The 72,089-nt window shown below is 35.0% G+C and overlaps 3 protein-coding genes and 1 long non-coding RNA gene across 5 annotated transcripts in view; 2 read left to right on the top strand and 2 right to left on the bottom strand.

Moving 5' to 3' along the window:
* Positions 1-13,740, top strand: part of LOC127555294 (uncharacterized) — a 17,062-nt gene extending 3,322 nt beyond the window's left edge. For both annotated transcript variants that reach the window (XR_007952204.1, XR_007952203.1), the window contains one exon: positions 13,556-13,740. This is a non-coding gene — a long non-coding RNA (uncharacterized LOC127555294). The remainder of the gene's footprint in view (positions 1-13,555) is intronic.
* Positions 13,741-22,170: 8,430 nt separating this feature from the next.
* LOC127557408 (olfactory receptor 52I2-like) lies at positions 22,171-23,130 on the bottom strand. The gene has a single exon (XM_051990738.1). It carries the CDS (start codon positions 23,116-23,118, stop codon positions 22,171-22,173), a length of 948 nt encoding a protein of 315 aa, XP_051846698.1. The 5' UTR covers positions 23,119-23,130.
* A 26,696-nt stretch (positions 23,131-49,826) lies between these two features.
* On the top strand, positions 49,827-50,803 carry LOC127555284 (olfactory receptor 51G2-like). Its single transcript, XM_051987513.1, has one exon. The coding sequence runs from the start codon at positions 49,838-49,840 to the stop codon at positions 50,801-50,803; it is 966 nt and encodes a 321-aa protein (XP_051843473.1). The 5' UTR covers positions 49,827-49,837.
* Positions 50,804-59,655: 8,852 nt separating this feature from the next.
* Positions 59,656-60,717, bottom strand: LOC127557407 (olfactory receptor 52I1-like). Its single transcript, XM_051990736.1, has one exon. It carries the CDS (start codon positions 60,703-60,705, stop codon positions 59,656-59,658), a length of 1,050 nt encoding a protein of 349 aa, XP_051846696.1. The 5' UTR covers positions 60,706-60,717.
* Positions 60,718-72,089: the final 11,372 nt, after the last annotated feature.

Genomic DNA, 72,089 nt, shown 5'->3' with positions numbered 1-72,089 from the left:
TTTAACTCCTCTATCATTAGTGTTTTCACTTGTACTTATCATCAAAATTATACACTTAGTTTAAATCAAAGTCATTCAGAGAAATAATGTGGAGTATATGTGTCTAAAATGTGACTCCCCGTTCTTCCCCCCAGGCTGCATGGGGCCTACAACATTTCTTAGTACAAGTGAAAAAAGATTAAAATATCACTAAAAAATATTTGAGTACATAAATTAAAATAATAATAAAATATAGATAATTAGATATAGATTAATATAGATAGACAATTTAAAATAAAGTGATAGCGATCTTTAAATTCAGATTAGTAGCGCCCATTTCTATTTGAGGTTAACACCTCTATTATAGAAGAGCTCATTTTCTTACAAATCCATAGCCATAGTCAGAAGAATAAAAATGCCCAAGAATTCTATATGAGATATATATCCATGGGGCAACATTTGATCAGAGCCCATGTTTTGAGGGGTAGTTAACATTACCAAGGCTGAGACCTGATGGTGTTTTCTGGAAGTATTACTGACAGATTAGTCTTACTCTCTGCTTGATCTTCTTCACTGGGTACCAGGACACCTGAGTGAATGGCATAATTTTACTTTAGCTATTCTTCAACCCTCCAGCTCTCTTTCTGGCTCCCTCAAACCATTTGGCCACCTAATACAGCCTCTAGGTGGTGCAGTGGATAGGGTGCCAGATAGGAAGAGTTATTCTTCTTCTTAACTATCCTTTCTCTGTCCCACTCAGAGAGAATCAAAGGCAGGATTGATCCCAGAAATCTCCTCATTCCATGTCCAATGCTGCCCTTCTAGTGCTCCTGTTCTGTTCTGTTTTTCTTCTGTTGCCTCTCCCTTCCCCCAACACCACCTCCCAACAACTATAGAATAAAACTGAAAGCACACCCGGGGAAATAGTAACCTCAAAAATATTAACAAGAACACGAGGCAATACACAAAATCTACTCTTTGTTTACTGTGCAACAATATTGTCATGTGGTAAGGATCAGTTTATTTCTCCTTTCCCTCTGACCCACCAGCCATTATAATGAAATCAGGTTCTGAAACTTTGAGGAGCTGGGAAGTTGGGGCAGGACGGGAGAAGAAGAGGAGTTATTAGACTGTGTAGTTAGGCTTCAAATTCAGGTTTACCTTGGTTTTCATTCAAAGGCTGGTGTATAATACAGACTTGAACGAACAGATCAATATCCTAATTTCCTAGAGGGAAGAAACCACTGAGAATCTTCCAGGAGAATGGAGAGTACATTCCATTTTATCACCTGAAAGAAGAGTTCTTCCTTGTAAAAACTTAAGATATTCTGGAAACAGTCAGTTGGTTCCATATTGACTGAATGCACTAGTTTCCGTCTTTTTACAAACCCTGACAAATTACAACCTTTCCCCCCAATCTAGATATAAATACAGACACATATGTATTTATACATATACATATGTATAAGAAATCAGCATAAAGATTATTAAATGCACAGTTGTGAGGATCTTTGAGAGAGTGAATATTTATAAAGAGAATGCCAAGTGAAAGAACCTGAAGGCAACATTCACATTTAATAGGAGGCAGAAGAATAGTTATCTATTAAAGACTGAGAAACAGGAGGAAAACCAAGAGAAAAATGTTTTAGAAGAAGAAGACATATTATCTAAAAGGTAAATGTTGGTTCTATTGTTGGACAGAAGCTTCAGAAAAATCAAGTAGAATTAGGACAGAGAATAAGGTTATTATAGCAACAGTCATAGCTTCTACTCAACCCTAGCTTCATACCATCCAAAGAAGAGAGACATATACACACACACATATACATACATGCATGCCTGTATGTGTATTTTATATATGTATTTATACATATATATATATATATATAATATATACATAAATATATATTATATATATATATACACACACACACACACACACACACACACACATACATGCATGCTGTTGTGAAGGCCAATGTAGGGAAACCTGTCTAATGTTTGATGGCCCCCTAGGGAATTCTAATGGGTGTTGTGGTCATGCCCTTATCAGACAGAATTCCAGTTACTACTTTTCACTCAAAAATTCTGTCCTAAATCAGTCATAAGACCAGTCCCCAAGTCCTGGACCCTTCCCATTTCTTTTATTGGAGTTCATCAGTGATCCTTGTTGGTAGTGGAATTTCATCTCTGTGACAAGAGTTTCAGTCTATCTCAGATACTCTCCCTAAGCAAGCTCCCTCTGGTTCCTGTCCTGGCTCCCCCATTGCACCAAATTTATTCTCCTTAGGTAATGACTGTTACTGTGAAACATTTTTTGTTGTTATTATTTGTTTGTTCTCAGAGTTTTGTTCACCCTGCTCACTGATCTCCATATTAAAATTAATTATGCTTCTTTCTGTCATTGTCCATCCAGAACCACTTAAGACCGAAAAAGTTGAATATTTGAGTAATACCATTCTCAGTCACCAGAATGACTGATTCTTCTTTCCTTTCTACCATAGTTTTCTATGTAATAATATTACTCCATATTAAACACTTTCACTCAAATTATTGTTTTCATTTTAATAGTTATTTAGCACTCACCCCCTAAAATGTCATTTGAATTGTAGATATGGCAGAGTGTGAACAATAAGAGATAGGTCTTAAACCTAGCAGGGTTTTATAGGCAGACAGAATCATACATAGAATCCCAAGGTGCCCTGTTAAGCAGAATCCCATTGGTGGCTTGAGCACTTTGAATTTTCATGAGGAGTGAGTTTTGTGGAAGCCAGTGTTTTAAGCCATTTGGGTCTGTTTTATTGTTCACATGATAATGACAATAAATAAATGACAGCAACTTCTAGCTTAGACAGTCATTCACTTTACATACAAATCAGGGCCTGTAGATGCAAGATCTCCATCTGTCGCAATTGAAGACATAGTGGGTTGCAGATGACATTTACTTGACTTCCAGTAACTAACTAAACTAAAACTAAGCAAAAATTGTTATCAGTAGGATGTTGGTAGAAGTTGGGATGTTATGTTCTAGAAACTATAATTTGCCAATTGGTCACATATATAGATGCATGCAGACATATGTATATGCAACTTGTGTTTATATATGTGCATCAATATGTATATATTGCCTTAAGTGATCACACATTCCATCCACAGACATGACCTTATATTTTTGCAGTCCTATGCTTTTTCCTTATATAATCTTCATGCCCTTGAATCAGGTAGATGTATGTGGTTTCCTAGCAATGTCTTTGAACTAGAGAGTGACATAGTATAGTAGAAAGAATTATTGACTGATAGTCATAGGACCTCAATAAGGCTGCCTCATTCATTTACTTATTTTCTCTAGATTTCAGTTTTTTTAAGTGAAGGTATTAGATGAATTTCTAGATGGCCTTAAAAACATTGCTTGAATCATTGAATGATTGTTGCACCAATTAATAAGAATAATTGCAGAAGGAGAGCATCTAGGATATGAGGAGAGTTGTTGGAGACAAGAGAATGTTGAGGAGGTGCCAGCAGGTGGGGAAGGAATTGAAGAAAAGGAGAGATGGTGATCTGGGAGGATAGAGCTAATGGAGAAGGTTTCCACTGTGGTTGAGGAAAAGAGAAAAGAAAGAACCAATGGAGAAAAGCAGCAGATGAAATGAGTCACGCTTTCATCAGTTACTTTTTCTCAGTGCAAAATAGATTTCCCAGGAAGAGAATAATGAGAATACTGAAGTTAAGAGAATTCCTTGGAGACTGTGCTGAGTTAGGAGCAGGGGGCAGAAAGGTCTTTTGTTTTTGAAAATGAGGGCTGATTGTACAGCATAAGAGCAGACTGAGGGATAACATTAAAAGCAGTCACTTTTTTGTTCATGTGTTCAGTAGTGACGGACTCTTCATAAGCCCGTTTGGGATTTTCTTATCAAAGACACCGGCGTAATTCCCCATGTCCTCTTCCAGTTCATCATAAACATTAGGAACTGAGACAAGAGTCAAATGACTTGCAAAGAATCCCAGAGCTAGAGTTTAAGATCTGTTTTAAAATCCTGAAGATGAATCTTTCTGATTCCAAGGTCACTGCTTCATATGCTGGCTCACTTTTTCTAGCATAACCTATATTTGTCATTGTCTTTAACTCCCTTGAATTCTTGTCATGCTTTTCTGGACATCTTTCTTGTCAGTGTGCTTCTTAAATAAGAAAAGGATACATATGTGGTTAAGAAGAAGGGGATAGTTGTGTTTTATAGTTGTTTCTCTTTAATTTCTTTCCAATTACTGAACCCTCCTCTGAACCTGAGAAGAGCATTAATGGGAAATCAAATGATATGGCACTAGTTATCTACCTGTATATGCCTACCTCATTCCACTAAGAGGAATAAATGTGTTTCAGCAACTTGCCTGCCTTTTCAATGCTGTTTTTGATCATAATAATTTAACATTGTATGATCATTACTTTGATTCTGCCTTCTTAACTCTACATCTGTTCAGAGAAATCTTTGCACATTTCTCTAAATTCTTCATGTTCTTTTTTTTAACTTTATTCATTGTGAACTTCAATTCAAAATAAGAAAAGAAGAAAAAAGAACATTTTTAGATGCACAGAAGAACATAAAAGAGGATTCCATATGAAACAATAAATTTCCATTTCACAACAACTTATATAATAAATTTGAGGCATTGTTTTCAAAATAGCCCAGATTTTCTCTGCTTTTTACTAATTTTCTTTTGTCCCCTACTATGTATTTATTTATTCCTCTCCATCACTCTAGCTTGCTCTAGAAAAGGTTATAATCAAATATGAATATATATGTATATGTGTGTATATATATACATATATGTATCTATAAACATAGACATATATGTATACACACATATATGTAAGACCATATTATGCATATTTCTATGTGTGAGTTCTTTCTGTGGATGTGGATAGCATTTTCCTTCACAGACTCAATTCTTTCTGTGTTTTTCAAAGTCAAAAAGCTTATCATTTTTTATATCACAGGAATATTCCAACATAAATAGATCCTATCTGAGAAATTGTCTATTTAAAGGTGCTTCCCCTCCCAAATTTTCTGCTTTGCTTCTAATTTTGGCTATATTGTTTCTATTTATACAAAAACAATTTAATTTAAAATCATTGATGATTTCCATTTTATAATTCAGTATTGTTTTTGCCTTATAATTTAAGTTCTACTACTACAGAATCTGCTTTCTTCACATTTTCCCCTTTGATTGCTTTCTGTTTTTCCAAATGAATTTTGTTATTTTTTTCTAGCTCAGTAAAACACATTTTCAGTAACTTAATTTGGATAGCATTGAATAAATACATTAGGGAAAGCTATCATTTAAAAAAAAATTTCATTGACTTAATTTTCCCATGAACAATAAAATATTTACTGAATTATTTAAATCTAACTTGATTTGTATAAAATTATTCTATGTTTATGTTCATGTGGTTTTTCTCTCTTCTTAATCAACTATATGCTTAGATAATAATAATCTTGCTCCTTTGATTTCTTCAATGGTTGCAAATTAGAACTGTCCTCACTGCTCTGAAAATGAAACCAGGGTCTCTGCTTACCTACAAGACCCCATAGCCAGCTGGGTCCCTAATACTGCAGTAACCAGGCATATGCTCCCTCCTTTTCCCCTGTAACTGTAACTTTGCATCACAGTTAATGTACAGGACCACATCAGGTCAGTGCAGCATGGTATCCCTCTATTGTGGAAGTCCCTCAAATATTCTCCTACTCTGCCTTCCTGATTATCTCTCCTAATTGGATGGAAACTCCTTGAAAGCAAGGACTATTCCATTGTATCCTCAGTGTCTAACCTCTATTTCATTCATAGTAGGTACTTAATAACTATTTAATGTTTTATATCAATACATGCTGATAGGAAGAAGCTAAGCAATATTAAGATAAGTTTACAGGAAAAAGATAATTAGGAATAATTGGCCAAATAGAAACTATCTTGAGTATAAACAGAAATTAATATTAATTCCTGAACTTTTCTTCTAGTTGTGTGCTTTAATATGTACTCAGGATTGACTTCATTGTTAATCTTTCCCTCTCATTTTTGAGAAAATACATGCCAAAAAAGAAGATCAAAGTATAGGGGATGAGATGTGATTTTGGAAAAGTATATTTTCTTTCCTAATTTTTGTTTTTGTTGTTTTTATATCACCCACATTCCCCAGAATACTCTCTTCTTCCTCCTCTTCTTAGAGAGCTTATAGCAATGCTTCTTAACTTTTTCTATACATGACCTTTCACTTGAGAAATTACATGACTCTGGATATTTAGATATATTAAATAGATATGTATATCAAATATATACAAATAATAAATCATAATTTTGTGTCTACGTATTCATTTACATGACTCTATGTGAGGTCACAATTCATTTTAAGAAGCTTTTCCTTATAACACACAATTTTTTAAAAAAGGAAAAAATTGGCCAATTATCACATCAACTAAGTCTTAAATTACATGTATTGTTCCACTCATAATTCCTCTCATCTTCAAAGAAGGAGAAGATCTTGTTTTGAAAATCTTATCAAAACTTTGTTTTTGGTGCTAGGGATAAAAAGGCAAAAAAAAAAAAAACCTTTAAAGATATTATATCCTGTGGAAGATACAATCTGCATCTAAATATATAAAAATATGCATCAAATACTTTTAACAGGAAGGTAACATTAACCATTTTCATGATTAGAAAAACATTGGCTGATTGGTTGCCTCTTCATAAGACTTCTCAGTGCCTTGAAGGAAACAGGAAATTCTGAGAGACAACCAATCAGCCAATGTTTTTAATAACTGTAGAGACAAAGGCAAAAAGATGGTTCCTGCCATCAAGAAATTTACATCTGAAAAGAAGAGCAGTACACACAAAAAAAGTATGTGAAATAAACTGTGTATATGGCAGTTAAATTTTAGGAGGAAGATAGTAGCTGAAAGGGATTGCAGAATGTGGGATGTTGGTGATAGGGGAAACAGGAGGTGAGATTTGTCCAGAATCATGAAGGAATCCAAAAAGTGGAGGTAAGAAAGTAGAGAATGCCAAGAATGAGAAGAATGAGTGAAAAGGCAGTCAGAGAATAGCATCTGCAGGCTAAAAAGTACAATTAAACAAGAGAAAGGCCATCTTTGTGTGATCATAGAGTATAAGGAAGAAAGTAAAGTATCATAACACTAGAAAATTAGAAAGATGAAGAATAGAATTAAGGATTGTAAAGCAAGGGAAAAGATGGAATTATAAACAATTATGATCAAATGAAGGAATTTCAAAGGGAAGCATGGGAATGAAACCACACTTTGAAGTGAAAGATCAAGGATGTAATTATATCTCTATGTAGCTGAGAAGGTGTAGAAAAGTAGGAAATGGAAATCAAGTAAATTGAAGAGGAGGAATAACAAGGTATTTTGAGGGAATATAAAGTCCACTAATATGAGAATATTAGATGTGAATATTGAGCCTAATAATGTGATCTAAATCATTGAGGAAAGGAGGAGCTACATGGGAGTAGAAGAGGAAGGTTGTCAGAGAGTGCTGATAACTACTAGAATCTGGACTGGGTAGTAAAGTTCCATTTAATTTGCATTTTAACTGCAATTGAATGGCATTAAATAGCTTAAAATAGGGGAGGCTGCTTACTGATGCTGGGAAGTAACAGTGTTTAACTAGTATTCTTGATCTCTCTTAATGACCTGCGAAAAAGAGGGGTATAAATGAAAGTGAAATAAATGTTGGAAAGGTCACCAGTAATATATTTAAGGGAAGCAGGGCTTAGTGATAGCCAAAAGATAAAGGGATTAAGAAGGGGAAAGGTTTAAGGTGAAAGTAGGGTTTGGTAATTATTGATCATTCATTCTAGAGGTCTCAGGAGATGGGGTGTAGATCTGGAGTCAATATTTGCAGGGTAAAGTTGAAGGAATAAGCATCAGAGAGTGGGCAGTGGGAAATAAGGTTTGTACAAGGACAACTAAGAGTTCAGTACCATTGGGATGAGGAGAGTATGTTGGAATAGGAGCCTGGAAACTACTGATGAGTGAGTCCAGGAAGAGTATCAGTGACCATGTTGGAATCTATTCATCCCATGACCAGCAGCCTTATAAAGGTCTCTTGAGGGAAGTGTATAGTTAAACTGTTGAAAACTCTCCATTGAAATTCAACCTCATAATGTCTTATTATGTTCTGTAAAGTTTAGGATCCGACCTCTCAGCAAATCAAGACTCATGGGGAAGTTGACATAAGAGTGGACATGGGTAAGGCTAAGAACGTTCTCTAGAGCACTAGAGAATGTCTTGCAGTAAAGAAGGGCGAAGAGATCTGCATCTGGGGCTCATGCAAGGTTCCCCAGGAAGGCACTTGGATTAAGACAAGATAGGAAGCAATTAACCTTGATCAAAATATGAAAAATTTCTTGGGTAAAGAGCCAAAAGCAGATGTCCTGCATGCAAGGTTAATACAAGGCTCCCTGAAAAGACTTTGGGATGAAGACAAAGGTCAGATGGTGGGTGATTCATGAGAAGTCTCAGAAGTGACAAGACCCAAGGCATGAGGTCTGGATTTGGGGTAATACAGTGCTCTGTGGGCAAAAGAGAGGAGGAAGTTCATTCTTGACACAGGAAAATCAGCTTTTTAAAAGCATGGAAACCAAAAAAATTGAATGTCTTATAAAGAAAAGGGCTAATAGATAAGTCTGACAAGAATAGTTTTTAAAAGCAATCATAGAAAATTATGTTGGAAAAATAAGACAAAGTCGTATTTTGGAGAGCTGATTTTTCCAAGCCAAAGTAATTATGTTTCATATGATGAAACATATGGTAAGAGCCATTGAAAATTATTTGGTAGAGTTGTTTTAAGAAGTAAAAGATCAGAAACAGACTATTTAGGAGGCTACTGAGTGAATAATCCAAGTAAATGTTATGAATGTGTGAAATAGACGTATAGGAGTAGAGAGAAGACTGTAGGTGAAAGCTGCTGCAAAGGTAGCCTTAAGAGGGAGAATAAAGCATGAAATAAGGATCTATTTTGCTTCTATCATGGAGGATTTTCCAAGCAGAGCCCAAAAGAAAAAGGGATTTTTAAATAGGGATTACTATACACCAGATACTTCTTTTTCATATCATATTGTATTAACCAGTATCAGTCACTAGAACTAGGCAGAACCTCTTCAGTAAGATTCATAACTACTTGAAAGTGTTTGACCTACCATTCCACTTTGGAAAAATTAAGTGTATAAAAAATGGCTACCATGGAAAAATCTAAATGGTTTGAAATCTCAAGGAAGACACTGGAATGGAGATGAACAGGAAAAGCCCTTGAAGAAAGTGGCATTTTTAGCTAGTTGTGATTTAGCAGATCACAACTCATTCATGTATCTTCACTATCATTCATTTTTTCCCAACTTGAGTTCACTTATAGAGATCAACTTAATCCTTTTGGCTTTAATTATGGTCCCTTTACTACTGTCATCCTAACTTTAATAATCTGGCCTTTTTGGGGTGTTTGGTATCCATGTTGGATAATTTCTCTAAGTAGCATACATAATTATTCAATCTTCTTCACTACAGTGAATTTTTCCAATTCACTTTAGATTAATTTTAATGTGATCCAACTTTTGAGATCATCATGATCATTACCTATGCAGCAGATAAAATAAATTCTGTATGATTATGTCACTTTTCAACTCAAGAACCTTCTTTATGTTCTTGTTCACATACTTAAATTGTGCCTTTATAACTGTATCTAGTTATGAATGAGTCAGAACCAATGGACAAGATATGTGGCTCTCAGCAAATCAACTCATCTCTTTGCAATGATTCCTTATCTGTAAAATGAGCTGGAAAATGAAATGGCAAACCACATCTATATCTCTGCCAAAATTGAGAATTGATTGAAGAGAAACAAGGAACAAGTTTAATCCCTTTTCTGAGTGACAACCCTTGAAATATTGATAGCTGTCATATCCTCCAGAGTTGTCTTCTCCAAGATGAATATTGCCATTTTCTTTAGCTAATCATCATGTAGCATGGGCTCCAAGTCCTTCTCCCATGTACTTGATATTTTCTGGTCATTATTCTAATTGTCAATGTCCTAATCTTATTGTAGTACCCAGAACTCAGCACAGTAGATTAGATGTCACCTAATTAGAGTTCTGTCAGTTCACCCTGAAAATTATTTCTTCATAAAACCCAATGACAATTTAGTTGTTTAGGTGGCCATATCACACTGTACATGCATACTAAGCTTCCAGTCCCCTAAAATAGATCTTTTTCAGATAAACTATTGTTTACCAATATTCTTCAGTTCTCATATCAAATAACCAAATTATAAAATATATGTAAAGCATTTTGTAGATCTTAAATCAGTATATAGCATGCAACTATCATCATTTTTTATTTTATTTGAAAAGTCAATTATTTAACCCACTTATATTATTTTGTTTATTTACATTTATTTACATTAATTTATATTAATTTGTAATAAATATCATTTTGATATGTTAAGAACAATATTGTAACCTGGCAAGATATTTTTTGGATTTCTGATATTGTCTGCTTTTCTTATGCAAGTGTTTTATCATCTTCATGTTAAGAATTATGACACATATGTCACTGTCCAGTTTATTGACCAATTATGAAAATAGCAGAGGGTCAAATGCAACTCACTGGGATTCTCCCTTATAGTTGTGTAAGATTTTTATCTGATTCTCTTCTATGAATTCAATATTTAGGCCCCATGTATATCTTGAGAACTGATTTTATTTTTAAGAAAACCTACATCTCTTCCCAACTTCCCTATTTCTGTTGAAGATACCATCCTTCTAGTTACTCAGATTTGTAATTTCAGTGTTATCTTTGATTGCTCACTTTGTCACTCTATGTATATAATTAGTTGAAAATTTCTTCCCTCAAAAAAAAATCTCCTTTGTCTTTTTAAAATCTATATGCCTGTAATCAACATTCTAGTTCAAACCCTCAATAACTTTTTATCTTATCCTTAGAGACCTTTTTCAAAACTGACAACAATTTTTCTGAATCTAACTTTGCTACATTTGGCTCACTTTTCTTTATATTTTCTACCAAAGTTCCACGAGCATTATTTCAACACTTTGCTAAAAATCTAACTCTTAATTCACTAAAACTGACAGTAAAAGGAAATATCTAGTATAACCTGAACTTGAAGAAGTTGTGATGCTCTTTGTGATCACCACTTCCATTTTTGTATCTCCACTAGCAATTTCAGTAAGATATTATACAATATTCCTTATATTATATAAGAAGTGGATCACTCAGCCACATTGATATTTAGTCATTTGTTACACAATTCCACATTGGCTTTCCATAGAAGTCATAACAATCCTCTCAGAAAAGAATTGATGGACCTATCTCTCTCCAAAATTAAATTTTCCTATCTTTGCCATTTTTGCTGATTTGTCCCAAAAATTGTCTTATCTTTCATTTTTTTATTACTAGTTATTTATATCAGTCTTTTCTATGGTCATTAGACATTAGAAAATTTTTTGGAGCATGTTTGTTCATCTTCCTTGATTACTTATCTATTGAACAATGACTTAAATCATATAATTCTCTCAGTTTTCAGTATATATATTGGATATTTGTCCCATATCAAAGATTTGCTACCAAAAACAAAAACAAAACAAAACACTTGCCCAATATCTCCCCTTCTTATCCTATAGTTGATTCTGTTCATACGAAAACTTTTCAGTTTCATATAATGAAATGAGCTATTTTGATTTTGTTATTCCCACTATATAAGAATTCTCCCTTATAGTTGTGTAAGATTTTTATCTGATTCTCTTCTATGAATTCAATATTTAGGCCCCATGTATATCTTGAGAACTGATTTTATTTTTAAGAAAACTTATATCTCTTCCTAACTTCCCTATTTCTGTTAAAGATACCATCCTTCTAGTTACTCAGATTTGTAATTTCAGTGTTATCTTTGATTGCTCACTTTGTCACTCTATGTATATAATCAGTTGAAAATTTCTTCCCTCAAAAAAAAATCTCCTTTGTCTTTTTAAAATCTATATGCCTGTAATCAACATTCTAGTTCAAACCCTCAATAACTTTTTATCTTCACTTTTGCAGTAACCTACTAACTAATTTCCATATCTCAGGTTCATCCCCTTTCTAATCCATGGTCCAAGTGCTTACCAGTGTGACCACACAATTTCCTTATTGTGTAAACTCTATTTCCTCCCTATTATTTGCAGGAGCAAAAATAAACCCTTTTGTTTCATATTTAAAACCCTTTATAACTTATCTTCCACCTGCCTCTCCCACCTTGTTGCACTTTTATTTCTTGACTCTTTCTGTGTCTAGCCTGAGTGTTACTGTTATTCTAGTTGTTGCTCATATCTTGCAGTTATAAACGTGAATGAATTTTGTTTTGTATCATGAGAGAGACCTCCAAAATCCATGAAATCATAAATTAATTTCGAGTCTTTTGTTCTCTTTGTAATTGTTTCTTGTCATTATTTTTTCCAAAACAAAATATTTTTGTCCTCACTGTCAGTTAATCCTCCAAATAGGGAGTCATTTCTCCTTTGATTGTTCTTCTCTTTTAGATTGTCCTATTGTTGGCTCACTGATGAATGTCTTCAGGATTTCCTTCCTGTTATCTGTAGTAATAAGAAGCTGAAATCCTCATACCTGATTTTTAATTTCTTTGATGATGAAGCAATGGAGCTGTTGAAACCTTGGAAAAGCAGGATTGTACACTACAAACACTACAGTGAATCCTCCAAGAAGAATAGCACTAATATACATACTGGTTTTAAAGATGAAAGGGTCCATGTTCTATAGTAGGTGGTTAATCAATGTTTGTTTCTTTCCTTCCTTGTTTCTCACCTGTCACCTAGTTACTTTCTTTTGAACATTCTTCTCTTAATGTCTTTCCTAAAATGAGTGCTACTTTTTGATCTCCCAGCAGAATATAATGATCCAATACTGACTTGACTATAGCAGAATGTAGGACTAACCCATCACTTCTTTTGTATTTTGTGTATTTCTTAATGAAGCCTGAGTTCACATTAACTGTTTTGTTTGATCTGTTACATTTTTGATTCACTATGATTTGCAAACCCAGATATTTTTCATATAAACTATCGTATATCCATGTTTCCCCTTTCTCATACTGGTACACTTAGATTTTTTTAACCCAGACGTGGAATAGACCATTGGTTTATTCTCTAACTGTGAAGAGAGATTCTGCCCATCTTGTCCAGAATCTGTCCTTGATGAATCCATACAGATATGGTCTGTCATTCAGGCAGCCCTGAAGGGTCCTTTTAGAAGGACAAATATTAAACCTATTTCAGATACAAAAGATGCACTATTTTAAACCATTCTACAGTAGCTTCTGCACACATATACACACACACATACATACACACACATAGAGTCACACACAGTCACAAACAGCAAAATAGGGGAGAAAGAATGGGAGGCATATGTGACTAAATGAAAGTACTAGACAAAGAACATAGACATCAGGGTTGTAAAAAAACTCATCTAAAGACTAAACAAAACTTTTTTTTGTATTGTTACAGCTTCAAAGAAAATAAGTTCAGTAAAATATCAAAAAGAACATTGACCAACCTAAAATCAACAAAAACTTTGCTGACCATTATAAAAGATGAAGATGTTACAGAAGCTTTCCACCTCTAGACTGATGAAGACATAGAATAGCCCTGGTTTTGCCACTTGCTAGATAACTTCGAAGAAGTCACTTTTGCTTTGTGAGTATCATTTTTTACCCATAATATAAGATTATTGAGCTAGGTGATCTGTAAGGAAGTCCCATTGTTCATGCCATGGGCTTCCTAGAATTAGAAATCTCCTTCTTTGCAGAACTCTCTCTGCTGCCATTAAAATCTATAAAGTCTCTTCCGCCTTTCCCATGAAGAAACAAACAGGACCACTCTTGCCAATGAAGACTGAAAGAAAAGCACCCCTCAAAGTCACAGATTATTTGAGATTATTTGCCTTCACTGCAGAGTTCTCTAGAGCACCATGCCAAAGAGTCTTTTTACCTCTACCATGAGCTATATAACACTGTGATGAATAGATAACTCTATTATCCTTTGGACAAAACTTCTCCTCTTCCATAATCTTTGTGATTCAGATTCTTTCTGCTGAGTTAGAAAACCACTTTCTGGGTAGACTTCATTCTCATTCATTCCCAACCTGGCCTTGCCCCCACTCAGTTTCTATCTACTTCTGTCGTCCACATCATACATCACCCTCTGGAATCTCTTGTTAACAAATTTATTTTTGTTTTAGATTATCTTCATTTCATATTCTCCATTTTGTGGCACTCACAGAAACTTAGATTTCTCCCCAAAGACAGACTTTCCAGTGCTGGATGATTCTTCTTTCAAACCCTGTAACACCCAGAGATGCCACTTTTCAGACCCTTGTTCTCTTTTTTGAGGTTCACCTCAGAGTAGAAGAAGAGGGTACTGATAACAACTAATTCATCTGAATTATTATTTTCTGGTAATCTAACCTCTAAATTATTCTCCTTCCATTCTCCCAGAGTTCAGGACCCAACTCACAGATTTTTCCGTTACATCCCCTTAGATGCAGTAATAGTGAGGAACTGAGATATATTAATCTGGCTCCTCAGTAAATTGTCTGCCAATGAGTATTCCCTTGCTTTTCATGGTAAAAAGCCAAATGATGTGTTGTCAGTATATTCAAAAAGAAGACCTATCTTAGAGACTTAGGGGAGTTTTTCCATTACACCAGATTCCCTCTCAGAATTCTTTTTTTCTTTTTTAATAAAGCTTTTTTATTTTCAAAACATAAGCCTAGATACTTTTCAACATTCACACTTGCAAAACCTTGTTTCATAATTTTTTCTTCTTCCTTTTTCCCCACTCCCTCCCATAAATGGCAAGTAATTAAATATATGTTAAACATGTGCAATTCTTCTATACATAATTCTACAATTATCTTGCTGCACAAGAAAAATCAGATCAAGAAGGAAAAAAATGAGAAAGAAAATTAAATGCAAGCAAACAACAACAACAAATGTGGAAATACTATGTTGGGATCCATACTCAGTCCCCACAGTCCTTACTCTAGGTGCAGATTGCTCTCTTCATAGGATCATTGATAATGGCCTGAATCACCTTGCTGTTGGAAAGAGCCACACTCATCAGAATTAATCATCATATAATCTTGCTGTCACTGTGTACAAAGTTCTCTTGGTTCTATTCATTTCACTTAGCATGAATTCATGTAAGTCTCTCCAGGCCTCTCTGAAATTATCCTGCTGATACTTTCTTATAAAACAATAATATTCCATTCATTCGAATACCAAAACTTATTCAGCCATTCTCTAACAAATGAGTGATGATCCATTCGATTTCCAGTTCCTTGCCAGTACAAAAAGGGTTACTACAAACATTTTTTCATATGTGGGTCTTTTTTACTTTTTTCTGCTCTCTTTAGGATATAAGCCCAATAGAGACACTATTGGATAAAAAATAACTCTTTGGGCATAGTTCCAAATTGCTCTCCAGAATAGTTGAATCAGTTTACAATTCCACCAACGAATTAGAGCATTTTTTCATATGACTAGAAATGGTTGTCATTTCTTTGTCTGAAAATTGGAACAATACTTTTGAGTTAAAGAACAAGGATGTAATAATATCTCTCTGTAGCTGAGATGTAACAAAGAGGTAGTAAGTGGAAATTGAGTAGACTGAAAAAAAGGAATAGTAGGATATTTGAAGGGATATCAGGATTTCTGTTGAAGTCTACTAATATGAGGATATTAGGTGTGATGGGTAGTGAGATTAAAACTGTGATCTAAATCATTGAGGAAAGGAGGAGCTACGATGAGAGTAGAAGAAGGTGCTGATAACAACTACTAGAATTTGGACTGGATAGTAAATTTGCATTTAATTTGCAGTGTAACTGTAATTGAATTGCATTGAATAATTTCTTCCTTAAAGTAGAAGAGGTTATTTACTGATGCTGGGGAATAAGAGGGTTTAATCAGGAGTATTCTGGATCCCCTTTCATGACATATGAATTGGAGGAGAATAAATGAAAGTGAAACAATATTGGAAATGGTTACCAGTAATGTATTTAAGGGAAGCAGAGCTTAGTGAGGGCCAAAAGATAAAGATATTAATAAAGGAAAAGGTTTAATTATTGATAATTCATTTTAGAGAGCTCAGTAGATGGGATGAAGATCTGGAGTCAACTTCGCAGGGTAAAGTTGAAGGGATAGGCATAAGAGAGTGGGCATTAGGGGATAGGATTTGTACAAGGACAACTGGGGATTTAGTACCACTGGGATAAGGAGAGTCTGTAAACCACTGAGAAATGAATCCAGGCAGAGAATCAATGACTATGCTGAGGTCTATTCACTCCATGAGCAGCAGCCTTATAAAGGTCTCTTAAGAGAAGCATGTGGTTAAACTGCTGAAAACTCACCCTTAAGGTTCAGGATTATGATGTCTTATGATGTTCTCCTCAGCAAATCAGGACTTATGCGGGAATTGACATAAGAGTTGGGACATGGTAAGGCTAAGAATGTTCTCTAGAGTACTATCGAAGGTTCTGAAGAAGGGCAAAGAAATCTGGATTTGGGGTTCATACAAGGTTCTCCCAGAATGCACTTGGATTAAGACAAGACAGGAAATCATTATCTTAGATTGAGATATGAAAAATTTCTTAGGCAAAGCCAAAAGCAGGTCTTCAGTTGCAGGGTTAATGCAAGACTGCTTGAAAAGATCTTGGGATGGAGACAAAGGCCAGAAGGTGGGAGAGTTAGTGTGAAATCCCAGAAGTAATAAGACCCAGGGCAAAAGGTCTGAATTTGGGGTAACACAGTGCTCCCTGGGCCGAAGAGAGGAGGAAGTTCATTTCTGATGTGAGCAGATCAGTTTTTTAAAAGCATGGAAGCAAAAAAATTGAATGTCTTGAAAAGAAAAAAAGATTAGTAGGTAAGTTTGACAAGAATAGTTTTTAAAAGTAAGCCTAGAGAATTATGCTGGAAAGATAAGGCAAAGCCAAAGTTTGGAAAGCTGATTTTTCCAGGTCAAAGAGTCACTTGACTTTACAAATGATTATATACAAATATATATACTATACACTATGACATATATATACTATATACAAATGATTATACACAAATATATATATGCATTTAAAATAAAAAGCTTAATTTTTTTTTAAAGTAAAAGATCAGAGAGAGAGAGACTGATTAGGAGGTTATTGGATGAATAATCAAAGTAAATGTTATGAATGCCTGAAATAAGAGTTATATGAGTAGAGAGGTGAAAGCTGCTGAAGAGGGAGAATGAAGCATGAAAAAGGGATCTATATGTTTGTCAGATGTGTTTCCTTCTATTATGAAAGATTTTCAAAGCAGAGCCCAAAATAAAAAGTGATTTCCAATAGAAACTATTATCCACCAAATACTTCTTTTTCATATGATATTGTCATTACCATTATCAATCACTGAAGTGTACAGAATCTCCTCAGTAAGATCTATAACTCATCAAGTGTTTGACTTACCATTCCACTTTGGTAAAAAATCAAGTGTATAAAAAATGACTATCATGGGAACATCTGAATAGTTTGAAATCTCAAGGAAGACCTAGTAGGAATGGAGATAAACAGGGAAAGCTCTTTTTTAAAGTGGTATTTTGGCTGGTTGTGATTTAGCAAATCACAGCCCATTCATGTGTCTCCACTAATATTCATTTCTTCCCAAAATGATTTCACCTATAAAGATATAATTAATCCTTTTGACTTCAATTATGGTCCTTATACTATCATCCTAATTTTAAAATCATCTGGCTTTCTTCTGTGAGACTCTGGTATCCATTTTGAACAATTCCTCCAAATAGATCACATAGTTATTCAACCTTTTTATCTGCAATGAATTTTTCCAATTCACTTTAGATAAATTTTGATGTGATCCAACTTTAGAAGTCATCGTGATCATCACCCACTCAGCAAGTAAAATAAATTCTGTATGATTATATCACTTTTGATCTCAAGAACCTTCATTGGCTCCCTATCCACCCTATAAATTGGGCCTCATTATGACTGAGACAGAATCAAGGTACAATCTGTGTGGCTCTCAGAAAGTCTGCTCACCTGTTTGTCATGGTTCCTCATTTCTAAAATGAGCTGGAGAAGGAAATGGCAAATCACAGCTGTATTTCTGCCAAGAAAATTCCAAATGCAGAGTCAAGGTGAGTTAGACACAACTGAAAAATTACTTAACAGAAAAAAACAAGTTTAATTCCTTTTCTGAATGACGACCTTTGAAATATTGCTAGCTGTCATACCCTCCATATCTCTTCTCCAGGATGAACATTGTTATTTTTTTTTTCAGCAGATCATCATGTAGCATAGGCTCCAAGGCCTTCTTTAAACTGCCTGTTATTTTCTGGATAGTGTTCCAACTTCAATGCCCTAACCCTATAGTAGTTCCTAGAATTCAGCACAGTATATTAGATATCACCTGATCAGAGAGCTCTATCAGTTCTTCCTGAAAATTCTTCATAAAGCACAAGATCAATTCAGTTCTTTAGGCTGCCATATTACATTATGCATAAGCTTCCAGTCCCCTAAAATACCCAGATCTTTTTCAGATAAACTATTGTCTATCTATATTCTTCTGTTCTCATATCAAATGATCAATCATAGAATATATGTAAAACATTTTGCAGATCTTAAATCAGTATATGGAATGCAACTATCATTCTTTCAAGAGTAATTTCTGTTCTTGTTTCTATTGGAGACTAATTGTTATGTTTATTTGTTTTTTATTCTTTTTCACTTAATCTGGCCTATAGGTTGAACATGCTGTCTTATAAGTCTAGGAGGAAAATAATTTGGCACCTAAGGGCAACAGAGAGTTAGAACTATGATCTGGAATATGGAATACTTTCAATTAAAAAAAATACAAAGTTTGTCTCATCCACTCTTTGAACCCTAATCCCAGTATTAGGATTATTCTTTCATTAGTTATGACCTTCCTCATTCTTAAAATACTTCATTATTTAAAGCCATGTGATTTATTGAAATGATCAAGCAGGGTAAGTTAAAAATCAACTTCTCTAATATAGGCTGTGATAGAAATTTCAATGGATGTAGGTGGGATAGCTCAGTATTAGTCAACACTATACCAAGGAGGCTTTTTAAAAAAAAACAAGCAATTTAAGATCACACTGAGAGATACAGTGGCTAAAAAGAAGGACCTGACAGTCTTGGTACTCTGCCCTGATCAGACTAATAAAGAAATAGTTCTCAGCTTTCCATTGTTCAAGAAAAGAAATTATGTTCTCCTTTTCCTTCACTATTCTGGGCAACTTTTCTGGAAGAAAACATTCAAAAAATCAAAAAATCATTCATAAATCAAATGATATTTATCAAAGAAAAAGTAAGTTGAAGAAGTAGGGCATACATCTAATTTTAATCATCTATTAAGATACTGTCATGCACAAAAAAAATTCAGCTTTTTCTTTTTTGCCTTAGAAGACCAAACTAGGAATGATGATTGGACAGTGTTGAAAGGCATGTAAAAAGAAACTATAGTGAAATGGTCTTTTCTGAGAGTTTTAAAAATTCTCCCTCCTCTTCCCTCCCCAGCTGTTTTCTAAGAAAAGTTGGATGACTCTGTACTGATGACGGTATAGAATAGGGATTTTTAACCTAGATTCTATAAACTTGGATGGGGAATAAATTCCTATTTGTTTTATTCACTTCTAATCAAAATTTAGCAATTCCTTCAATAATTAGTTTTTAAGATATGGAGAACTTCTCTAAGCTTCAACAGACAGCCAAATAGGTCCAGTACATACACACACACACACACACACACACACACACACACGCACACATCCTTAAACACCTAAAATTCTTAATGTAGAAGCTATAATTGGTTAGGAATAAATTGGGATTGGTAATTGCTAAGGTTCCTCGCAGCTCAAAAATTATATTTTGATAATTGTGCTATTGTTAAGGACAGTGATATGTCCTCTATAATTTTATAGCCTAGGTTGAAGCAAAGACTTTTATTTTTAAAGTTATTCTAAATGTTTTGTAATGCATCAAAAACCATCCTGTGTGTTAGTGGAAGATCTCATTCGTATTCAATGAAGCTGATTACATACCTTTGAGGAGGATACCCTAATTCTGGGTAACGGTTTTGTTACTTGGTAAATTGAAAAATGTTTCTCTTATGTTTCTTCCTATGATCTGCCTTTGGTAGATCTCAAATATTCATGATGTAGCAAATGTATGATATAAAGACTAATACAATTGAGAAAGTGCACAGTGATTAGCTAAATGAAACCTCCTTTCAAGGAGATTGATATTTTAATGTGTTATATCAGTGGATAAGGGAAGACTAAAAATCCTTTGAGATATAGCTTCCTTTAAATTTCAACTCAAATTCTGCTCTCTGTAGGAAGTTTTGTTTTGTTTTGTTTTGCTTTCTGATACCATGAGTTACTAATATCTTTCCTGTAAGACTGACTCTAATCTATTCTCTCTATAATTTATTTGTGCCTATTTATTTACATGTTGGCTCAACATAACTCCCTGAAGACACAGGTCCAATTTAATATCTTTTTTTAAATCTCTAACCTTTTTTTCAAGGCTAACCTCAATTGTCACCTCTTACTCTCTCCCTCTTAGTTATTAGCACTATCACTGAACATATATACATATATATTTACCATAGACATACTTTATATACATTTTCTATTTCCTTATTATAGCCTATTAATCATAATTTTGTAAACTTGGACAAGAAATCATGAGATAATATTTAAATATTGTTGCTTTGTTGCTAAATAATCATCCACTGGAGTACACCCAAAATGATGAAAGAATTTAAGAGCAGAAAGTATGACTGTGTTATAGAAAATAAGATTAAAGAGGGGACATATCAGGTATCTTCTTTGAAAAGTTATGTTAGATACCAGCAGTGAATTCAGGAGGACCTCAATTCAAATCTAGTCTCAGACACTTTAACACTTCTTAGCTGTGTGACCCTGGGCAAGTCACTTAACCTCAATTGCATCAGCCCAAAAAAAAAAAAAAAAAAAAAGTCATGTTAGAAAAGGGATATACTTGCACTAATTGACCCCAGAAGAACAGTGGCAATCATTAGAAGCAGCAAAAAGACAGATTCAAGTTTGACATTATTTAAAATTCCATAACAATGAGAATTATCTAAAAGTGGAATGGTAATTTTCCCTTATCCTCTTCCAATGACATCTGGATGAATATTTATTGGAAGGTTATGGACATGATTTTAGTCAAGGTATTTTGTACTAGATGAACTCTATGTTTCTTTTCAAATCTGTTATTCTGTAATTCAAAATTAATACTACTAATTACTATTAATTAATACCAATCCCCTGAACAAAAAAAAAAAAAAAAAAAAAAGCTTTTGTACAGTTAGAATAAGTGATTATAGCATCAGATTTCTAAATTGATGGTGGCTCTGACTTCACTAAATAATGCCCTACATAGAATGGAGGCATTGTTTCTGCTGTACTCTGAATATGTAATATTATAACTGGGTGATTGTGTCCAATATTGGATATTGAATTTTGAAAGGGAAATTGAATGTGATAGAATGTCTTAAAGACATTACCAGGACAATGAGGGAAATTGAAATCATGCCATAATATGATAGATAGAAGGAACTAGGGATATTAAAACTGAAAGAAGGAAGACACAGAGATGATGATAGCAATCTTTTATATAATATTCCTCTATATGTTGTTTTTATTGTTTTTTTTTTCCTTCATAATTCCCTAGTAATAGGGGCAGATTTATTTCAATGTTGGGAGGGAAAAGAGAATTCCTAACAATGACAACTGAATAAAATTTAAATAGGCTACTTCAGAGTGGAGTTAATTTTCTATAATTTAAGGCCATTATGCAGACATTGAATAACTAATGCAAAGAATTTTGTAGAGAATATTATGTTCAGGTATGGACTTAAATCAAATCTGAAGTCTCTTTTTCAATTTTATAATAATTGAAAGGTTTGAAAAGTGTTGTAGTATCTAAGAAATGCAATGTTTTGGAGTCATAGTGGACCAGGGTTCATTTCTTAGTTCTGCCACATATTACCTGTGTGATTTTAGACAAATCATTCCACTTGCCTGGGTCAACCTGAGAAAGTTGCATTCCATACTCGCTCCCGGATACGCTTTGTCTTCAGGCCATAGATAAGGGGGTTCAGCATAGGAGGGATGACTAAATAGAAATCAGCCAGTAGCACCTGGGCGTGCAAGGGAACTATTTCCTGTCCCAACCATGCCATATAGATCGACACCATGGCTGGCAAGTAGTATAGGACCATGACACTCACATGTGAACCACAAGTGTTGAGTGCTTTGACCCGTGCATTTCGAGAAGGGAGACTGAACACAGCTTGGAGGATCAGGCTGTAGGAGGTAGCAATGAAGGTCACATCAACCCCCACAATGATAAAGGAAACAACTAAGCTATAAAGGCTGCTGGGCATGTGGTCAGCACACGCCAACTTAGCTACAGCCATGTGTTCACAGTAGGAATGGGGGACCACATGGGAAGCGCAGTATGGCAGATGCACCACCATCCAGGTCATTGGGGTCATGGCTGTGATAGCTCTAGCTAAAATGGCCATACCCATGCCCATCATGGTCTGGGGGGTGAGGATAGTTTGATAGTGCAGAGGTTTACAGATAGCTATATAGCGGTCAAAGGCCATGGCCAGGAGTAATCCTGTTTCGACTGCTGTGGTAGCATGGACAATGTACATCTGGGTGAAACAGGCCGCAAAGCCAATGATACCATTGCCTGACCAGAAGATGCTCAACATCTTGGGGGTCACAGAAGTTGACATGACGATGTCCACAGCAGCCAGGACACATAAGAAGTGATACATGGGCTCATGAAGGGCACTGTCTGTCCAGATCACAGTCACGATGATAATATTTCCTAATAGAGCTATGGCGTACATGGCACTCAGTGGGACTGCCAGCCAAAAGTGGGCTATTTCCAGCCCTGGGACACCCAGAAGGATAAAAGTAGCTGTGTTCAGTAATGACTGGTTGGAGGGAGAGCCCAACATCACTGAGGAGACTTCTTCCCTGCAGACAAAGCCACAAAAGTGATCAGAGACCAGAGGTCAGAAAATCTAAACTTTTTACTTTTTATGTGACCAAACATATTCTCTTACATACCCAGATGACGCTGGCCTACTTCTGTTTCATTATCCTGGTCTCATCTTTTTCAAGTGGGCAAATAGATGACCTTTAACTCACAGATGCAATCTAAGAACATTAACTCCAATATGGCAGTCCTGAGTACTATAAGTTGGACCATGTGTATTTAACCAGGGTTTGTTCATTTATGTTCTCTGTCAAAGTCTTTATATCTCTGTCTCTATTATCTCTTTTGTCTTTCTCTATGTCTTTCTATCCCCCCATTGTCTATATTTCTGTTTCTATATTTCCATCTATATATTTCTATACATTCTTTCTTTCTTTTCCTCCTTCCTCTTTCTCTCAAAATTAGCTAATTTGGCATTGAGAACATGTTTCAATTCAAGTCATTTTCCAATTGATAAATAGTCAAAAGATATGAATAAAGGATATGAACAGACAATTTTCAGATGAAAAAATTAAAATCATTTCTAGTCATATGAAAAAAATGCTCTAACTCACTATTGATCAGAGAAATGCAAATTAAGACAACTCTAAGGTACCACTACACACCTCTCAGATTGGCTAAGATAACAGGAAAAGATAATGATGGATGTTGGAGGGGATATGGGACACTAGTCCATTGTTGATGGAATTGTGAACTGATCCAACCATTCTGGAAAACAATATAGGATTATATTCAAAGGGCTATTAAACTGTGCTTACCCTTTGATCCAGCAATAGCAGTACTGGGTCTGTATCTCAAAGAGATAATACAAAAAGGAAAAAGACCCACATGTGCAAAAATATTGGACCAACCTTTTTTTTAGTAGCAAGAAACTGAAAAATGAGTGGATACCCATCTGTTGGGGAATGGGTGAATAAGTTATGTATCTGAATGTTATCAAATATTATTGTTCTATAAGAAATTATCGACAGGGTGGTTTCAAAAAGACTTGGAGAGACTAAGTGAGATGAGTAGAACCAAGAAAACATTGTACATAGCAACAACAAGATTATGTGATGATCAGTTCTGATGGACATGGCTCTTTTCAACAATTAGGTGATTCAGGTCAATTTTAATAGGTTTATGATGGAGAAAACCATCTGCATCCAGAGAGAGGACTGTGGGGACTGAATGTGGATCACAACATAGTATTTTCATCTTTGTGTTGTTGTTTAATAACTTGCTTTCTGTTTTCTTTCTCATTTTTTCACTTTTGATCTGATTTTTCTTGTGCAGCATGATAATTGTGGAAATATGTATGGAAGAATTGTACATTTAACATATATTGGATTATTTACCACCTAAGGGAGGAATGGGGAAAGGGAGGGAGAAAAATCTGGAATATAATATAGAAAACAATGTCCTCAGTAATTTACCTTCCATTCATTTCCCCCATATTACAGCTCCCTACTCCCATCAAATTCCATTATTTGACATCATCATTTTAACTATCTATTCACTTTTTGCATAAAGAAAATAATAGGTGACCATGTACAGATATTCATCTAAAACAGGGATAAGGAATTTATCCAATGTCATATGCCTCATAAGAACAGAAAGAGAACCAGGAAAGGTGGTGAAAGCTTACTTATCACAATAATGTTGAAGCGAGATTATTGGAAAGTGAATCTGGAGACTCTCTTCTTTGGAAAGTGCTTTTAATACTTACTGTATGTGAGAAAGTGAATGAATTAGGGTGAGTGCAAAATTTGAGACCACTGCTATTGGAAGAAAGAGACTATATGGAATTAGGATTTCTACCTAGCTTCTTGTATTCCCTCCTCCCAACTCCACATACACAAAAATATACATTTAGCACAAAGAAGTGAAACAAGTTGTAATGAAAAGCCATAAGACAATTCTATTTTCATATAACAAGTCTGGATTTTGGATTCTGGTTAGGGGAAGGAGGAAGGAAATTCAGAGATAGATAAAGTAACATAAGGCACAATGTAACATGACACTCAAATTTCTGACTTCTGATCCAAAGACCTTTATACATATGTGGACAGTTTTTTCCCTCTTCCCTTCATCATTTTTAGTTTTTTTTAAATCTCTTCATCAGATCTGTAAGCTTTCAAGTAATACCATTTCTTTCATGAACTTCATCCTTGACTGAGAACTCAGAATTCCTCCATCTTAGAGTGTAATCCATAAATTTGAATGTTCTGAACTAGCTTTTCTTTTACCCAAAAAAAAGTTAATATGTGGAGCAGATAGTCATATACTCTTTCATCATATGTGAAGCAGATTGCCCAAGATTAAATAGTCTATAAATAGTTAGTGGGTATTGGAACCAAAGTCTTAAAGCTCTTGACCACTTTTCCCCCTCTACTCCACTGCTTTTCTAAGGGCCAGTTTTACCTTCTAGTGTTCATTTATAAAAACCAAGTTCTACTAAATGGCTCAGTTGATGTAAGGTGCCAGGTGTTGATTCATCAATAATGAGCACAGTTTGTCACCATGACTAGAATACATACCATACTCTCCCTGTATCTTTTTAAATCTCTAACCTTTTTTTCAAGGCTAACCTCAATTGTCACCTCTTACTCTCTCCCTCTTAGTTATTAGCACTATCACTGAACATATATACATATATATTTACCATAGACATACTTTATATACATTTTCTATTTCCTTATTATAGCCTATTAATCATAATTTTGTAAACTTGGACAAGAAATCATGAGATAATATTTAAATATTGTTGCTTTGTTGCTAAATAATCATCCACTGGAGTACACCCAAAATGATGAAAGAATTTAAGAGCAGAAAGTATGACTGTGTTATAGAAAATAAGATTAAAGAGGGGACATATCAGGTATCTTCTTTGAAAAGTTATGTTAGATACCAGCAGTGAATTCAGGAGGACCTCAATTCAAATCTAGTCTCAGACACTTTAACACTTCTTAGCTGTGTGACCCTGGGCAAGTCACTTAACCTCAATTGCATCAGCCCAAAAAAAAAAAAAAAAAAAAAAAAAAGTCATGTTAGAAAAGGGATATACTTGCACTAATTGACCCCAGAAGAACAGTGGCAATCATTAGAAGCAGCAAAAAGACAGATTCAAGTTTGACATTATTTAAAATTCCATAACAATGAGAATTATCTAAAAGTGGAATGGTAATTTTCCCTTATCCTCTTCCAATGACATCTGGATGAATATTTATTGGAAGGTTATGGACATGATTTTAGTCAAGGTATTTTGTACTAGATGAACTCTATGTTTCTTTTCAAATCTGTTATTCTGTAATTCAAAATTAATACTACTTAATTACTATTAATTAATACCAATCCCCTGAACAAAAAAAAAAAAAAAAAAAAAAAAAGCTTTTGTACAGTTAGAATAAGTGATTATAGCATCAGATTTCTAAATTGATGGTGGCTCTGACTTCACTAAATAATGCCCTACATAGAATGGAGGCATTGTTTCTGCTGTACTCTGAATATGTAATATTATAACTGGGTGATTGTGTCCAATATTGGATATTGAATTTTGAAAGGGAAATTGAATGTGATAGAATGTCTTAAAGACATTACCAGGACAATGAGGGAAATTGAAATCATGCCATAATATGATAGATAGAAGGAACTAGGGATATTAAAACTGAAAGAAGGAAGACACAGAGATGATGATAGCAATCTTTTATATAATATTCCTCTATATGTTGTTTTTATTGTTTTTTTTTTCCTTCATAATTCCCTAGTCACATAATAGGGGCAGATTTATTTCAATGTTGGGAGGGAAAAGAGAATTCCTAACAATGACAACTGAATAAAATTTAAATAGGCTACTTCAGAGTGGAGTTAATTTTCTATAATTTAAGGCCATTATGCAGACATTGAATAACTAATGCAAAGAATTTTGTAGAGAATATTATGTTCAGGTATGGACTTAAATCAAATCTGAAGTCTCTTTTTCAATTTTATAATAATTGAAAGGTTTGAAAAGTGTTGTAGTATCTAAGAAATGCAATGTTTTGGAGTCATAGTGGACCAGGGTTCATTTCTTAGTTCTGCCACATATTACCTGTGTGATTTTAGACAAATCATTCCACTTGCCTGGGTCAACCTGAGAAAGTTGCATTCAGTAACTTCTAAGGTTACTTTTAGCTTGAAATCTAATATCTTATAAAAATGTTTTGTAAACCTTACATTATGTAATGGTAAGATTTTATTATGATTTTATAAATTAGTTTAGTTATAGCACACTCAATAATTCAAATCACATTATAGAACCTCAAAGCAAGACTCTTGTTAGAATCCACTGCTAGAATCTGGACAGATGGAAACGTGACCTGTTAGAGATATATGTTTTTAGTCTTAAGAGAAGGTACTAACTCCCAAAACAGAAAATAAGTGAAAGACTTCTTCCATAAAATTCAGTACAAATGATTCATATTAACTGAGGGCATGTTACATGTTAGGGGGGCAAAGTATGAGGTAGTAGGGATACCAAAACACAAACAAGATAAGCCTTTGCTGTGGAGAAGTGTATATGGTGGAGGGAACATTTGATCTGGTGGTTTTGGATTTTTGGTGGGTTTTTTTTTTCTTTTATGGCACAATTGTATTCTAATGCTCTTCCTCAGGGCCCTGCCTACTGTAAGTATGTCTGGCTTAACAAGTTGCAGATAAATAGTGCATAATTGAGCCTCAAAACAAGAGAAAGTGCGTCTGTTGAGGGCCATCTAAACTTGAAAGGGGAATGCATGGTAGAAGGCAAGGGTGGCAGATAGCATGGGTCAGTGGGTAGAGCATGAGACCATAAGAGCATGAAGCATGGAGCTTCTAATCCTGACTCTGCTACTTCCAGAGAAATTGAGTGACTTTGACAACTTGCTTCACTTGGCTAGAATTTCTGTTTCTTCAGGCAACATAAAGAACCTAAAGCTGGAATGGATCTTTGATATAACAACATGTTATGCTATAATTTTCCCCACACTCACTCTTCTGAGCCCTTATGTCACCAAAGATATGTTAAGCAGCAGGTATTTGAATAAATTTTACTCACTCCATCCCAAACTTACTTTCTCTTTTCCTGGAAATATTGATTTGAAAAAAAAATCCATTTAGGAATTTTTAGGTGAGTAGAGTGGCTAGTACATAGATAGAAAGAAGGAAGGAAGAAAGGGAAGGAGATTTGGAAGGGGGAAGGGAAAAAAGGAAAGAAGAAAGGAAGGAAGGAAGGGAAAAAGGAAAGATGGAGGGAAGAAACTTTTATCATAATATACCAGGCACAAAATGTTTGTGGCGGCCCTGTTTTGTAGTGATTAGAAACTGGAAAATGAATGGATGCCCATCAATTGGAGAATGGTTGGGTAAATTGTGGTATATTAATGTTATGGAATATTATTGTTCTGTAAGAAATGACCAGCAGGATGAATACAGAGAGGACTGGTGAGACTTACATGAACTGATGCTAAGTGAAATGAGCAGAACCAGGAGATCATTATATTCTGCAACAACAATACTATATGAGGATGTATTCTGATGGAAGTGGATTTCTTCGACAAAGAGAAGATCTAACTCAGTTTCAATTGATCAATGATGGACAGAAGCAGCTAAACCCAAAGAAAGAACACTGGGAAATGAATGTAAACTGTTTGCATTTTTGTTTTTCTTTCCAGGTTATTTTTACCTTCTGAATCCAATTCTCCCTGTGCAACAAGAGAACTGTTCGGTTCTGCACACATATATTGTATCTAGTATATACTGTGACCTATTTAACATGTATAGAACTGCTTGCCATCTGGGGGAGGGGGTGGAGGGAAGGAGGGAAAAAGTTGGAACAGAAGTGAGTGCAAGGGATAATGTAAAGAAAATTTTTTTCAAAATAAAAAAGTAACATAAAAAAAATATACCAGGCACTATACTGTATTAAATGCTTTATAAATACTATCTCATTAATCCTCACAATAGCACAGTGAAATAGGGTTATTATTAAATTTATTTTACAATTGAGAAAATTGGGGCAAACAAAAGTTTAATGATTTGACCCAGGTTAACATGTCTGAGTTTGAAATGGTTGATACTCAGGTCTTTGACTTCAGGCCCAGTGTTCTATTCACTATGCCACCTAGCTACTATCATCATGATAGAATATGAACTGACCCTCTCTTTCTTAAAGGAAATTCAGTTTATAAGAATAGTAATTGTTCTCTCAAAGTCAATTCTCCAATCTATATAACATGTAATATATAACATATATATTATAGTATATAACTCATATTCTAATATAGTGGCCATTAATAAGATCCAGGGAAGTCAAGCTAATATCTCTATAGTATAATATCAGGGAGAAGAGATAATTTAGAATATTCCTCTGCCCACTGTAGCCAAAAAGACAAGATCTAGATCATCGATCTGGATCAACTTCTAGATTAAAGAAGTTTTAACTTCGAAGGTCAATTTAAATTAAATAATAGAAATAATTTTGAAATAGCTGCATTTTCCAACAGTAAAACTGGATGACATTAGAAAGAGTGAGCTCTCAATCTTTTTGAGAAATAACATGTACTAACTCCCAAAAAAGAAAACAAATGAAAGACTTCTTCCATAAAACTCAGGGCAAATGATTCATATTAACTGAGGGCATGTTACATGTTAGGAAGGCAAAGTGTAAGGTAGTAGGGATACCAAAAACACAAACAAGATAAGCCTCTGCTATGGAGAAGTGTATATGGTAGGGGGAACATTTGAATTGGTGGTCACGTACTAGTCTAGAACATCAACCTTACATTTCCAACCTATTATATTGTTATTAATCTATGATCTTAGAAAGTCATTAACTTCTTTTGTCTCATTTTATGCATTGGTAAAAGAGCTGATAGAACTTGCCAGACAAGAAAGTTGTGAGAATCAAATGACAAAATAAATGTATATAGTTTGAGTATCTTAAAGTACTACATAAATGTGACTTAATGTCATCATTCTCTTCATCAGAGTATCAATCCTCTCCACAGTACCACAAAGGTCCCTTCCAAAACTAAAATCCTATGATACTTTGCCTACTATGAAACTTTCAATCTTTAAAATAAATCCATATCCTCTTTACATTGTGTGAGTTGGATGAGATCACTGGTGAGAGTTCCTCCAGTTCAAAGAGTCTATGATTTAATGACCAAAATCTCTTTTGTTCTTTTCTCTCCCTCCATCATGGAATGTTGTCATTAAATTAAAGACACCTCTAAGGAAGGCTTTCATTTGGAAGGCTTCTGATCTGAATGCTAGGCAGCTAAAGGGACTTGCAGATGGTCACACATGTAATGAGTCAATATGTAAAGGTGGGACTTAAAGTCAGTACCTCTATTCCAGATGTAGAACTCTTTCCTTCCAGTATATTTAATATATCCCTATTGGGTTTTTCTACATCTTGACCCCTCGCTTCCCTTTGAGAGAATTAATGGGGTACCCAATATTCTTCACTGAGGAAATCCAATTCCATTTTTCAAATAGTCCCAACCACCAACTCAGTGACCCACCTCCCTGGCTGACCTTTGCCAGTTTCCTCAGAAGTGGACGTTCACTACCATTCCATGTTCTGATCCAAAGAACTGAGAACTTCAATAAAAATGCCTTAGAGTAAAGTATGGTGATAGAAGGAGCAGTAATGGGATGAGATAAAACTGGATCTTTAGAGTGAAATAATAGCTTCAAGATTTGATTCACTTTGTATTTAGTTCTGCTTCTTCCTCTGAAGCATCCAGAACATCAAGCCATGCCCAATTAAGCCCTATTATCACCCTCACTTCCAAATGCAGGAATTCCTCAAAGGTTTGGTTATCCTTTTCTCCCTAATGACCAAGCATGAAGAATGACAAGATGAAGGAGGGAGAAGTCTCACCTTATTTCTTATTCCACCTCTTTTAATGACTCAGTGAGTGATATTTTCCAAATACCTCCACTTCTCTGGGCTTTGTTTCCTCATGTGTACATGAAAGGTCTTGGATTAGAGTCTCTCTAAACTCCTTTCTGCTTCCAAGTTACAATGATATTCTGAACTTCGGTCAAGCTCCCTGGGACTTATTAAGCAGAGAAAGGGGAGCCCTGAGCATTCCAAGGAGAGTAAAGGGGTGCTGTCAAGGCCACAGTGGAACATGGAAATATCGGCATTAATGAGGTTGTATCTCTTTGGTCTCCATACTCTCCCTGGTGGCCAATGAAGTGTTTCTTCTGGTACATGTCATCATCTTCTCCATCCTGAGGGTCTCATTGGAAATTGAGTGCTACCATAACTGAGAAGACAAAGAGATCCCTGTGGTCATAGCCACTGAACAATAAGAAGTGGCACATTCATTTAAACTACCTAAATTCTTTCCATTGTTCCCCTCAGGATATTCAGAAAGGAGATAATAGTTGTGATGAACCAACTTAAAACTTCTTGTTAGATACAAAATTATGTAAATGAAAATATTATTTCTTACTTTCTCACCTTGACAATCAGAAAATTTTGTTCAGTTTTAATGACTTCAAAATGGTAATTGTGAATTTTGCTACATGGGCGTAAGCATCCAAAAAGCTTCAATAGTTCTTTAAACAAAATCCTATAAACTCAACAAAATTAATCAATATACTATTAGTTCAAAATTTTAAGGATGTATAATTTTAAATATGTGAATTCTGCCATCATTTCAGGTTGAACCCTTTCCTTTGAATTAGTAGGAGCAGTTGTTGTGGGTAAAAAATACTCATCATCCCACAATCTATTGTCAAAACATTTTTGAGACATCCTGTTTCAGAGAACTAAGGCCCAGCAAGCAGGCTTTGTCCTAACCTTGGCTTAACAACAATTCTTTGCACTCTGAATGATCTCACCCTCTGGTAAAGTGTATTGCTTTGATTAGCAGCAGGTATTCACTGAGGATTTTAGCACTACCAATTTCCCAGGGACCTAAGAGTCAGCCACCACCTTGCTTGATGTGATAACAAGCCCTGTTCCTTGTAACAACTAAGTGAACTGAACCAGAAGTTGTCGGCAACACTAACTCTGATTCTGTACCCAGCCAAAAGACAATCAAATTGGAGATTATTCCCATAAGACTCAGAAATTCCTGCATTGTCTATGCATGAGCCTGCCAAGGGACCTAAGAACAATTATCTCATAGTCCAGCCCAATTGTGGTTCTTTATGTATATAAGGACTGTCTTTAAACCAACATGTTAAGCCCTCCTTCTCAGCAGTGGGAGTTCCTTGCTTGTAATTGATTGGGAAATCAATTATCTCACTATTTTGTGTCCTGACACATCTACTACTGTGTTCAGCTTCAGCTATTCCCAGATTAGAGATTGGTCCAGTCTGGACTGCATTCAAAAATCTGTTGATACTACTGTGTGATTAATATAGTTAAATTTATCCTTTGATATCAAAGGATACTTGATACTTGAAACCTTGGGAGAACCAGACAGCAGTTGGGCTCTAGTAAAATAGCCTTTGGTTATTTCAAGATTATGTCTCTGCTACAACTAGGCATCTGAATACAATTTGGGGGAAGCAAATCATCATTTTGTTTATGTGGGAGATTCCTCCCAAAAAAACACCCATCCCATAAATTATTAGAAGATAGTTTTTTTCTGCATTTATTTGATGTTTATTTTTCTCAATTAAATGTAAAACAATTTAAAATATTTATTTTTAAAACTTTGAGTTTCAGATTCTCCCCTGTTCTAGCTCCTCAGTGAGAAGGCCCATGTGAAGTTGTGCAAAACATTTCCATAAAAGTCGTGTTGCAAAAGGAAACAGTTTTCCTCCCCCCAAAAAATAAAATTAAAAATTATGCTTCAGTCTCTATTTAAACACAATCATTAGCAAAATACTTTTGAAAAGGGACACAATGAAAAGAAAGAGAATACATTAATAGGGGGATACACAATAATTATGAAAAGAATTTCAAAGCAAGTTTCTTTCTTTCTTTTTTTAATTTAATTTTTATTTAATAATTACTTTATATTGACACTCGTTTCTGTTCCGATTTTTTTTCCCTCCCTCCCTCCACCCCCTCCCCTAGATGGCAAGCAGTCCTTTATATGTTGGATATGTTGCAGTATATCCTAGATACAATATATGTTTGCAGAACCGAACAGTTCTCTTGTTGCATAGGGAGAATTGGATTCAGAAGGTATAAATAACCCGGGAAGAAAAACAAAAATGCAGATAGTTCACATTCATTTCCCAGTGTTCTTTCTTTGGGTGTAGCTAAAGCAAGTTTCTTTCATGAAGATCTTATTTCTCAAATGTATAGGGAACTGTATCAAATTTCTTAAAAAAAAAAAAAAAAAAAAAAAAAAAAGAGCCATTCTCCAATTGATAAATGATCAAAATATATGACCTATGCCCAAAATAAAATCATGCATATCCTTTTACTTAACAATACCACTACGAGGCATGAATCCCAAAAGAGATTTTTTTTTAAAAGAAAAGAACCTATGTGTATAAAATATTTATAGCAGTTTTTTTCTCAGGGCAAAGAATTGAAATTGAGGGGATGCCCATTGATTTGGGAATAGCTGAATAAATATGGGTAGGTGATTTTGAAGAAATATTATTATTCTATAAGAAATGGTAAGCAGGATGTTATTAGAAAAACCTGTAAGGTCCTCCATGAGCCCAAAGTGATATGTACTGTGTACATACTAATAACAAAATTGTAGGATGATCAACTGTGAAGAATTTGCTATTCTCAGCAACACAATGATCCAAGACTACTCTGAAGGACTTATGATGAAAAATGCTAAACATATCTTGAGAAAGAACTGGTTATGTCTGAATACACACTGAAACATACTCCCCCTCACTGGGTGAAGAGGGGGGAGAATATGGAACTAAAATTTAAAAACCAAATGTAAAAAATTGTTTTATATGTAACTAGAGAAATTTTTTTTAAGTGAAACTAAAAAAGGGTCACCCCCTACTTCAATTTCTACATATCTTCCCAGACTCAACTCCTAGACACCACCTATTCCATGAAGTTTTCCCTAATCCCTTCCCACACAGGGTTTAAATGTGCTTTTCTCTATGTCTTGCATCATGTTACTAGAAATTGAGAATAGAGTACTAGGGAAAGATTGATAAATGAAGCTATGGAGATGAGTCATCTGCATGAAAATGGTAACTGAATAGTAGATGTAATCATTAAAAGAAAATGTATATAAAGAGAAGAGGACTAAGGTGAGCATTTTAGGGAATACCCACACTTTAAAGGTATAAAAGATAAGCACCTAATAAATGTTTGTTGAATAAAAGAATGTTTCACTAGCACCTTAAATTCAACAGGTTAGAAAATGGATATTTTTCTTACAAAATATGTTCTTCCTCCCAATTTCCTAGTTCTCTCCTATAGGAAAGACAGAGCATCTCTACTTTTATCCTGTTATATTTATTTTTAATGGATACTTTCATAAAATAATCCATTTTCTTTCCTTTCTAATCATTTATACACTAATCTCAATTACAAATGAAAAGAAAAATCTGATAAAATATGTATAATCAAGAGAAATTTAATTTTGATTATTTGAAAATAACATTACTGTTTTTCTACAATTGGAATCCTTCACCTTTATAAGGAGATAATAGCTTGTATCATCATGACTCCTCTTTCCTATAGGAGAGAACTAGGATTAAAAAAAAAATGAATTGTAGAAACAATATCACAATAAAAGGGAAAAAGGATTTCTAACAATAACAATTATACATAATTGAAAAATTCTGCCTCAGTACAGAGTTGATTTCATAAAACTCAAGACTTTTGCACAGACTGAATAATCCTTGCAATGATCATAATAGGGAAAATTTTCTTTGGCTATAGATTTGGAGAAATTCATTCCAATTTAATTTTTAAGCATGTAGAAATTATAGGAGGGAGTGTAATAAGGCAGCAAAGGCAAAGGACTTGTAATCACAGAGGTCCAGAGTTCAAATCCTCCTTCTGCCATTTATTACCTGTGTGACCTTGAACCTGTAAAATGAAGGGACTGAACTTAATGACTTCTAAGGTCACTTTTAGCTTTAAATATGTAATCTCCCTTGTAAACCACACACTATTTAATTGTGAGTTTTTATTATGATTTTATAAATAATTTTAGTTATAACATGATTAATAATTTGTTATAGAATCTCAGAATAAGAATCTTGTTAGGACATATGAGTTCTGATTCTGGGCAGATGGAAACATGACCTTGTAGAGACATAAATTTCTAGTATCTCAGAAGAAGGTACTAGCTTCAGAAATAAAGAATCAGTAAAAAAAAATCTTCCATAAAATTCAGAGCAAATAATTCAACAAATATTGACTGAGAGCATACTAAATGTCAGATAGGCAAAGTGTGAGTTTACAAAAACACAAGCAAGGTAAGTCTCTCTGAGGATACTCAACCCTGTATCTCCAATAGCTTCAACCCATCTCTTTGGCTGGCCTTTGCCAATTTCCTGGCTTCTCAGTACCATTTCATGTTTGCTTTAATGCAAGGAAACAAGAACTTCTGCAAAGTGCCTTAAGGAAAAAATGTGTGGTGACAGAAAGAGCAATAATTGGATGAGAGATAGAATGGAACCTTTATATTGAAAAGGTAATTTCTAGATTTGACCCAATTTTATCTACTTCATCTGAAGTATATAGAACAACAAACCCCAACAATCACCAAATTAAGCCCCAATATCACCTTCATTTCCAAATACAGAGATTCCGCAGAGGCCTGGTTACTCTTTTTTTTCCCCTAATGACCAGGGGAAAAAAATCACAAAAAGTCATATGATTTTTCATCCCAGTTGTGTCAATGACTCAATGACTGATATTTTGCAAGTCCTTCTCTGGACAAAGTTTTTTTATCTGTGAATGAAAGGCTCTGGACTAGGTTTTCTCTATAGTCCTATTCCAAGTTACTATAATGTCATGAATCTTAGCTGAGCTACTTTTAGCTGATTGAGCACAGAAAACATTCCAAGAAAATAAAAAAGATGTTGGGAAGGTCACAGAGGAACATCAGTTCTTCTCACAAATGTCATTTCTCCATTGTCCAGTTTCATTGAAAAGTGAATGCTGAACCATGGCTGATGTCTATGTGATTTTGGTCACATGGTAGCATCATAACCACATACTAAGAGCATATGGAAATTTCATTCAGGCTTCCTGAAGCCTCAGCTTTGTTTCCCTCAGAATTCTCAGAGGCTATGAAGAACCATCTTAAATATTCTTTCTCTTAGATTACATGTTATTTCTTACCTTTATCCACCTAAACAATCAGAAATAATTTACCTCAATTTTAATGGTTATTTTGTTTTTAGGAAATTTTATAAATGAAACCAAAATTAATCAAGAACTTATTAGTTCAAGGTGGTTTTCAGATGAAGAAATTAAGTCATATGAAAAATGTTCTAAATTGCTATTGATTAGAAAAATGCAAATTAAAATAACTTTGAGGTACTACCTCATATCTATAAGGTTGGTTAATATGACAGAAAAGGAAAGTGATAAATGTTGGAGAAGAAGTGGGAAAATTGGAACACTAATGTACTATTGATGGAGTTGTGAATGGATGCAACCATTCTGGAGAATGATTTGGAACTATATCCAAAAGGCAACAAAAATGTACATGCCTTTTGACCCAGCAAATCTATTTATAGCAGCTCTTTTCCGGATAGCAAAATATTGGTAATTGAGGAAATGTCCATCCACTGGGGAATAAATAATTTGTAATATATAAATGTAATGAAGTACTGTTGTGCAATAAAAAGTGATAAATGGATAGATTTCAGAAAAAATGGGAAGATTTACATGAACTCAAAGTGAAAGGAGCAGAACTAGGAAAACACTGTACACAGTTTCAGCAATATTGTGTGAAGATCAATTTTGATTGACTTGACTCTTCTTTTTTTCTCCTTTCTTCTATTTTTTAAATTTTTAAAAGCTTTTTATTATCAAAACATATACATAGATAGTTTTCAATATTCACCTTTGTAAAACCTTGTGATCCAAATTTTTTCTCCCTTCTTTCTCTTTTACTTCCCCTAGAAGATAAGTAAGCTATGTTAAACATGTGCATCACTTCTGTACATATTTCTACATTTATCATGCTGCACAAAAAAAAAAAAAGATCAAAAAGGAAAAAAATGAGAAAGAAAACAAAATGCAAGCAAACAACAACAAAAAAGTAAAAATATCATGTTTATCTCCATTCAGTCCCACAGTCCTCTCCCTGGATGCAGATGGCTCTCTTCATTATAAGACCCAATATTGTGGGACTGGCCTGAATCATCTCACTGTTAAAAAGAGCCATGTCCATCAAAGTTGATCATCATATAATCTTGTTGTTGTTATATACAATATTCTCTTGGTCCTATTCAGTTCACTTAGCATCACTTCATGTAAGTCTCTCCAGACCTTCATGAAATCATCCTGCTGATCATTTCTTATAGAACGATAAAATTCCATAACATTCATATATCATAACTTATTCAGCCATTCTCCAGCTGTGGGTGCCCACTCACTTTCCAGTTCCTTGCCACTACAAAAAGAACTACTACAAACATTTCTACATGTGTGAGTCCTTTCCCCTCTTTTGTCATCTTTGACTAACTCTACACTCCATACTGATACCCAAGCATTACATAGAAGTAAGTTCTCTCAATAATCTCTTGATTTTTATTCTGCTCCCTCATTTAATGTCTTGAGTTTCTTTTATGTAAGTGAGCTACCCTTCCTTCTCCCTCCTACTTAATTCTGGATCTCTGAAAAGTAAAAGGGCCTTGAGTCCCCTATTGGAAAAGAGTAAATCTGAGATACAATATTTCCTATAAGTCACTATTTTCTCTAGGCAGCTTACATTCTAGGCAAGTTGTAGATATGCAATAAATGCTTATTGATTGATTTCTGGGTTTTGCCTTTAGGATAAGAGGATCCCATAAGGATATGTGATATAGGGCTTAATATTTTAATATTATATTGACCAAATATTGCTGCCAAATAAGAACTATAAAGATATACATTCCTCTCTTCATTGTGAAGGAGGGAAGATTTTAGATTCCTAATGCTTCATATATAACTTAGAAGTATTTCATGTTATCTGTTTTTTTTAATGAAATTTTTTACCTCTTTGTAATAAGTAATGACCCTAGGAATGAAATATAGGGAGACATATTTAGAAATAAAAGTGTTGTAAAAACAAGGACTACCAGTATAAATTTTTTCAATATAAAAATAATTACATTAATATGTCCATTCTGGTGCAGTTCTGCACTAATGAAATGCCCAAAAAATACTGAGTGTTCTTGCCAAGAAAGAGAAGTTAAAATTCCCACATTGTTATTCCTAAATATTCCTCATCAGCATCAACTACTTTCTTATTTTCTTCCCCTTAATTTTTCATGACCCAGTGTAAAAGAGGCATGAGAATCAGAATGGGAAGAAAGGTCTGGTAGACTAGATTAGGAATGGGCAGTTTTTAAGGAAATCTAACTTTGTAGGAATAAATGAGGATGTCAGAGGATAGCTACTATAAAGGAATGATGACTTTGAGCTCATTTCCAAAAAGAGAAGAAAGTAAATCCTGGAGAAACAAATAGATCATTTAATCTGTGGTTATGTCTCCTGCAGGTTGGAAAACTTCAAAATAAATTGTGAGTTTTTCTTCTCTGTTCTCAGCTTGAAAAGTCTGCACTTGAATGGTATTTTCTTTGAGCATGATGGCATGAAGTTGTCCTGTAAGAGCTTGAGAGAAAAAATTGTCAACTATAGACACTATTTCAATGATTCTGTCCCTTTTAGTGGAAGCAGGATCTTGTTCATGTTCCTTTACCACAATTTTCTATCTTTATAATGTCATAACCACTGATACTGTGGCTCTTGTCTCAAATGAAGAATTGTTCGAGCTGGGGGAGATAGCATGGCTTTGCCCAAGCCTGGGAAAAGGCAGGGATGACAAGGTTAGGAAGGTGTTAGTAGTATTCTTTGACTAGAACAAAGAGAGGGAGTAAATAAGGGTAAAATAGAGAAGAACTGCCCCATCTATCATTGTGGATATTATCCATCTCTCAAATTTTTCAGCTTCTAGGTTATAAATTTGGTTTACATTGAGTTGTTGTCAATGTGCAAAAAAAAAAAAAGGCATACACATACACACACTCTCTCTCTCTCTCTCTCTCTCTCTCTCTCCAGATTTTTTTACACAAACTCATATTGTCAAGCTATCTTGAACTTAGCCATTTTTTTAGCCTTCTTTAATAAAATATTCTAAAATTTTATGGGCAATCCAAGTGAAATTTCTTGACATCTTACTTGAAAAATACATCTTCTTTCTATTTTGAATATTGAGACATTTTTCTTCTCCATTTCTATGCCAATTCTTCCATTTTTTCACATTTGTCAACTAGCCAATCCACTCATTAAATTGTAACTTTGGGAGTTTCCTCAACAGGGAGTATCTATGACACTGACAAATGGCGAGTGAATGAGTCCTGGAGAATGTAATTGATCATGTCCTCTCTGTTTTTCTGTCTCCTTCAGAATATCTCATTCTCAAATATTTGGTATTCATTTTCTGGATATTTCTCTTCTGAGAACTTAAAAACTTGGACCTGACTTTGAACTGACTTTGAAGACTATGACATGAAGCTTCTGTATAATGTCTTAGCAAAATAAGATTGTAAACTACAGACACTCAGGTGCATTCCTTTGGGTTTTCTTTGGAAATATCTTAGGTTTTGTGGTCAAAGAGGGATGTAGGGAAATAAGGAGGAGCACAAGTTTGGGGAAGAAGATTGAAAGCTCCCTTCTTGAGGCAGGTTTAGAAATCAAGGTCTCACACATTTTCATTGATGTAGGGATTGTATCACTTTTGAGAAATTGGCCAGAAAGTTGTTTCTTTGAAGATTTTTCAAAGTATCTCTGAAAGGCCTAATTGAAGCATTCCTTAGTTGCAATACTATCAACTGATAAACATTTTTATCTCTCACACCATGCCCCTGTTTGGGGGGCTTGTATATTTATGTTATTAGTGGTAGAGTTTTTTGCTTTGGTTTTTTTTTGTTTGTTTGTTTGATATTAGAGATCTCATTTTTAGAGTAAGGAGGATGAACAGGAATGTGGGAAAGGCAGAACAAAAATTTGATGAGGAAAATCTATACCATATTCAGTGAATAAATTTACAAATGTGGAACCTTCTCCATTCACTAATTCCACACAGAAGAGATGGACAAATCATGTCTGTTTCCATGTCTATTTTAGAATAACCAAGTAGACATAGACCTCAAAAGTCTTCTATGCCAACACATCTCAGAATAAGAATTCTCTTACAGAAACCCTGAAACATGATTGTCTATCTTCCTAGTAGAAGACCTCCATTGATGAGGAAGCCAGTACCTTGTCAGGTAGCTCATTCTATGTTTGAACAATTTATGTTTGAATTTTTTTTTGATGTTTTTTTTTTTTAATGGAAGTAAATTCTGGCTCTCTTAAACACACTCACACATCATTGTTTCATTTTAAAACCAAGCAGAAAGCTATTGCGATAGTCCAGGAATGAGGTGATGATGGTATTAGTCTTCTACCAGAGTAAAAAGAAGAGTATATATGAGAGATTCTGGGAATGTAAAAACAAGTCTTAAGAATACATTGGATGTATGGAATGAACGTGAGTGAGGAGTCAAGGCCTCCATGTGTGTAGTTGTGTTTCTGTGTGATTGGAGTGATGGAGGGTCCTCTGGAGTAAACAGAGAGGAGAGTTAGGGGAAATATAATGAGTTTTAATTTGGACATTTTGAATTTGAAATGTCTATAAAAATCTTGTTCACAATATCCAAGATGCAAGATTGAAATTTAGGAAAGAGATGAGTACTGGATAAATTGAAATGTAATAATTTAATCTCTGAGCGCTAATGAGTTCAATTAGTTCAACAAGCAATGTAATATATATTTATAGAGAGAGAAAAGAACAATATATAGAACAGAGCTTTGGGTGACAGTGTAATGCGGGAGAAACTGAGCAGGACAGAGGTTAGAGAACAATTTAATAGTTTATTAAATGGAAAGATATGCTGGGACCAAATGGATCTTGGCCCCAGGGCTGGACAAGACTACCATCTCAAAGAGTCCAGCCCTTAAGTATCAGAGGGCAAGCTTTTTTATAGGATAACAAAAACAATGACATAATGGGAGAGGTACCTGGATGGAGATAACCTAATCTCCTTTCCTAGGAGAAAGGGGGGGGGAGGGAGGAGGAGGAGAGGCCCTAGGATGACACAATGAAGGGAGGTTACTGATATTCTAATGACATCTAAAATGGATAAACCTTTATCCTGTCAAACATTAAGAAGGAATGATTATAACCTAAAGATATAAAACCTTTATCTCATCAACCTTTTAAGAGGGAGTGATTATAGCCTGGGATTTTGGGGCAGAACAACTGAGGTAGATCTTTATCTCATCAAACATTAAGAGGGTAAGGTTATAATCTGAGGCAGAGTAAATAGGACAAGGGGGAAACTAGGTCAGGATATCAAAAGGGAATTGTGGCACAACAATAGCCATGGTGAATATGTATGACCTGAATGAAAAACAATAAAGAAGATTTGAGAGGAAGCAGAGAGACTGAGAGGAGAATAGCTAGGAGAGATCAATGTTACAAAAACCTAGAGAGGAGATTATACCTAGGAAAGGAAAATGAATAATCATGCCAAAGCCTGCAGAGACAGCAAGAAGGATAAAGATTTAAAATAAACTATTAGATTTAGCAATTAGTGTAATGCCGGAGAAACTGAGGCAGGAGAGAGATTAGAGAGTTTTAATATTTTATTAATGGAAGAGTAAGATTGACTGGACAAGACTCTCGTCTCAGATTATCCAGTCAGACAGAGATAAGTATACTGGGACCAAGGAATCCATATTGGTCCCAGGGCTGGAGGACCCAAAGAATCCAATGTCCAGCATACAGCTGCCAGACGCCATTCTCCAGCCATGAATGGAGGAACCCCAACTTCTTAAATACCTTTTTGGAGGCAAAGAAGTAAAGATATCTTGGTTTATCTTGGAATATTCTAAAGGAATATTGTAAATCCTTGAGGACACAAAACAGTCAGAAATCTACTCTCTTATCTTGCTAATTTGTAAGAGATTGAGACAGAACAGTTAAGGAAACTGAGACAGGGAAACTGAGTCAGGACAGTTAAAGAGAATTGTGGCATAACATTAGGATGTCATTGGTAACGTTTGAGAAAGTAATGTCAATTGAATTAATTCTACCCAAAGTTTAGAATTGAAAGGAGAGGAAGTGGAATTAGATAGTCTATATATTTTCTTAAGTTTAGTAACCAGGAAGTATCTAATATATAGGGAGAGATTCAAGATTAGTGAGGTTGAAAGAGGGGATAATCTGCTAGAGAAAATGGGAGAAATGTTATCAAGGGTACATGCAAAGACATTTGTCTTGGCAAGGAGAACAACTTCCTCTTCATGTGAAATAAACATAAAGAAAGAAATAGTGGCAGAAAATATTTAGGTAATGGGAGACAAGTAGGAAAGAAGAGAGAGTTTAAATGACTTCATCTTTTTTGATGAACCTTGATGAAAGTTCTCAGTAGAGAGGATTGAAGTAGGGCTGGTATTTGCAGGCCTGAGGAGACATGAAAGGAAATGAAGATGAAGGACAGGATTAAGGGTTGTAAGACAATAGGAAAGATGAAAGAATAAACAATAATGATCAGAAAAGCAGTCTCAGAATTTATGAAGTTGGAGGTGGAACACTTTTGAGTGAAAGATCAAGAGTTATGTGTAACTTACATGAATTGGAAAAATGAGACACAGAAATGGACTAAATTGAAGAATGGGAATATTAGGATATTTGAGGAAATTCCAGTATTTCTTTACTCTAATAATTGGTGGTGGAGAGTAAATAAGGAGAAGAACAAAGTTGAAGAGGGGTGCTGATACAAGTTACCAGAATCCTGATGGGATGATAAATTTGCATTTAATTCGCATTGCAATTGTAATTGAATTGCTTTTGACTCTTCTTAAGAAGAGGTTACTTCCTTAGTAATCAATCTAGAAGTGACAGTGTTGGTCCAGGAATATTTTGAATCCTTCTTCATGACTCATAAATTGGGGGATAATGAAAAGTAAAACCAATACTTGAAAGGATGACCAGGCTTTATTTAAGGGAGGTAAAGTTCAGTGAGAGCCAAAAAATTAGAGGAAATAAGAAAGCAAAAGGTATACTGTAGCTTTCTTAATGTGGATCAAAGACTTGGTAACTTGTGGTTGCCATACTACACTACTATCTCATGCCAAGGTCTTTTTCTTATAGAGGAAGAAATGTGGAAAGTCCCAATTCAGAACATCTCAGGGTAAAGGATAAGTGATTACAGTGCCTGCTGAAAGAACTTGTTCAGAGAACAAGAAGCTTTGACTAGGAGTATTGATTGGCTAGATTCATCTAAATATAAACAGGTATAACTTGAAACTGAGCTGGAAGAGTCACTTGCCTTGGATTTCTCAGATAATTTAGTCTATTTTGACTAGAATTATTTATCTCAATGTGTGAAACATTTGAATCCCTAGACATTTCACTGTCATGACTGCGTGCCATGGAATTATTTGAAGATTTAGACAGGTGCTTATCTATTGGTTCACTGAGGCATCTAGGGAGTAAACAAAATGAGAGATTCTAGGTTGTCTCTTTGGAATTACCACTCTGGTTGGAAACAAAATAATGGTCCTTAGCCACTGTTAATCCCAAAAGGCTAACTCCATCCTTTCCACCAGCTTTAGCCCTACTATGTTTTCAAGGCCATGAAATGTGGCCTAGGACATTATCAGCAGAAGGAGATTGGAGAGAGGGGAGAACAGGCTCAATTTCAGCTCTTCTACAGTCTCACTTCTGAGTTTCTTGCAAGTAAGAAAAGTTTCACCCACATTTCAACTCTTTCTGCCATCCCCTTCCAAACAGCCATAGAGGTGAGGGAAGGGGTCTTGGCTCCTTCTGAAGGGTTGGGCCACTCAGTTGCTCCCAAAGAAAGCAACAGATGCTGAAGTTAAATCCAGCTCTCCCTCGATGCCTTCTTCTGTTATTCCATCCTCTTTTGGACCTCCTTGGCCCCTGGACACAACAGTAGCCTCACAGCTATTCTCCCTAGCACTCATGGGCTTAAAGAAAATCTCTCGGATTTGTATCCAGATCCCAGCTGACCCATTACTTCAATTCAAATTAGGAAGATATAAAGACCTGTCCAAGCCTGAGTTCAGCTAGATATATTTCTGGCTAACCAAGAGACAGAAGACCATACCCCCAAAGCCATGGTGAGTGTGAAACTAAGTTATGGAGGAGACCAGGTGACGGGTGAAGCACTACGATCTCCTTGACCCTTAGCATCAACAGGTCTCTAAAAAGTCTGTGGCATGGTGAAAAAATTATTGGATTTAAAATTAAGAATACTAGATTCAAAGGCCATATAGTCCAACACCTCCTTTTCATAGATGAGGAAACTGGGGGCCCTCAAAATGTATGTGTCACATATACAATAAGTGTGAGACAGCATTTGAATTCAAATTGCCTATATAGCAAAATGTTCTTTTCATTGAATCTGACTGCCTCTCAAAATGCTCTAATGCTTTCAGTCCTGGCCATTTTACAACCTGTGTTGCCTAAGGTAAATCACTTCCCTTCCTTGTGCTTCAGAATTATAGTATTTAGGGTAGGGAGAAAATCAGAAATCTAACCTCTTTTGGATTAGAGTTATACTCTTAGGAACTTTGTCATTCACACTATTCATGAGCAGAATAGAAACAACTCCTCCAATCAGTTAATTAGGCAATCCTTTGGAAAAATGAAATGATCTGAGGATCCCTTGGGGAGAGATGGGGTGGTAGTATCTGGGACAGAAGCACAGTAAAAGGAAGTCAATGAGATTTGCCTTCAATGCCTCTGTCTTATGAGGTTTTTCACAGGTTCTCACAGCCAAACTCAGTGTTCTAGCATTACAACCTTACAAAAAATCCTAGACAGAAAGACCCCCTCCTCCAGGCCCTAGAACAGAGGGAATCTTGGAAAATGGAGACTATAGCATCTTGAGCTATTATATTAATAAAGGATTCCTTAAATTTCCTCCTTCCCTATCATTTCATGATCCTGTTGATAAGCATAGATTGAGCCAGTTATGTTGTGCTGCTTTGGCAGACCCATAACTGAGTCACTTACCCAGAAGTGTTCAAATACCCAGTATTACTGATGGTCAGGGGTGTCTACGAGTTACAAGACACAGATGGTAAATCATAAGTGAGGCTTAAATCCTGAAATTCTCCTAGGAAAACAATCTCACAAGAATAAGGGAAGCTCGTCTGTTGCCATGGAAACTCTTAAGAGCATGACTAATTTGAGCTATACAGACTACATTTTCTTATATGATATCAAAGTAGATATTCTGGCTTGGTTAGGAGATGAACCTACTCTTTTCCTAAGGTCAAGGGTTCCTAAAGGTTGGTTTATTCTAGGAAGGTAGAGGACAAAAATAGTTGTATAAAAAGTGAGTGAATGGTGAATCAAAAGCCTGGTTTGTTGCAAAAGCATGTTCTTTAGTCCCTAATAATCCATAAATACTAACCCTGCCTCCCCTACTTCAGCTCTACCATACTTACAAAAGCATATTAAGATAGTGGCCAAAAATATCAAGGAAATGGGAGGAGAGGATCTGTTTCAGATCTTTTACAAACATAGCTCTGAGGTTCTGTCAGTCAATATTTCAGCTCCCTTATCTATCATCCTGTCTCATCACAGTATCTATGCAGAACCTCTGGAGACATGCCTTCTTTGTTCTCCAGCCCCTAACTTATCATAATGATAGACTTGGCACAGTTATAAGTATATTTCCATCTTTCTTCAGATACCTCCCCCCCACCAGATGAGAGTTAATGAAAAGTTCTATGTTTCACTATTAAAACAAGTTAAGACTTTAATTATAGGAATGAAGAGATTTTTCCTTTTATAAATGGAAGGACACATTGGTATAGTTGAAAAAAACACTAGATAAATGTAAGCTCAAATCCCCACTTCTGATACTTACTAGTTATGAAATGGCCAAATCATTTCAACTTTAAGTGATTCAGTTTCCTCTTTAGAATTTTTGTTGTTCAGTCTTTTCATTTGTGTCTGATTCTTTGTGACCCTCTTTGGTATTTTTTTGTCAAAGATACTAGAATGGTTCACTATTTCCTTCTCCAGCTCATTTTATTGATGAAAAAAATTGAAATAAATAGTGTTAAATGACTTATCCAGGATTGCAAGGTTTGTTAGTATCTGAGGACAGATTTGAATTCACAAAAACAGAGTCTTTCTGATTTTAGCCCCAGCACTCTATCCACTGTACCATCCAGCTATGCTATCATCATAAACAATTATAATAGCTTTCATTCATATAGAGCCTTGAAGTTTACAAAATGCTTTGGAAATATAACAACTGGTATTTGTGTAGCTTTTACTATGTGCCAGGTACTGTGCTAAGCATTTGATAATTATCTCATTTTGTCTTCACAATAGCTTTGAAAAGTGCTAGTGTTATCCCTATTTTACAGATAGGAAATTGAGGCACAGAGAAGTGATTTACCTATTATCACATGTGTTAGTATAGCCATATTTAAACTGATATCTTTCTGATTCCAAATCCAGCATCATATTTACATAATGCATTGTATTTTCCAAGTTCAGCTCAACTCACATTTTCCCTATAGGTTGTGTTCATGACGTTCCTCTCAACGGCATCCCAGGTTATTCATATCCTTCTTACATGGTGGAGCTCAGCACATGATCCAGGATTTTAGTAAGTATTGGAGCCCACTGTGGCTTACAAAATCACACTGAGAGGAAACCATGGCACTCAGAACAAATTCTGGTTCAATTTGTAGTTCATGCCAACTTTCTTCCCCTCACCTTGTTTTCTAATTCTTCAGAAAGCACAGATAATAGGACAGAGTCAGCAGTTGCAGAATATAACTGAAATTCATTCAAAGGGAAAAATTAACTTTGACATCTGGTCATTGACAGTTAACTAGATCATTCTCTAAATATCAAAAAGCAAGAACAAATGTAGCATGAGATAACTGAAGAGGAAAAATATTCCCAGCTAGGAAAGAGTAATAATAATAATAATAAACTTAACTGGCTGTGTAATTCTGGACAAATTACACTTAACTTCTCTCAGCCAAGTTTATCTATAAAGTAGTGATAATTTCCAAGGGGTATTGCAAGGATGATGTGAGATAATATGTAGTTTGTGTTACAAACCTCATAGTGTCATATAAATGTTAGATATTAGCATTTTAAAGTTTGTAAAGTGATTTATAAATATTATCTCACTTAAATCTTAACTCTGGGAGGTAAGTGCTAATTGTTATCTATATTTTACAGTTAAGGAAAATGACCCTGTAAAAATCTAACTAGCTTTACCCAGAGTCACTTAAGTAATGTCTGAGGATGGATTATGAACTTAGATCTTCTTAACTATAGGTCTAACTTTATACAGCACCCTCTAGCTATCACAGAACTCTATATCCATAATAAATAATAATGTAAAGACAATAAATTGTGTTTCAGTTTTTATTTGTTTCCAAATGTAGGTGATTGCATTTTGACATCAAAACTTCTGCCTTGACTGTACTTATTACACAGGTATGTTTAATAGAAAAGATTCACAAGAAGGATCCAAGCTTAGCCACTCAGTTCCTGTATTTGGAAAGCTTTGCTTAAAGGAATATAGAGGTAGCTATGAGAGTACACATGTAGAAGAGATTGTGGAGAGAGGAAGACAAGCAAAGTGTTGCCCATAACCTACCTATTTATTCTTAAATATGATTCTTTCTATTATTTTTATCTTTATTATCTTTTGGGGGGAATCAATTATCTTTATTTGGGAATAAATAGCTTCTAGGTAACACCCCACAAGTTTTCTTCCCACAATTTCATTAGAAAAGGGCAGCCTATAGTTGTATTGACTATGCTTCTACATGTTTAAATTAGCTAATAGTAAATTAGGAGTTAGTGAAAATAGTGGTGTGTTTTCCCCCACTAAATTCATAAACCCTCTGAAATTTTCCCTGTGAAGCTCAAATCTTAAAAAAGTTTTAATAAAACATTTTTTTCAGAGGATTTGTACTGGGCATAGAATCTATATTACTTGGAAAATTACTTTATGTAATCCATAAATTTAGAAGGAGAAAAAATACATTTTGTTTTCACTAACTTTTAATTGACATTTAAAATATTCTTCAAATATGATATTTTTTAAATTCTTCCAAGAAAATGCCCCTAGGTTGCCCTACACTGCCTAAAAGTCTATGACACAAAAATGTTTAAGAACTTCTGCTCTGGATTAATATTGATGTTCTAACTCATTCTGTTTTTACTTATTTCTAGTCCTTTTCATTCTCTATCCCAATTCATTAATGAGATCAATGAATAATCTGGTTTAATCTCCTCTAAAGGTCATTAATTAATCATTTTTTATTGACACATATTGGGTAATCCTGAAAGAGAATTTAGCAGCCCTGTCCTCACAGATTGAAGTAATTGAACAAGGAGGGGGAAAATATTTCCCTTCAGAGAAATTTGTTCTGTAAAAAAAAAAAAAAAAAAAAAAAAAAAAAAAAAAAGATTAATAAGCAATAGACTTTGAGGCAGACTTGAGTTCTGTATTTGGCTCTAAGTCAATTCATTAAATATTTATTAAGTCCCTACTATATGCCAGGTATTGTTTTAACTGCTGGGGATACAAAGAGAAGCAAAATAAACAAATGAATGAAAATGAAAAAATAAATACATAAGTAAATGAAAATGAGTAAACATATAAGCAAAAATATGAATAAATGAATAAATACATCAGTATAAATTAATGATTGAATGAAAGAATAACTAGGTAAGTCTCTTATTAACTATCTAAATTACTTGTTAATTCTACCTAATAGCCTAATATCAATTCTTGAATACGTTGATAAAAAGCCTGATAAATAAAAGAGATTTTGGAAATGCTCAGAATATAATGATTTGGAGGCTTATTTTCAATACAATATTTAAAAATCCCTCCACTTAAGAGCTCCAAACTCTACAATTTAATCTTCTGAATTTTAGCATTAACCTTGAGATAATATAGTAAAATAGGCAAAGCAATGGATTTGAAGTTAGAAGGCCTGGGTTCCAAACGTGTCTATACTGTTTACTATTTATATAACTTTGGAAAAGTCCCTTAAATTCCCCTCCCCACCAAAAAAAAAAAATCTCTAACAATTTTTATGGAGACTTAGTGGGAAAAGAAAAGGGTACTTTGGACAGTGGTTAGAATGAAGAAGAGATATTTATGGGATGCTTGTGGGTATGAATTCATATTATAGGCTCAGAACTTAGGTAAGAGTTATCCAGACATAAGCCCCTTTCCTAAATTCTAGAGCTTTTGGTTCTTATTGATCCCAGCCTATCACATCCCCTTATCTCTCTGTCCAAGCTTTGAGTGTAGAAATTTTGCTCAATACCTTTGTGAGCCAGAAGAAGCAGAGGCGAACCTCTAAGCAGGAAGAGAGAACAAAGGGCAGAACAGAGAGAACAAAATTATTTGGAGAGGGCTCTGAATCAATCTCTGGTCCTTCTTGCCCCCAGGGAAGCAAAGTGTCTCCAAACATGGATCGTTCCATCTTCTCCTGCAATTCCAGCAGCTATGATCGCCCAACCTTCTTGCTGACAGGCTTCCCAGGCCTGGAGGCTTCTCACCACTGGGTGTCCATTCCCATCAACTTGATCTGTATAATCTCCATCCTGGGCAACAGCACCATTCTCTTCCTAATCCGCACAGACCCCAGCCTTCATGAGCCCATGTTCATTTTTCTGTCCGTGTTGGCTGCCTCTGACCTAGGTCTCTGTGCCTCCACCTTCCCCACCATGGTGAAGCTCTTCTGGCTGGGTGCCCGTGAGCTTCCCTTTGACCTGTGTGCAGCCCAGATGTTCTTCATCCATGCCTTTACCTATGTGGAGTCAGGTGTGCTCCTGGCTATGGCCTTTGACCGTTTTGTGGCCATCAGAGATCCGTTGCACTACGCTTCAATCCTCACCCACTCAACTATGGCCAAGATAGGGGCTGGGATTTTTGTGAGAGCAGTTATTCTCAACATTCCAGGTCCTGTCCTGCTCAGGAGGCTGGCTTTCCCCTCAGTCAGTGTCCTTTCTCATTGCTATTGCCTACATTGTGACCTAGTGGGACTAGCCTGTTCCGACACCAAGATCAACAGCTTCTATGGCCTGGTCTCCATTCTTCTTTCCTTGGGTATTGACTCCACCCTGATTGTGGTTTCTTATGTGCTAATCCTTCGCACAGTGCTGGGAATTGCTTCTCCTGAAGAGAGATTCAAGGCACTCAACACCTGTGTCTCACACCTCTGCATTGTGCTTATTTTCTATATGCCCAAATTGGGATTATCCATACTGCACCGTGTTGAGAAGCACACATACCCTGCTCTGGCTGTGCTCATGGCTAATCTACATTTCTTGGTCCCACCTTTCATGAACCCCATTATCTATTGCATCAAGTCCAAGCAAATCCGACAAGGTCTCTTGCGACGCTTCTGGCAGAAAAGAATTGAGACCACCTAAGGAGAATAAAGCCAAAACATATATGGAAGCATATGATCTTAAACAGTTTCATTAATTCAAGAGAATCTAGGGAGAGCTTTTTGGAGTAGCTATATGTTGGGAGATATGAATATCACTTCTTTTTTTAATCAAGGAATAAGAGGCAGAGAAAACAAATCTCATTGTCAAGCCTTCGAAATCAACTATTTTTTTTTCACTTTTAAACACCTCAGACTCTTGGAAGACAGTTTAAGGAATAATGTTGAATCTGAACGTGATTAAATAGTGTACACTAATGGGTACTCTGAAATATCTTTGCTTGTAGGTCTTTAAAAATTACATACACAACCTCAAACACATACTTCATGTGGTACTGTACTTCACACCTTTCAATGAATGCTGACAAATTTGGTATATCCTTGAAAAATTGTTTCTTATATGTGATCATTAAACATTTAAAAATAAGGATGTCTCCTCCAATCACATATTTAGGGTAGTCTTGCTTCTTCTCCCAAGATCAAAAATCAGGAAACTTCATCCTGGAAAGAGAATAAAGATTAGAACAAGAAACTTGATCCTGGAAAGAGAGTAAAGATTAGAACACATAGATCCTAGGAAGAGAGTGAAAGAGCAGGATGATTGAATGAGGAAGTCATGTTGAAGATTTGTTTGGGCCCAAGAACAGTATCTATAAATCTATCAGCATTCCAACTTTTCTGCTGCATTTTGAGACAATTGGATGTGAGGGAGTGGAGAAGGAGATGGCTGGGATCAGTGAAAAGGGGATTTTGTGCATGTAACTGTAAAGGAGGATGTATTATGCATAAGCTATGGGCCATTCAATCAAGGCCTTGCCACTTGTATGTTCAGGCCTATGTGCTCCTACAAGGTTCACAAAGAAAAAATGAGTTCTGTTTCTCACACAGATATTTCTTCTTTCCCTCTTTAACCAAATTTTAAATTACTATAGCCAGGAACAATGCTTTCTAAGAAAATATATAAGCTGTTTATTGAACCTTTTTCTGTACCATACTATTCTTTTCTACAAAATAAGAATATTATTTCTGTTCGGTATTGAAATGGATGTTACAAAGAATTAGTGAAACAGAGTACAATGTTCTATATTTTGTATTTTTCAAAGTCAAAAATATTATCTATATTACTATTATAACTAGTACCATTATTATTGTGACTAATTTATTCTAAAGTAGTAGTATTTATATACATGAAAACTGGAGGTATGCAGTGTTTGCTCTATTCCCTCACTCCTTTTCCAGTCCTTCCTTCCTACATTACAATATGTCTTGCCTGATACAAGGTGGTTAGACATGAAGAAAAACCTGGTGCCCTCTCCCAGTCTTTGCTCCTTTCATCTTTCTACCTTGAATGGGAAAAGCAAAGAGAAAAGAATATTAGGGCTGAAGATCAAGATAGGGAGAAGAGGGTGGCAGAAGCAAAGAAGGTAATAGGATTTCCCCAAATATCCACAGTCATTACCTTGATATATATAGTTAGATAGATAGAAATATACATATATATCACAGAATCAAAAAATTTTCACTGGAAAAAGTCTCACAGGAAAGAGAGCTCAATCCCTACATGAAGAGCTTTCTCTTTTACAATCCATGACAAATTTTTTCTTCAGGATTTATTTGAATATCATGACAAACAGGTCACTATATGCTCAGATAGAACTTACTACATCCTTTTATGTTTATTCTGTTGTTGGTCAGTTGGTTATCAGGAAAAAAATTTTCACAGGGAAATGAAATTCTCTTTGTCCATTGGTCTTTGTTCTCTTTAATCCTTTCCAAGACCATTCTCACAGGGCACTTAGGCCCCTTTCTATAGCTTCAAGGATCCCTGAAGGCTTTCACTTTTTTTTTACTAGGCTTCAATATAGTATTACAAAAGGGATGAATTATGCCTAAGACCATCACCAGCAAAGGGCATACCAATCTAAAACAAACAATATATCTTACTCTTCTGCTCAAAACCTATCCCTCCTCCTAACTTCTTATTTTTGTTGATCTGTTCTTTCCCACTTCCCCTAGGTTTAAATTTTCTCAGTCATCTTAGACTCAACCAGACTAGTCAACTAAGTGAGAAAAAAGTCAATGGCAATATTTCTTTCCTACTTTTTCTAATATTTCTCTATTCAAAATAACCTAGAGGAGAAACAAAGAAAGCCTGAGCTCAAGGAGAAGTCTTCTAATTGGCCTTCCTATAGTTGGTCCCTTTCCTATTATTCCTCATGTAATTTCCAAAGTAATCTTCCTAACACTGGCTCCCAATTATGATATGATACAAGCTCCTTAATTAGCCTGACATTTGAAGGATTTTCCATAATTTGCCTTCAGCTTCCCTTTCCAGTCTTCTTGTTCTCTTTTCCCTTCATGCATCCTATATTCTAGCCAACCTGGACTACTAATTGTTCCTTAATCTTATTGAGTGTTCATTTGCTATTAATCATTTCCAGAGACCATAAGCATTAAAGCATCTATTGTTTGTAAACACTATTCAGTGCAAAATCTATTCATTGTATAATCAATGTATATTCTAGATCTAGAGGTATAACATATGTATAATACTAGCTCTAGAGGTAGAAGAGACCCACAAAGACCATCTAATATAATCATCTCATTTTACACAAAAGCAAGTGACTCTTTCAGGGTTATACAGGTAATAAGCATCAGAGATGGGATTTTTAACCCAGTTTCTCTGACTCCTGGAGGATTCTATCTAATATACTCTAATGCTATCTTCCCTCAAAGCTCAGAGCAGGGTCCCCTTCCTCCATAAAACTTTCTGTGATTATTCTTTCCAGTTAAAATTGGCTTCTATCTCAAATTTTCCTGAATCCAAATCTTATTAAATTTGAGTTCTCTCTGCAGATCCTTCAATCCAGCAACACTGTCCTTCTTGCTGTTTCCCAGACACAAAACTCCATCTCCCAATTCTATTGTAAATTTCCTTGCCTGGAAAGCTCTCCTTTTTCATCTCCTGGCTTTATTGGCTTCCCTCAAAAATCAACTCAATCCCACCTATGAAAGAATCCTTTCCTAATTCTCCCATTAATGCCTCCTATTTGCACAATATAAATCCTATATATTCATAATTATTTCCCTACTGTTTTCCCTGTTAGAATGTCAGCAGCTTGAGAACTTGCATTGTTTTTTGCTTTTCTTTGCTTCCCTAAGTTTTAGTATGATTTGGGATATATAGCAAATGTTTAATAAATGCTTACTGATGATACAGGTTAACTATATATACTATAATAAAAGATAGAATGTGAAAAGGACAAGAAAGATAAATTACACAAATTTCTTTAAGGCCCTGGCTTTTAGAAGCTTCTGCCCTTAAAGTGGGATATGGTAGTTTTGTTGTTTAACTCTATATTCTCACTACTCAGTACATCATAGCCAAATGTCAATTCTTTTTCACTAGATGTGTCATCTCAGCAACACAAATACACCCATCACTAGTCTATATTGAAACCTTTCATATCTTCTTGTCTCATGGGATTTTTTGTGTCTCTAAATTCTCCATATTAAGTTCATCTGATGCTTTTCTGTTCCTCATTTGCCTCTTTTAGCACTTTATGAAAAATTATCTACAATTCTATGGGACTATATATATGTTAATTCTCACTCCGTAAAATGATCAGCCCACATGCATTTCTTGTCAAGAATACCACTGTTGATAGCTTGCATAGATTGGGGCCTTGATTAATTAGTCCATCAATCAAATAGTAAATGTCTTCAAGCTATGTGCTGGATATTGAGAATAAAAAGTCCCGAAATGAAACACTCCTTCCCTTGATGGAGCTTAATGTGTTTTAGGGAAGAGGACATGCATACATAAAACTATATACAAAATATATTCAAATAAAAAGGTAATTAGAAGTGTAATAAAACTTTGAGGTAGAGAGGAACAGGAATCAAGAAAAGCTAGTTTTGAAGAAAACTAAGGATTCTTAATAATAAACATTTGTTCAACTGAGTGTAGTAAAATTAAATTAAATTAGAGAAAAGAAAATGTCCAACTATACAGTTCCCTACTTCCTAAATCCTCCCTCAAAAGATCTGACAAAGTTGAGAAGAGAAAATAGAAAGGAAGTAAATACCCAATTCCTTTATACCCAACAGCAAAAATCCCTGTTCTAGTTAGTGGATTTATAGTTACCTAACTTTGCAAAGCAATTTAAATTGTCTTATGAAATAGATAATTTGATTAACAGATGTTCTTACACATAGTAAATACTCTGTTTTTCAATACCATGTCATTGCACTGAATGTTACTAGGGATGTTGTAAGACTCTAATGACATAATAGATGTAAAACACTTCATAAACTTTAAAGTACTATATAAATGCCAGTTTTTATCTTCATCATCATCATCATAATCATTTTGCAGTTACTAAGCTTCCTGTCTGGTGATGAATTCATTCTCTATGCCTTCTACTACATATTTATAAGTTCAAGTAATGTTTATGGGACAATTGAGGGGTGTTCTGATAAATGTTTAATAATCAGGAACTGGCATATGGAGGGAAAATATATGCACACATACTTTTAAGTTTGATTTCATAAATAATACTTTCTACAATGGAGAAAATTAGCAAAAAAATCAAGATGGTTTGTATTTTCATTTTCTGAAGTATAAGACTTATGCAGCAAATTTAACATTTAGGTTGCTAGTTAGAGCTGGCTCCAACAGACTTTTGGAGGTCTGAAATTCCACATATGGAATTCTCTGTCTACTCCTCTTTATCTCTTAAAATTCCTAGCTTCATTCAAAAGTCTTGAGTAAAAGCCACCTAAAAGCAAGAGATCTTTCCTGATTCCTTTAGCTGCTAAAGTATTCCCCTCAATGGTAATTTTCCATCATTTCTGTACATATTTCATATATAATATATATATATATAACTTTTATTTACATGTTTTCCCCCCATAAAAAATGTAAACTCCTTGAGAACAGGGACTATCTTTGGCCTTTCTTTGGATACCTGTCACTTATCACTGTGACTAGCAAATATTAAATGCTAACTAAATGTTTGTTGTTTGACAGATGATTAATTTCAGACAATCACAGAATTTCAGAATTTTGAACCCATCTTGTCCAAATATATTTGTACATGAATCATTTCTATAGCATATGCAATAATTGACTAAGTCCTGCTCAAAGATTTCCACTGAAAAGGAACATATTACTATTATATAAATTGTTTTGTATGTACTCTCTCCCTTATTTCCCATTTCTTCCCTACATATGTATTTAGTTGTACTTATCTTAAAATAGATTATTAGTCTGGAAGATGTATACATGAATCTTGTGCCAGTGATATGATGTCTCATCTTCTGTCATTCATGGAGCAGCTCTGTCTTTGGTTTTCTTGAATCCATAACCCCAAGAGCTAGCAATTCCAGTCTTCTCTAATTAGCCTATCACACAGAAACTTTAAAAACAAAATTCTGAGAAAATATTTGAAGCAGCCATTCTGTCTCTACCCTAAGGCTAAATTTATCTGGTTTCTTCCATCATCCCTCAATATTGCAAGACATGAACATCCTTGGTTTTTCTCCCCTCCATCATGAGGTCTGACCAAGGCAAAGTATAAGGGAACTATGAATCACCTTGAACCGTACAGGATGTCTCCCTCAAAACCTAAGATTGTATTTATTTTTTAATAGCCATACCATATTATTTATTCCTATCAACATTCCAATACATTAAATCCTTCAGATCTTCTAATTTTGCTTTTTTATTAATCTCTGTAATAACTTCATATTTTTACATTAGGAACTATGAGATGTAGCTCATATTTTGTAAATTTTATTGATAACTTTTGTTTTTGTTATCATTTTGCATAGTTTTTCATTTCTAAATGTATTCTCCCCCCATTTTCTCTTCACATAGAGAATCTTCCCATATAATAAAGATTTTTCTTCTTCTTCTTCTTCTTCTTCTTCTTCTTCTTCTTCTTCTTCTTCTTCTTCTTCTTCTTCTTCTTCTTCTTCTTCTTCTTCTTCTTCTTCTTCTTCTTCTTCTTCTTCTTCTTCTTCTTCTTTTTGCTAAGGCAATTAGAGTGAAGTGACTTCCCCAGAGTCACACAGCTAGGAAGTGTTAAGTGTTTGAGTCCTGAACTCAAGTTCTCCTGACTTCAGAGCTAGTGCTCTATCCAATGTGCCACCTAGCTGCCCCATAAAGTTTTTTTTTTTTTTAAAGAGGGGGAAATAACTGTTCAACAAAATCTGCTAATACCTTCATCATGTCCAATAGCACATTTCAGATTCCATATCCATGCTTCTTTCTACTCTGCAGAGAAATGGAGAGGTACATATTCTCAACTTTTAGTCAGAGTCAAGCTTAGTCATTATAATTTCACAACAAAATTTCTTTGGAATTTCTTACTTTTTACATTGCTATAACTATATATATATTTCCTACTTAATAAGTTAATAGGAATCTCCCCATATTTCTTTTGCTTTCTCAAATTCATATATAGTTACAATGTAGCAGTATTTCATTATATTCATATGCCAAAACTTTATTTATCTAGTCTTCAATTGATGGGAATAAGGTGTATCATACTGGACTAATTTTTTTTTTTTTAATAATTACATTATATTGACACTCATTTCTGTTCCGATTTTTTTCCCCTCCCTCCCTCCACCCCCTCCCCTAGATGGCAAGCAGTCCTTTATATGTTGGATATGTTGCAGTATATCCTAGATACAATATATGTTTGCAGAACCGAACAGTTCTCTTGTTGCGTAGGGAGAATTGGATTCAGAAGGTATAAATAATCCGGGAAGAAAAACAAAAATGCAGATAGTTCACATTCGTTTCCCAGTGTTCTTTCTTTGGGTGTAGCTGCTTTTGTCCGTCATTTATCAATTGAAACTCAGGTCTCTTTGTCAAAGAAATCCACTTCCATCAAAATATGTCCTCATACAATATCGTTGTCGAAGTGTATAATGATCTCTGGTTCTGCTCATTTCACTTAGCATCAGTTCATGAAGGTCTCTCCAAGCCTCTCTGTATTCATCCTGCTGGTCATTTCTTACAGAACAATAATATTCCATAACATTCATATACCACAATTTACCCAGCCATTCTCCAATTGATGGGCATCCATTCATTTTCCAGTTTCTAGCCACTACAAACAGGGCTGCTACAAACATTTTGGCACATACAGGTCCCTTTCCCTTCTTTAGTATTTCTTTGGGATATAAGCCCAATAGAAACACTGCTGGATCAAAGGATATGCACATTTTGATAATTTTTTGGGCATAATTCCAGATTGCTCTCCAGAATGGTTGGATTCGTTCACAACTCCACCAACAATGCATTAGTGTCCCAGTTTTCCGCATCCCCTCCAACATTCATCATTATTTTTTCCTGTCATCTTAGCCAATCTGACAGGTGTGTAGTGGTATCTCAGAGTTGTCTTAATTTGCATTTCTCTGATCAATAATGATTTGGAACACTCTTTCATATGAGTGGTAATAGTTTCAATCTCATCCTCTGAAAATTGTCTGTTCATATCCTTTGACCATTTATCAATTGGAGAATGGCTTGATTTCTTGTAAATTTGAGTCAGTTCTCTATATATTTTGGAAATGAGGCCTTTATCAGAACCTTTAACTGTGAAAATGTTTTCCCAGTTTGTTGCTTCCCTTCTAATCTTGTTTGCATTAGTTTTATTTGTACAAAGGCTTTTTAATTTGCTGTAATCGAAATTTTCTATTCTGTGATCAGTAATGGTCTCTAGTTCATCTTTGGTCACAAATTTCTTTCTCCTCCACAAGTCTGAGAGATAAACTATTCTATGTTCCTCTAATTTATTTATAGTCTCGTTCTTTATGCCTAGGTCATAGACCCATTTTGATCTTATCTTGGTATATGGTGTTAAGTGTGGGTCCATGCCTAATTTCTGCCATACTAATTTCCAATTATCCCAGCAGTTTTTATCAAATATTGAATTCTTTTCCCAGAAGTTAGGGGCTTTGGGTTTGTCAAACACTAGATTGCTATAATTGACTATTCTGTCTTGTGAGCCTAGCCTTTTCCACTGATCCACTAATCTATTTCTTAGCCAATACCAAATGGTTTTGGTGACTGCTGCTTTATAATATAATTTTAGATCAGGTACTGCTAGGCCACCTTCATTTGATTTTTTTTTCATTAGTTCCCTTGAGATTCTCGACTTTTTATTGTTCCATATGAATTTTGTTGTTATTTTTTCTAGATCAATAAAATATTTTCTTGGAAGTCTGATTGGTATAGCACTAAATAAATAGATTAGTTTAGGGAGTATTGTCATCTTTATTATGTTCGCTCGGCCAATCCAAGAGCACTTAATATTTTTCCAATTATTTAAGTCTGACTTTATTTGTGTGGAGACTTTTTTATAATTTTGCTCATATAATTCCTGACTTTCCTTTGGTAGATAGATTCCCAAATATTTTATGGTATCAACAGTTATTCTGAATGGAATTTCTCTTTGTATGGACTAATTTTTAAAAACATAACTTTGAAATCTGCGACATGTTATGATTAAGTAACAATTTAAATGGATCCTAGGAAAGTCCCTTGTGATAGCTTTAGGAAGTAAAATGTTAGAGGCTTGGAATAGTGATGGACTATTGTTACCCTCTTAGGAGTGTTTATAATTCAAAAGGGACCAGTAGTAGATGATTGAAGACTAAAAAGCACTCATCATCCAAGATAATAAATATAGTTATCTCAGTGTTTGAAATATCATCATTAGTGAAAAAAAGACATAGGAATCATTGAAGCACTTATCTGGATTTATCTGGGAAAGAAAGTAGATATCAGGCATTAAGGCAATATTACAGCATTCCAATTTACTCTTCCACCTTTGCCCCTGATGTGGATCCAGTATGTCCTATGGCAAACACCTGCTTAGGTCTTTTTTCTTTTTTTGGATTCAGGCAATTGGAATCTATGAGGGTGATGGTCACTGCATTCCATACTCGCTCTCGGATCCTCTTTGTTTTCAGGCCATAGATGACAGGATTCAGCATAGGAGGGATAACCAGATAAAGATCAGCCAGTAGTACCTGAGCATGCAGGGGCACCATATCTTCCCCCAACCAAGCCATGTAGATGGATACCATAGCAGGTAGATAGTAAAGGACCATGACACTTACATGGGAACCACATGTACTGAGTGCCTTGAAACGAGCATCCTGGGAGGACAGATTGAACACAGCCCGGAGGATTAGACTGTAGGAAGTAGCTATAAAAGTGACATCCAAGCCTACAATGATAAAGGAGGCAATCAAGCTATAAAGACTGCTGGGCATAGGATCAGCACATGCTAATTTGGCTACAGCCATGTGCTCACAGTAGGAATGGAGGATTACATGGGAACTGCAGTATGGCAGATGGACTACCAGCCAGCTCAGTGGCGTCATGACCATTATTGCCCTCACTATAATGGCCACACCAATGCCCAGCATTGTTCGTGGAGTAAGGATGGTCTGGTAGTGCAAAGGTTTGCAGATGGCCACAAAGCGATCAAAAGCCATTGATAGAAGTAACCCTGTCTCCACAGCAGTTGCTGCATGGACAATGTACATCTGAATGAAGCAGGCAGAAAAGCCAATGTTACCATTGCCTGAAAAGAAAATAGTCAGCATTTTGGGGGCCACAGAGGTTGACATGATAATGTCCACAGCAGCCAAGACACATAGGAAATAGTACATGGGCTCATGCAGACCTGGGTCTGCCCAGATCACAGTCAGGATAAGGCTGTTCCCTAGGAGGGCCACAGTATACATGACAGTCAGTGGAACTGCCAGCCAAAGGTGGACTGCCTCCAATCCTGGGACACCCACAAGGATGAAAGTAGCAGCATTTGGTAACGTGTGGTTGGATGGAGAGCCCAGCATCACAGGAGAGAATTCTTTACTGTGATTAGAAAAACAAAGTTCATCAGAGATCAAAGGCTAGAGACAACATTCTAAATGTAATCTTAGACAATAGTATAGATCATAATCTATAACCATGTAATATTTCCTGACTTTCTGGTTACTCTGGGACCTTAGTTCATAAAGGTTCAGGACTCCTGCCCCTGACTGGTGCAACTCCATCAGTACCATTGACTGATGTATGTTCAATTTTCTAGCTCAGATCTAAGGTAAAACTATCTGATAGAGCCAGAGGATGGGGGAGATGGAGAATCCATCCTCTACATCTTTCTCCACCCCAAACTACCAAAATTGTTAACAGGTGATTACCTGTTCCATCCTCTTAGACTTTCACTTTCTTCCTAAAATATCACCAGTAATATCTATTTCCAAATGCTCTGCAGGATGCTTCTGGCATCATTATTCCACTGAAACTACTCTTTCTAAAGCTACCAGTGATCTCTTAATTGGCCAATATTATCACCTTTTCTCAATCATCATCATTTTATCATCTCCAAGCACCTGATATTTCTGATCACCTTCTTCTGGATATTTTCTCTTTAGTTTTATAACATTATTCTCTCTTGATTCTCCTCCTACTTCTTTGACCATTTTTCATTTACCTTTCCTGAATTTCAATCTATGTCATGCCTAGTAACTCTGAGTGTCTCCCAAAGACTCTGTCATTGATGCTCTTCTCTTTCCTCCTAATAACTATCTCATTTGATAATTGGTAGCTGGTTAGGCTATGCATATGATATAGATATAGATATATCAGTATATATTTACACACGTATGTTTATATACATATATAAATATTATTTCCCAAATTTATATCCTTATCCTTATTCTCTTTTCTAAGCCCCAGGGCCATATCACTAAGTATTCAATCTCTTGACCTGGATACTTCATCAGCATCTTCAATTCTACATTTCCAAAACAGAACTCATTATCTTTCTCTGAAAATCCTCTCTGCATTCCTAACTTCCCTATTACTGTTGAGCATTCCACCACTGTTAAGTCACCCAAAGTCCAAATCTCAGTGTTTTACTTAATTACTTACTCTCACTCCATATATTCAAGTGATTGCCAAATTTTGTCATTTTGAACTTCACAAGATCTTTCCTATATGTCACCTACTCTTCACTAACTATATATCATGGTACTTCAAGGCATTATCATTTCTTGCCTGAATTACTGCAATAGTCTTCTAAATGGCATCCTTGAAATGTTTTACTCCACTCACAGCTATCTTCCACATGGCTACCAAGTGATTTTTTCAAGTATAGGTCTACTCATGTCACCACTCACCTAAATAAATATATATATGGCTCCTTATTATCCCCTGCATCAAATTTTAAGTTCTCTATTTGGAATGTAAAACTTTTTAAAACCTGATCTCTTCCTATCATTATAGTCTTTTTTCATTTTACTATTCTCCATATTGCCTTTATTATACAACTCCCTTTCCTTGTTGCTATTCCTCAAATATAGTACTCCATCTTTCATCTCTGTTCCTTCTTTCACCCACTATCCTGAAGATCAGGAATAATTTTCTTCCTCACTTCCACTTCTAGGTTTCCCTGACTGTCTTCCAAATTCACCTCCAATTCCACCTTTTATAGGAGGCATTTCATGTTGTCTTATTCACCTTACTCTTCTTCTCCATGTTTTCCCTCTCAGATTAACTTTTGCCTAAAAAGTATATATTTTATATATAAATTTGGTTTTTTGCATGTTGAGTCCCTCTACATAATGTAAACTTCTTGGGGACATGAACCATCTTTGTATTTCTTTATTTCCCCAACACGAGTATAAGGCTAAATAATTAATTCTTGCTAACTGACTGACAAAGTGATACATGGACTCTATAGTATAGTGAAAAGAGGGCTGTATTTAAATCAAATATCCTGGGTTCAAATATTTCCTCTATTACTTGCTTCCTACTTGTGTATTTCATAAACACATTAATTACTGGATTTTATTTTCCACATCTATAAAATGAAAAGTTAGGAGAGATCACTTCTACGGTTTCTTATAGCTCTAAGACTATCTGGGATGTAGAATGTGTTCAAGGAAGAGTAGTGTTTCTGGTGTGAGGAATGCTGAGCTCTTTTCAGGGCTACTTTCTACCTTTGTTGTCCACCTAATTCACCTGTCACCTGTGGCTCTGAGAAGTTGTACCATGCACAGAGGCCACATCCCAGTAAACCATTTTGGCAATAGGCTAAGCCAGGTTGAGAGTAACTGAGAGGTCTCAAAACTATTGGTGGGTTGAGGGGAATAACTACACCAAGCATGTAAAGACTTCCCCTGATTAAATGGGCATATGAGAACAGTTTATCCCAATGGCCATGCAAGCTAGTGGAAGCAGATACTGTGGAGCATTAAGAGCTTGGTGAGATGCGAACGTCATCCACTTCATCTTGAGTCATCATCAGTCATCTTGATTCTATCCTGCCACTAAATTGTGATGATGGTGGAAGAATGCATGAGGTGGAAAACTTTGTGCTTCACTTAAATCCAATTTATGCATGAATCAAAAGACATCATCCATGCTATTTTACCATTTTTGCTCATTTTAAAGTTCTATAGTGACAGACAAGTGACAAAGTGGTAGGTGCATATACATTGTGAATTAATCACAACTGTGCATAAAGGTGGTCCAGGGTATAGAGTAGTCTTCTCACTGGAAGCAGCAATTGTATTTATAAGCCTCTTGGTATGTATGAACAGCTTTTTAAGGATCTCACTGCTTATTTTCTGGTGTAAGGAAGGGGCTAGAAAACATTCCCTAAAAATGGGATTGTTTATTCAATCCTAACATAATTATTACAGAGGCAGGGAATCCCAACCTGCAATGGAAACACACACACAAAAAAAAATGTACAAAAACTTCTAAGATGATTTCACTCATTTTGGTATATGGAATATGCACACACTTGTATTCAAATCTAATAGACCTGAAAGATGAATGATAATTGTTGCAGCAGATGTCACAACCAAATAGCAGCCATAAGTAAAAAAAAAAAAAAAAAAAAAAAAAAAAAAAACTGACAAATAAAAGTCATCTTATTGAAGCCTGATCTAGATACACAGTTTTCTGAAGTGGCTGCAATAAAGGAGAGCACTGTGAAGGTGATTTTGCAATCAAATCTAATCTAGTAAATAAGCTTATATGTCTACCAAAAAGAGTGAATGACAGGTTTATGACAATGCAATTGCCACACCAACATCCTCAAAGTTTATGCTCCCACCATGACAAACCCTGAAGAGATGAAAGAAAAATTTTATGAAGACTTGGAGTCCTTTATCATCAATATGCCAAAAGAATAAAAGTTTATAATTCTTGTGATTTAATGCTAGGCTAGAGTAAGCTCAGACTATCAGACAAGGCCGGGGATTGTTGGAAGGAATGGAGTTGGAAATAGCAAAAACAATGATCACTTACTACTGAAGAGTTGTACCTCTCATTACATTCTCACCAAGTCACACTTTCTTCCATTTATATAAATGAAATAAAATTTTGTGGATTCATCCTTGCAACAGATATTGCTGTTTAATGGATTGTGTGATTATAAGAAAAAGATAGAATGTGAAAGTGATGAAAGCAATGTGTGATGTAGTGCTGAACTCATTGCAAACGTTTCTTCTTCAGGCTAAATATTTGCACTGAACAAAATTGGCAGCCCCATGGCAAAATGATTACCAGAATAATTAATATCAACTGATAAGAGTACTTCTGAGTGTGAACAACATGTCATTAAATTGAAGGGTAATTGAGCTTCAAGCAGAAAAGGAGTGGGCAATTCCAAGATTTGGTGAACAGTACTGCATGTGCTCATCTGGGCTATAACGCCCCCCAAACTTCAAGACTATTTTGACAAAAAATGATGGGGAAATTCAGAAGTAGCTAAAGGAAAAACAAGAGCTTTACAGGGCTTACCTGCAGGATCATTTATCTATCTCTAAAAAAGGCAACATGCAAAACTTAGCAAGGTACAGGATTCTTGGTTCAGTAAGAAGGCAGATAAAATTCAGTTTTATTCTGATAGTAACTTTAGTTATTAAAGCACTTTTATGATACCCTGAATGTTATTTATGGGCCAAAAACCTATGATGCATTTCAAATACTCAACGCTGATATGGGGCCACATTGATGAGGGACAACTTGACCATAGATGAGTTGAATGCTTCCATAGTGTTTTCAACATACCATAATCAATTAATGCTAAAGCCATTTACCATTTTCCTCAGATTGAATCCTTTCCTAGTTGAGGGTCCAATTGAAGAAGAAGTTTTGAATGTCATTAGGCACTTTTCATGTGGCAAAGCACCTGGTGCTGATTCTGTTTTAGTTGATATTTACAAGGGAGTGGGGTCCATCACTCATACAAAAGCTGACTAAAATTTTCCACATTATATGCCAGGAGAAGGTTATCCCCTGGGAGTTCAAGAACTCGATAAAGGTAAAAGAAATAGATTGTCATGTGACAATCACAGGAAGGTCTCTCTCTTAATCATTGCTGGCAAAATTCTTGCCAGGGTCTTTCTTAAAATGCTTATCCCTCACCTAGTAGATGGCCATCTATCTGAGATCCAGTGTGATTTCAAAAAGGGCCAAGGAGTGTTCATTATGGTATTTGTTGCATGACAGTTCCATGAGAAATGCCAGGAGCAGAACAGAGGTCTGTACACAGCATTTGTACATTTGACCAAGGTCTTTAAGGCTGTCAGTCATGAGGGCTTATGGAAAAATTAAGTTACCAGGAGGAGCTAAAATGATGGAGAGCAGACAACTCTCTGTAACCTCCTTTAACCTTCTCTCAAATCAACAGCAGATTAAGTCTCTAAACTAGTTTTGAAGTCAAAGAATCCACAAATATTTGGAGTACAACACATTTCTAGAAGGAGATAACTTGGAAGAACTTCAGAACAGGTCTGTTTTAACTGGGCAAGGGGACAGTCTGCTGAACCCAGACCACAGCATAGGGAGGCAGGGGCAAGAACCTGGAGGGGAGAGTCAGGGCATTATAGCATCCATGGACCTGGGAATCTTCCGTGAGCCTCTTAGTCCACTTTGTCTTGCTTGCAAGCAGGTGATTTGGCAGATTTGCCTTTTGTAAAAGACAAATTGTAAACCACTGAGCCCCAGAAGAATACCAGATCTAGCACCATTACCCAGCACTGGAAATCAATTACCAGAACTGTACCAGGGCAAATTAAAACAGCTATCACTTCTTTGTATGGAACAGATCTCAAGCCTTAAAAAAATGAATAAAAAATAAAAAAGAATTCTCAGCATAGACAGATATTTTGGAGAAAAAGAACACACCTCAAATCCTGAGGTTCCTAAAGGCAAAGCAATTCCAGAAGAAGCCCCAAAGAGAGACATGAGCTGGTCTCCATTTTCACAAAGGTTTCTTTGAAGATTGTATAAAGTATCTTAAAAGAAAGCTAGAAGAAAAATGGGGAAATGAAATGAGATGATTGCAAGAAGGAATGGAAAAAATGGAAAAAGAATGCAATGAACAAAAAAATTTGATTGGACAATTGCAAAAGAAGCTAAAAAAAGGTAACTGAAGAAAATAATGCACTAAAAATTAGAAGTGAACAAATGGAAGTGAACAACTCAATAAACCTTCAAGAATCAATCAAACAAAAGCAAAAAAAATGGAAAAAATAGAAGAAAATATGAATTATCTCCTAGGACAAACAACTGATCTGGAAAATAGATCTAGGAGAGATAATCTAAGGATTATTGGACTTCCTGAAAGCCGTGATGAAAAAAAGAACCTAGACATTATATTACAGGAAATCATAAAAGAAAACTGCCCTGATATTTTAGAATAAGAAGACAAAATAGCCATTGAAATAATCCACCAATCACCTCCTGAAAGAGACCCCAAAATTAAATCCCCAAGGAATATTGTGGCTAAATTTTAGAACTATTGTACCAAGGAAAAGATATTGCAAGCAGCCAGAAAGAAACAATTTAAATACCAAGGAGCCACAATTAGGATTACCCAGGATCTAGCAGCTTCCACTTTAAAGAATCAAAGGGTCTAGAATCTGATATTCCAAAAAGCAAAGGAATTGGGATTATAGCCAAGAATAAACTATCCACCTAAATGAACATTATCTTTCAGAGAAGAAGATGGACATTCAATGATATTGAATTTCTATTCACCTATTTCTACTGAAAAGACCAGAACTGAACCAAAAATGTGATCTCCAAACAGAACTCAAGGGAAATATAAAAAGGTAAAAAGGAAAGAACCCTTGAGAACTATATTTCTGTTATTGGTATACTTAGAGAATGTGAGTATAATTTGATTTTGTTATGATAATATGAAAAAGGAACTAAAGGTGGAAGGGGGATTGTGCTGGAAGAAGAGGAAAAAGGAGGTAAAATAAGGGAAATTACATCTCACAAAAAGGCAAAGAAAACCTATTATAATTGAGGGAAAGAAAGGAGGGGGATGGGCATTGTATGAATCTTACTCTCATCAGATTTTGGCTGTGAGAGACTATCAGACATATTTGGTATCACAAAGAAACTTTTCTCACCTTTTAGGGAAGTAGGAAGGAAAGGAGGAAAAGAAAGGGGAAAAGAAAGGGAAAAACCAATAGAAGGGAAAACAGAAGAATTAGGAGAAAGGTGTAAAAAAAGGGAGAGGCTCTAAAAGGGGAGGACTGTTGGAGGGAGATGATCATCAAAAGCAGAATATTGGAAGAAGCAAAAGGAATAGGAAAGAGAAAAGCATATCCTAGGGTAAATAAGATGACAGGAAATTAGTTATTTTAACTGTGAATGTAAATAGGATGAACTCCCCCACAAAATGGAAGCAGATAGCAGATGGAATTAAAAGCCAGAATCCTACAATATGTTGTTTACAAGAAACACATTTAAAGAATGGTGATACATACAGAGTGCAGGTAAAGGGCTGGAGCAGAATATATTATGCTTCAGGTTGTTAAGGATACTACCTAAGTGTGAAGAGGCAGATCAATTCTCCTAAAGTTCTCCCATCTGTGAATCATAACACTTGAAAGAGTTCCAAAGCAACCTTTACTTAGATAGATGTTGTTGGTGGATTAGGAATAAAATAAATTGAAAGCAAAATGGAAGAAGAGAGAGGTCAGAGAACGCAACTGCCTCTCAGTCTCCTTGTATCATTATCATCCTCTCATATGAAGAGATCCATTCTATAGGTCTGAGTTAGATCTCCAGCATCCATTGGCAGGTGGCTCCCGTATCACAGCATCAGGTGAAGAAGAAAAAGAAGAAAAAAAAAAAAAAGTAGCGATCCTGATCTCAGATCAAGTAAAAGCAAAGATAAATGTATTTTTAAAAGATAAGGAAGGAAACTATATCTTAATAAAAAGTTTTATAGATAATGAAGTAGATAATAAATACTAAACACATATGCACCAAGTGGCATAGCATGGAAATTCCTAGAGGAGAAGTTAAGAGAGAGGCAAGAAGAAATAGGCAGCAAAACTATACTAGTGGGGGATCTCAACCTTTCTCTCTCAGAACTAGATAAATCAAACCACAAAATAAATAAGGAAGAAGTTAAGGAGATAAACAAAATGTTAGAAAAGTTAAAAATTAAATTTAAAAATTTAAAAAGTTAGAAAAATTAAATGGAGACAAAAGGAGTTCACTTTTCTCAGCAGTCCATGGAACTTATAAAAAAATTGACCATGTGTTAGGACATAAAAACCTCAAAATCAAATGCAGAAAGGCAGAAATAGCAAATGCATTTTTTTCAGATCATGATGCAATAAAAATCACATGTAATATAAGGTCAGGAAAAATAGACCAAAAAGTAATTGGAAACTAAATAATCTCATCCTAAAGAATGAATGGGTGAAACAGTAAATCACAGACACAATTAATAATTTCATTCAAGAGAATGACTATGATGAAACAACAAAGCAAAATTTGTGAGATGCAACCAAAGTGGTAATGCTTACTTACATTACATTTTTGCTTTGTTGCATAAAATAAAGAGAAAATCAATTAATTGGGCTTGCAACTAAAAAAGCTAGAATAAAAAAAAAATTAAAAACCTCCAACCAAATGCCAGACTTGAAATTCTAAAAATAAAAGGAAAGATTAATAAAATTTAAAGTAAAAAAAAACAACTATTAAATTAATAAATGAAACTAAGAGTTGGTTGTATAAAAAAGCCAACAAAATAGATAAACCTTTAATTAATTTGATTAGAAAAAGGAAAGAGGAAAATCAAATTGTTAGTCTCAAAAATGAAAAGGGAGAACTTTCTACCAATGAAGAAGAAATTAGAGCAATAATTAGGAGTTACTTTGCCCAACTTTATGCCAATACATTTGATAACCTAAGTGAAATGGAGGAATACTTACAAGCATATAGATTGCCTAGATTAACAGAAGAGGAAATAAATTACTTAAATAATCCCATTTTAGAAAAAGAAATAGAGCAAGCTATTAATCAGCTCCCTAACAAAAAAACCCAGGATCAGATGGATTTATATGTCAATTCTAACAAACATTTAAAGAACAATTTACTGCAATACTATATAAACTATTTGAAAAAGTAGGAAATGACGGACTTCTACCAAATTCCTTTTATGACACTGATACCTAAATCAGATAAGATAAAAACAAAGAAAAAATTATAGATCAATCTCCCTAATGAATATTGATGCAAAAATCTTAAATAAAATGTTAGCAAAGAGATTACAGAAAATCATCCCCAGGATAATACACCATGACCAAGTAGGATTTATACCAGGAAGGCAGGGCTGGTTCAATATTAGGAAAACAATTAGCATAATTGACTGTATCAACAACCAAATTAACAAAAAAACATGATTATCTCAATAGATGCAGAAAAAGCATTTGACAAAATCAAACATCCATTTCTATTAAGAACACTAGAGAGTATAAAAAGAAACGAACTTTTCCTTAAAATAGTCAGTAGCATCTACTTAAAACCATCAGCAAGCAGCATGTATAATGGGGATAAACTGGAACCATTTCCAGTAAGATAAGGGGTGAAATAAGTTTGCCCACTATCACCATTTCTATTCAATATTGTATTAGAAATGCTAGCTTTGGCAATAAGAGAAGAAAAAGAGATTAAAGGAATTAGAGAAAGTAATAAGAAAACCAAATTATCACTCTTTGCAGATGATATGATGATATACTTAGAGAACCCTAGAGAATCAACTAAAAAACTATTAGAAATAACCCACAACTTTAGCAAAGTTACAGGATATAAAATAAATCCACATAAATCATCAGCTTTTTTATACATCTCTAATGTAATCCAATAGCAAGAGATACAAAAAGAAATTCCATTTAAAATAACTGTCAATAGGATAAAATATTCAGGAATCTATCTGCCAAGGGAAAGTCAGGAACTATATAAGCAAAACTACAAAACACAAATAAAGTCAGATCTAAACAACTGGAAAAATATCAAGTGCTCTTGGATAGGTCGAGCAAATATAATAAAGATGACAATATTACCTAAATTAATCTATGTATTTAGTGCTATACCAATCAAACTCCCAAGAAACTATTTTACTGACCTAGAAAAAATAACAAAAAATTTATCTGAAAGAACAAAAGTTCAAGAATTTCAAAGTAATTAATGAAAAGAAAAGCAAGTGAAGGTGACTTTGCTGTACCAGATCTAAAACAATATTATAAAGCAGCGGTCATCAAAGTAATTTGGTATTGGCTAAGAAACAGTGTAGCTGATCATTGGAATAGGTTAGGTTCACAGGACAAAATAGTCATTGACTATAGTAATCTAATGTTTGACAAGCCCAAAGATCCCAGCTTTTGGGATAAGAACTCACTATTTGACATAAAGTGCTGGGAAAATTGGAAAGTAGTAGGGCAGAAATTAGGCGTTGACCCACATCTAACACCATATACCAAGATAAGATCAAAATGGGTACATGACCTAGACATAAAGAATGATATTATAAACAAATTAGAAGAACATAGGATAGTTTGCCTCTCTTCTGTGGAGGAGGAAGGAATTTGTAACCAAAGAATAACTAGATATCATTATTGATCACAAAATAGATAATTTTGATTATATTAAGTTAAAAAGTTTTTGTACAAACAAAACTAATGCAGACCAGATTAGAAGGGAAGCAAAAAACTGGGAAAACATTTTTACATTCAAAGGTTCTGATAAAGACTTCATTTCTAAAATATAAAGAATTAACTCAAATTGGGATAAGAATTCAAGCCATTCTCCAATTGATAAATGGTCAAAGATATGAACAGACAATTTTCAGATAAAAAAATTGAAACTATTTCTAGTCATATGAAAAAAGCCCCAAATCACTATTGATCACAGAAATGCAAATTAAGACAACTCTGAGATATTACTATGCACCTGCCAGATTGGCTAAAATGACAGGAAAACATAATGACAAATGTTGGAGGGGATGTGGGAAAACTGAGATGCTGATACATTGTTGGTGAAACTGTGAATGGATCCAACAATTCTGGAAAGCAATTTGGAACTATCCTCAAAAAGTTATCAATCTGTGCATTCCCTTTGATCCAGCAGTGTTTCTATTGGGTTTATATCCCAAAGAGAACTTAAAAGAGGGAAAGAGACCCACATGTGCCAAATATGTTTGTGACAGCCTTTTTTGTAGTGGCAAGAAACTAGAAACTGAATGGATGGATGCCCATCAATTGGAGAATGGTTGAATAAATTATGGTATATGAATGTTATGGAATATTATTGTTCTGTTAGAAATGACCAACAGAATGATTTCAAAGAGGCCTGGAGAGAACCTACATGAACTGATGCTAAGTGAAATGAGTAGAACCAGGAGATCATTATACACAGCAAGAACAAGACAATACAATGATCAACTCTGATGGACATGGCTTTCTTCAACAATGAGATGATTCAAACCAGTTCCAGTTGTTCAGTGATGAGGAAAGCTATATACACCCAGAGAGAAGAGTGTGGGAACTGAGTGTGGACCACAACATAACATTTTCACGCATTCTGTTCATGTTAGCTTACATTTTGTTTTCCTTCTCAGGTTTTTCTTTTTTCTAGATCTTATTGTTCTTGTGCAGCAAGATAACTATATAAATATGTATACATAGCTTGGATTTAACATATATTCCAACATATTTAACATATATTGGACTATCTGCCATCTAGGGGAGGGGGTGGGGAGGAGGGAGAAATTTGGAACAGAAAGTTTTGCAAGGGTCAATGTTGAAAAATTACCTATGCGTATGTTTTGTAAATAAAAAACTTTAATTAAAAAAGGAAAATTAAGTTGCCCAGAGTTCATCAGTGTTGGGTATCAATTCATGATGTCATG

This window comes from Antechinus flavipes, chromosome 3 (genome assembly GCF_016432865.1).
Source record: "Antechinus flavipes isolate AdamAnt ecotype Samford, QLD, Australia chromosome 3, AdamAnt_v2, whole genome shotgun sequence".
Classification (NCBI taxonomy): Eukaryota; Metazoa; Chordata; class Mammalia; order Dasyuromorphia; family Dasyuridae; genus Antechinus; species Antechinus flavipes.
The sequence above is the reverse complement of the archived record's forward strand: the minus strand, read 5'-3'. Positions and strand labels throughout refer to the sequence as shown.

Coding starts and splice junctions, on each gene's coding strand:
- LOC127557408 (XM_051990738.1), bottom strand. CDS start 23,118: ATGTTGGGCTCTCCCTCCAACCAGTCATTACTGAACACAGCTACTTTT.
- LOC127555284 (XM_051987513.1), top strand. CDS start 49,838: ATGGATCGTTCCATCTTCTCCTGCAATTCCAGCAGCTATGATCGCCCA.
- LOC127557407 (XM_051990736.1), bottom strand. CDS start 60,705: ATGCTGGGCTCTCCATCCAACCACACGTTACCAAATGCTGCTACTTTC.